The sequence below is a fragment of the Aulonocara stuartgranti genome (assembly GCF_965226115.1).
Source record: "Aulonocara stuartgranti genome assembly, chromosome: 15".
Taxonomy (NCBI): Eukaryota; Metazoa; Chordata; class Actinopteri; order Cichliformes; family Cichlidae; genus Aulonocara; species Aulonocara stuartgranti.
The window spans coordinates 40,404,244-40,476,332 of NC_138951.1; the positions used below are offsets into that span (position 1 = coordinate 40,404,244).

At 41.4% G+C, this 72,089-nt stretch overlaps 2 long non-coding RNA genes across 3 annotated transcripts; one reads left to right on the forward strand and one right to left on the reverse strand.

The window, feature by feature from the left end:
* Positions 1–8,102: 8,102 nt before the first annotated feature.
* LOC309690059 lies at positions 8,103–24,381 on the reverse strand. Of its 2 annotated transcripts, none has more exons than XR_014271595.1 (3): positions 24,058–24,381; positions 23,776–23,863; positions 8,103–8,540 (listed from the first exon to the last, which is right to left on the reverse strand). It is a non-coding gene; the product is annotated as an uncharacterized lncRNA (long non-coding RNA). The 2 variants fall into 2 exon arrangements; XR_014271596.1 differs by lacking the exon at positions 8,103–8,540 and adding an exon at positions 21,462–21,567.
* A 9,958-nt stretch (positions 24,382–34,339) lies between these two features.
* Positions 34,340–39,293, forward strand: LOC309690062. The gene is made up of 3 exons (XR_014271599.1): positions 34,340–35,251; positions 37,348–37,449; positions 39,243–39,293. It is a non-coding gene; the product is annotated as an uncharacterized lncRNA (long non-coding RNA).
* Positions 39,294–72,089: the final 32,796 nt, after the last annotated feature.

Sequence of the window (72,089 nt, forward strand, 5' to 3'; positions counted from 1 at the left end):
ACAAATTCTGGGAGCCCCATTTCTGTCTCATGGAGCTGTAACTTCTAGAACAATACAAGTCAGAATGAGGAACAGAGGATGACACAAAGAAGCCAAGAATGACTGCATCTGCCTGCCTGCTCCTGCTTATATCAGTCTTAACAGAAATGCCTTGTGAAAAGCAGATACGCTCGCCGAGCGCTGGGCCGCTGCCAGAACTGATCGATCTGGAAATGTTATCATTCGGGTGATTTGTCTGGAGGCAGCTATTTTTGTCTGTAGTTTTTAAATGATTATTCTAATACCTTAATGAAATCGGGGACATTTTCCATATCTCTCCAGAATGAATTGGATTTTGGCAAATATAACACTGACCTGAGATAGTGGAGTGCCTTTCAGTTCATTAGTAAGCCATTTCAAATTGTATCTCACACATAATAACCTCAATCAGCATATTATCTAAAATACTGTAGTGGAGTTTAGGTGCCAATCTGATGGCAGAAGGGAGCAGTGCCACGCTTAAATTTTCTTCAATTTGCTCTTAAGCCGACCCTGTCAGCTGCACAGGATGTTAATAAATGGCCACAGAGCAATCTCTCCACATCAAGATATGAAGCTTTTGCTGGTCAGCAGAACATGTGTCTGCTCAGGCTGCGAGATGTCAGAACCTGCCCTCGCAAACACGCTGGAAAAAATTGACATATCGGTCACAAATAGTTTCATCTGCCAGGTAAATCCAATATACCCGGATATCTCTGGGAATCATCCGTTTCACAGTGTGCACAGGATTCTGAAGAGACCTCAGAGTCCTGGAGCAGGATATGTGAGCATTATCATGGCTATGATACACAACATTGACATTCTGAAACCGGCCTGTTCTTTGGCTTTTCACAAGGGTGAAATTGAACAAATCAAATATACTGTATCTTGACAGCGATCTAAATCCTTAGAGCCCTTTTCAAACTATTTGGATATGAGATGCATCACTAAAAATCTGCAGAAGTGGCTCCACATGTCACGCTGTTCACTTTGACTCACTGAAAACTGTCTAAGGGGATAGATTGAGTTTCATTTGGTGGAAAAGTTTGATTTTGTGGGCGAGTCGCGTTTTCTTCTGAAGTTGGGAAGTTAAAATCACACCAATGGCTCCGTATCTGTTAGACAAAGAACACATTTTCTTGCATAAGCCTAATGCAATCAAGTGTTAGATTTGAGATCCATTGTAATGATTGTTGGCAGAGTTTAGGGTGAGGAACAGCTGTAGCCTCCCCATGTGTGCCCAACTAGCAAGCGAAGTATGTGTGTGGGAAATAAATACAAAAATGAACCATCCTTTAACTGCTGGCTGGGAAAAATGTCCTTCACAGAGTGTAATTCACAGATAGCCCACAAAGGAAGCGAGGTCTAACATGACTAATCTCCTAATACTCTGACAAATAGATAATGTGTTGCACATAGAGAGGGAAGGGGATAGTGTGCAAAGGCATTCTAATAGCTTCAGTGTTTCAAAGATGAGGACTATAATTGTCTCTTTTTTTCTGTATTGAAAGGCTAAATACCATCCAAGGCCACACTGGTCCATCCAGGATGCAACAAAAACCTCACTGGGCAAGGATGCCTAGACTAACACCATATATGGACCTTTTTGGACTCAACACTGAGTGAAACAGGCAGTGCGATGAGATTTTATTTGATGAAAATAGGAAATAGCATAATGCATAATTAGCAGGGGGTTTTACACCTTATATACAACACTCTGCACTCGGAAAAAGATCAAAGACTTGCTGCTAATTAATATTGTGTCCAGAGGTGTAGCTTACCTGGGTCAAAGGTTAATTTGAAAATTATCCTTGTTTAATGTGGCTGAAGGGATTGAGATGTGTCCAGAGCACGTTGCATGTTTACTGTAGTAAAACACACATATTTTAAAGGTGTTGCTTTAAAAGATTTAGTCCCGTGTGCAACTGCTTTGCTTAAATTTTGCAGACACTTAGGATCCTCTGAACTGGACTATTATGACATTTTGTGCTGCTTAAACTGATTTTTAACAAAAAAATTTTGATCTTAAAGCATCAGGTTAATTTCCATATCCATTCATTCATCTAGCCATCAATCGTGGAGGCTGGAAGCTATCCCAGCTGTCAAAGAGCAAAAGGCACCATAGATTGCACGATACGAAGGTCTGCTGCTGTGTTTAAATACAATCATCATGAATGTCATGTTGTGCTTCAAATTATTTCTTTGAACTGTTCCTTTTCCAGGGTGGAAAGATTGCAAAACACAGAATCGGGTGAATGAGTTTGTGTTGGATTTTCTCTACCCCACACAGGCTCAAATATATGCATGCACCCACTGATATTTAGTCCAATGCCCCTTAGCAAGTTGCACCTCGACAAACAGCTTTCATGTTGGCGTGGAGAAACTGTCAGCTGTAATCAACCAGACGTTAACCGGCCTAAAAAACGTCAGGCTAAAGGACATTGTAGAACCTTCAGCGTCACTTATTAATAGATCTGGGTGATTGTATGTATATGTTTGAGCCTTTATGAATTAGACAAAATCCAAAATAAATGCACCCAATTCTTGCTTTTTTCATTAAGAAACAGGATGTATGTGCAATCAATCCACCCTGGAAAAGAACAGTTCAAAGAAATCATTAAAAGTCCCAAATTACCATGGCATTCATACCCATGTTGAGTATATGGAAACCTTTTACAACAAATTATTATTACTTATTTTAATGTATTCAATAATTTTTCTTGAGGAGGAGAGTCAAGAGATTATACATCTACAAAAAAAACCTCACACAGAGGAAAAAAGAGAAAAAAATAAAAGACTGCACAGTCCATGAAAACCAGGTGAGTTTTCTACACATCATTAGGCCGTGGGAAAATGTCTTCACACAAGAAATGAGGATATTCATCACCTTGGTTGCATTATGTTTTGCGTCACGTGCTCATACGTTATAAGACTATAAAGTAAAGAAGCAACCAAAAGGGAAAAAAAGCATCTTCAATTTACAGCGGCACATCTCTCCCGCTGGGTTTGCATACAACATCAATCCATTCATAGTGGGAAAATATAATACAGTTAACACAACAGGAAGCACAGAAGCAAACGTGTGCAATATACATATCAAAGATTTCAACCAGTTGCTAATAGAGCTGCAGCTTCCGAGCTCTTTTTCTTCCTCTTTTCTTGCTCATCTTTCCATTCTCTCTGTTTGTCTTTGTTCACATGTGTGATATGTCAAAGTCTTATTTCCATGTCCTGGCACTTACACTCAAGGCAAACACAGGGCGGTATGTGTTGATGATTGTCAGCACTGGCCATTTATCATCTGTCAAGCTTCTGTCCTCTGAGGAGGTAAATACACCCAGTGAATTATGGTTGTTTTAGTCTGCAGGCGGAATCCCACATGACAGCCAGCAGAAGGCCGTGACAAAATCATTTATGAGGAAATAGTTTATCATGGCCATGGTAAACATTGTCCATCACACATGAGAAGAGCAATGGATTTAGCACTTTGATGGCAAGGAACTTGCATCGCAGACAACGAGGAGTTGAGTCATGAACGATGTAATTCAGTGTTATGGAGGTGGCAACAATACTGCGATCGATGTGTTTTTGTCGTTTCTCATTAGTGTTTATCTTTCTAGAAAGTAGGAGAACAATCCAGTAAGGATTTCAGTTTATATCTGTACAGTAGAAACTCAAAACTGTAAACTGAGAGATTTTTATTGTCTCAATTATTCTGTTTTTATCCAGTTTCCAATTATCCACTCTTCTTTTTTTTACAGTTTAAGGCATATTAAAAAGGCATATTAGAATGACTATATTTTAATAAATAATGCCACAGGTTCGACATAAGATCGAGGATGTATTTTATACAGGGAGTGCAGAATTATTAGGCAAATGAGTATTTTGTCCACATCATCCTCTTCATGCATGTTGTCTTACTCCAAGCTGTATAGGCTCAAAAGCCTACTACCAATTAAGCATATTAGGTGATGTGCATCTCTGTAATGAGAAGGGGTGTGGTCTAATGACATCAACACCCTATATCAGGTGTGCATAATTATTAGGCAACGTCCTTTCCTTTGGCAAAACGGGTCAAAAGAAGGACTTGACAGGCTCAGAAAAGTCAAAAACAGTGAGATATCTTGCAGAGGGATGCAGCAGTCTCAAAATTGCAAAGCTTCTGAAGCGTGATCATCGAACAATCAAGCGTTTCATTCAAAATAGTCAACAGGGTCGCAAGAAGCGTGTGGAAAAACCAAGGCGCAAAATAACTGCCCATGAACTGAGAAAAGTCAAGCGTGCAGCTGCCAAGATGCCACTCGCCACCAGTTTGGCCATATTTCAGAGCTGCAACATCACTGGAGTGCCCAAAAGCACAAGGTGTGCAATACTCAGAGACATGGCCAAGGTAAGAAAGGCTGAAAGACGACCACCACTGAACAAGACACACAAGCTGAAACGTCAAGACTGGGCTAAGAAATGTCTCAAGACTGGTTTTTCTAAGGTTTTATGGACTGATGAAATGAGAGTGAGTCTTGATGGGCCAGATGGATGGGCCCGTGGCTGGATTGGTAAAGGGCAGAGAGCTCCAGTCCGACTCAGACGCCAGCAAGGTGGAGGTGGAGTACTGGTTTGGGCTGGTATCATCAAAGATGAGCTTGTGGGGCCTTTTCGGGTTGAGGATGGAGTCAAGCTCAACTCCCAGTCCTACTGCCAGTTTCTGGAAGACACCTTCTTCAAGCAGTGGTACAGGAAGAAGTCTGCATCCTTCAAGAAAAACATGATTTTCATGCAGGACAATGCTCCATCACACGCGTCCAAGTACTCCACAGCGTGGCTGGCAAGAAAGGGTATAAAAGAAGAAAAACTAATGACATGGCCTCCTTGTTCACCTGATCTGAACCCCATTGAGAACCTGTGGTCCATCATCAAATGTGAGATTTACAAGGAGGGAAAACAGTACACCTCTCTGAACAGTGTCTGGGAGGCTGTGGTTGCTGCTGCACGCAATGTTGATGGTGAACAGATCAAAACACTGACAGAATCCATGGATGGCAGGCTTTTGAGTGTCCTTGCAAAGAAAGGTGGCTATATTGGTCGCTGATTTGTTTTTGTTTTGTTTTTGAATGTCAGAAATGTATATTTGTGAATGTGGAGATGTTATATTGGTGTCACTGGTAAAAATAACTAATTGAAATGGGTATATATTTGTTTTTTGTTAAGTTGCCTAATAATTATGCACAGTAATAGTCACCTGCACACACAGATATCCCCCTAAAATAGCAGAAACTAAAAACAAACTAAAAACTACTTCCAAAAACATTCAGCTTTGATATTAATGAGTTTTTTGGGTTCATTGAGAACATGGTTGTTGTTCAATAATAAAATTATTCCTCAAAAATACAACTTGCCTAATAATTCTGCACTTCCTGTAGAGAGAAATGTACACATGCAGCACAATGTGCAAATATGTGTTAGAATAATATACAGATTATGTGTGCTTTTACCTGACGTTTAGAGTGGTTTTCAATTTTATATAAAAATGTTACATAAAATCTGACTTACTCGAGTAAATGTGCACATGCATTTGATACTTTAAATTTAATACCACTTGCTAATTGTGTAAGCGAACTGTCCTCTACATACAATATGTAACCAAATGTTAAAAACTGCACGGTATACACTGTGTCTGTCATAGCGTTGTTTACATGAGAAAAACAATATCTTTATCAGCTTACAATATGTCGTGTAAATAGAAGAAAGAAGGATTATTTCCAGCTGAGGTTTGTGACATGGAGACGTGAACAATGATCCCCTCTGTTTCTCACACATGTATAAGCCACATTCCTATTGGAAAGTCTTTGATCCGTTCAGCCAGATGGACGATGTATTGAAAAACAGGGGAGTGTGGGGGCTGCAGGACTCACAGTTCCACACCTCATCCAGCAAAGTGGGCCAATCATTACCAGATTTGACCCTGCTTTCCCTGACTGCAAAGAAGAGTTCTGGCCAGTGCTGCATTTTCTCTAAGAGCCCCCAGGCAATCCCAGCAAATGGCCCCAAACATATGGAGAGATGTGTGTGCCTGACTTTTTTAAAGGCATTAAATGCTGTGGGGCGCATCATGCTTGTGGCTTGGGATATGGCATTAGGAATTTGCAGCTGTCAGACCAAGTAATCTGTTTGGTCAAATAGCCAGGTCTGATGTTGGCACCTGAAACTGTTGCCAGTAACATCTTTATGTATCAAAGTGTTTCGTGCTAATACACGATATGGCCCGGTCTGGCAGACTCGCAGTAAAAGTTTCTCATCACTCACTGTGCAGGATCTCATAAAAAAGTTGTGTGAAATGACAAGACCTTGATAGGTTTTGTCCTAATCTCCTGTTAGGCATCAATTCAAAATACCTGGGCTCAGATCCAGCGGCTTAAAAGTAATGACTCCTACAGTCCATCCTTCACTCACCCAGTCATTTTGGCCTCAAAACATGACTTGCAGTACCATTTACTTTGGGAAAGCCGTGGAAGTTGTCCGTTTCGACAGTCCCCCTAATAATGTGTTGGAAATCGGTGCACACGCTGTCAAAGCCATAAAATGATATTTTAGATGAAGGAATCATTAATGATGATGGAAACCAATCAGGAGGTGACCCATAAATGTCCAGGTATTGGTAGGCGTGTCTGTTTTGGCTAACAGCAAATGGTGTGTTCAGGCAGTTGAACCACTTTATATTCCATTTGGAGAAAGGGACCACTCATCCATTAAACAATATATTGTTCCAGTTGCTGTCCAAGTGTCTCCACTGAGAAATGCAACTGTCTAAATTGAAAATTAAAAATGATTTCACAACCTACTTCACTCAATTTAAGACATTTTCATAATTATTTTGTCACATTAATTATTTCTAATCCATGCAATATCTGGAAAGATAAACTTTTCTTGCGCTCCTGTCTTTGGCCATAATGAACCCTAATACGCAATCTAAAAACCACTTAGCCAAGAGCTGCATTTTCTTCTCAGTATTTACTAGTGCAATACACGCTGTCACAAACATATTAGCATCTGCAAAGGTAAATGCTGGACTCAAAAAATCAAACTTGTCACTGCACTTCCTCTCGTAGCAGCAATTGAAATTCCAAGTCTTAACTAGATAAAAGGAACAACTGTTGCGCAATGAGAAGAAAAGGCAGGCATCCACAGACATACAGTCGTGTTGTAAAACCCACTGACAGCATTATGAGGCCACGTTAAGCTTACGAGCCTAAATACCATCGAACTGTTGAGATAATCTATGCAGCAGGCGCAGAACAGGACACACTCAAAGTTAAGCCAAAAATGACCTCTCATCTAGACAATTTGTTGCACTTCCTACACGTCCCACTTGCCAGGTAGGATGTATAGATGAACTGAAATCTGTCAAGAATATCACAGCCTCCAGGGGCAAGGGTACCTAGACCCGGTTAGTAGAGTACGCTTGGGGAGTGTGATCGTCCCTTTATGTCTGTCTCCACGTCGGTTGAGTGTGAAGTACATATGAGAGCATGAGGGTGGGAATGGATGTTTGTGTCTGTGTGTGCCTGTATGTCTGTGTCTATATGTCAGGTTGGGTATCAGACGCCACCTCTCTGGGGACACCTCAGGCCCTCCAAGGTTTGGAGGCCTATCTCCACCCACCACCACTTCCCCTGCCGGTGGCGGACTCCCTCAGGTATCGGTGCGTTGGTGGTTCTTTGTATCTGGGGGTGGGCGTCCGGGTACACACCGGCTCACTCCTTGGCGGCCGCTTATTGGGGCTCGCTCGGGCCACTTTGGAGGTGGGGTGCCCCCGGCCTCTCAGCCTGGGGCTCGGTCACTCAGGCACAGCTGGCTGCCGGCGGAGCTCACGGGCGCGTCACTGCAACTCCCCCTGGCTTCTGCTCCGCGGCTGCTGAATGAGCCCTCATCTGGGACTCTCCTCAGCTCTTTCTGGGACAGTGGCGCGGCTGCCCCTCTGTTGGTCTTCCTTGGTCTCTTGTGTTCTGGGGGCCTCTGGATGTCTGGAGTTTTGATCTCCTCCATACCTGCTTGATACCATAGAGGACAGGGCTGTGGCTCCCCCACACTCTCTAGCAGATCATTACATGGAGAAACCTTTGGAATGCAAGCATGCTGATCCACACAGGTATGCACACAGGTGTACACATGGGTATTCACAGATGCGGACTACAGCTTTCTTGGCTGCTGCCTCAAAGCACACTGTGCGCTGTCTATCTTGCGTGCTGCACAATATCGTTTACTATTTAGTAACTATTGATATCTATGACTAGCTAGTTTATTGTGATGGTGCTTTTTTTTTTTTTTTTATTATGTTGCTCTTTGTTGTTTGCTGTCTCCCCTGTTTTTTTTGTTTTTCTTTCTCTCCATACAGGTGACCCAGGAGTTTTTTTTTTTTTGTTTTTTTTTGTTTTTTTTTTCTCTCTTCCTCCCCTTCTCACCGTCTCTTCTCCCCTTTGGTTTTCTTTCTTCCTCTCCCCCTCTTTCTTTCATTCTTTCCCCCTGTCCTATTAAAAAAAAAAAAAAAAAAAGGATGACAAAGGATGAACTGAAGCTCCGCCATCACGTGATGTCACATGCTGCTGTTTCTGATGTCACTTCAAGAAAAAAAAAAAAAAAAAATATATCACAGAGCGGACAGCCACAGAGGTTGTCCATTTGGTCGTAGTTAGAGGCAAGCAGCAGTACCATACTTCTTCTTTTTTTTTTTACTTCAAACAAATTTGCTTGCGGTTGTATCTGTACTGACCCAAGTGCAAACTCGAGCCAGAACAGCAGCTGTCAGTGCTCATGGTCGGTGGCAACCACTGAACTCTTTCATGTGGATTTTTGGCCTTTTCAATCTGATCTTACTTTTTACTAGTGAAGACAGAAATGCACATCCAAAAACACGTAGTCTCTCATTACAGCGTATAGTGTACCTTTATAAATAAATGCATGCTCATTACAAACAGAGAAGAAAGGAGTCGTTCTTTGGAACTAAAAGTGCATCTATCCTACGAGAAATATGTCCTGGTTCCCAAATGGCAGCCTGATATTAGCCATCATAGGATCCTGTCCTAAATTAACCTGGTGATGTGATATTCCTTTTCTTGTTATTTTCATTTTCTGTGTGCTTTCCCCCCTTCTTGGTGTTAAGGAAAAAAAAAATCACTATGTGTGAATTTCCAGTCCATGCACATTGTATAATTTAATTTAGACATTTCATAATTTCTCAGTTTTTGAAAAAATACATTTTTATTGACTGCAGTACGAAACAGGAGTGAGACAAAGAAATACCTGAATAGATTTTATAACCAGGAAAACATCAAACACACTTAAATACTAAAGAGCTTCACAATCCTTCATTAATTTACTTACTTAGACAAGCTGTAATATTCACTTTCCATGTCTTTTGCAATCTGTTGACATATGGGCACTGAGTAAATTAGATTTTCTTTTACACTCACTTGTTTGTCTTCTGTGCTGCTCGACACTCAGGGACATACAGTACAGGAGCCAGCTAGCTAGTTAATATATGAGGTGTTTTAGCCATGCAGACTGCTTCTCCTCACGAGATTTGTCACAAGCAGGTAATTCTTCAGCTTTTGTTAATGCTGATTTTATCTGTTAGGCAACTGAATTGTTTATTGGCATGTTTGGCAATCCAGCCAATAGAGAACAAAGGGCAACTAGCTTACAAGTGAGGTAGACCAATGAAACCCATTAGTGTCACCAGTTAATTAACACAGGAGTCAAATGTGTCTTTATCTTCTCTCTCGAGTTTGATTGGATCATTAGCAACAATATACAAAAATATACAAGAAAATGAAGATGTGAATAAAAACAAATCTGTGAGTGTGCAGTGTGAGTTTGCCTTTCACAATCGTTAAAAACAATTACAACAAATTAAGAGGTCTGCCTGACAACCTGTTTCCTCCTTTATTGACTGTTATGGGAAATCTGTCACAGAATAAGCACAGACTTGGTTTGTCTTTTGTTTTCCTTGATTCAACCAGCCCTGAGGGGCAGCAGCTTTTTTAATTGTGTAGCTACCTTTTTGTGTTTTTTTTTTTAACTTAATCTGTGTGTTCATCTGTACGTAAAGAATTTACGATCAAGGCGCTGTGTAACAGATGAAGTATGGATGCTGTGCATCACCTTTGGTAGAAGATGTTATTATTGTAAAGAAAACAGGACTATGTTGTGCTATTATACACTATTTAACATATCTTTCCCTGACATAAAAAAGTGCACGTTTTGACAAATACATGCAAGCATCTCCTCTAGAGATGTAATAGCACAAAAGGAAATACAAGATAAACAACCTGCCAACCCAGCGCAGCACGATTTTCATTTCACCAAAGGTGATGTTAGGTTTAAGCTCTTAGGCTTGTCAGCTACTAACAGGACAGGAATCCTGCATGGTTTAGGGTTTATTTTTGGACGTTTGCTTGATGATATGAAGTCGCAGATATAGTGTACGATGGCAAAACATCAACAGAGCGAGTATGTGGATGCTCCTCGTGCAATCAAAGGTTTTTCATCAGACTCCTCTCTGTAAACATTGGCATCCCTAAGCAAACCACACAGTGATTAAGAGGAGTCCACAGTTTTCACAAAGACTTTCAACTTCTGCCAAAAGTTTCAGAATGATCAAGAGAGGCATGTTGTTTTCTTTCTCTATCTTGATAGATATTCATCAGACGATGACTGAAATTAGCCCATAACCCCTCGTGATCAACTTTTGACTTGCTTTGTAATCCTTTCTTAATTATATTGTAGTCATGAGATGACAACACCAAAGTCTTTCTGATTTTGAAGTTTCTCCATTTCCCAAATGAGCTCATGCTATGGATTTGTGACCTGTATGACTTTTTATGCTTTAAATCTTTTTTTCTCTTTTACACTTTTGCACATGAGCAGTGGGCTGCGAACTCACCTTGGTATTACAGAAAAGGGATGTTGTACCTAAAACCTTTGGATGCTTGAGAGACAAAGCTGAGCTGAATGATGATTTAGATTTGTGCGCAGGTCAAACGACTAGTCATGGCTGAACATGACCACAGCCTGCGCTTTGATTAAAATTTGACAAAAATCCTTTCCTGCTCCAGAAGCCAACAACTTAATGTGACTCTCTGACCTGACTTTGTTGGCCTTACTCCTCCCGCAGACATTCAATAAGATTAATGTTGGGATTAGCCTTAATCTGTTTTGTCTTGATGAGAGCGGATTCAATTGTGCAGAAAGAGCTACAAAACTAAAAATAGTATGTTGGAAGTTTAGCATCTTAAAGTGAGACAAAAATGCCATCTAGGTGAGAAAAAAAGCCACGATTTATTTATTTTTTCTCGTCAACAGGAAGTAATGGAATATGGACGCTGGTTTTTACACCTTCTTGTCATTTCTGCACTGTGTAAATAGTTTAAAGAGGAAACATCTTGACTGTTTTCTAAATGGTCTCTTTTGTTCCCGAGCTTCATTGGTGCAGAGCTGTTTAAATATATTTAAATATGTGTAGATTTTAAAGGATGATTTATTTAATCATTAAGGTTGAGTGTTGTTATCTGTCAGGTTTAGTCAAAACAGATGATTTCACTACTCTCTCAGGGTGTGTGATCTCACTTAGAGGATTATTTGCAAGTTCACCAGTTGTTTCTGTGTGTGTGTGTGTGTGTGTGTGTGTGTGTGTGTGTGTGTGTGTGTGTGTACGTATGAAAACACAAACCATAATTCTACAAAATGCAGGTCTTTACAGGAAAAAATAAATCACATCGTATTCCACTTATGCTCCCTAACCTGAAATGATGTGTCTTCATCAGTCAGCCTCTTGTTGATGAAAGCTTAAGGCTCTGCTAAGAACTTAGCCATGACATTGCAACTGCCATCTGTCTGGTAAGGCTGATCGAACCCCTAGGACAGGGGCCCCTGCCAGCACTGCTCTGGGGAGGCCTCTGAACAAACGGGTGAAGAATAGCCGCGCAGGATTTATGGTTAGCAACGAAGGAGCTTTGACAGATTTTCATCCATTTATGAAGAGGTGGTGCTAAAGTTGTGTTGTCAGCAGGAAGAGGTGAAGTGCTGGCAAGCTGCTCTTCTTGGCTGAAAAATGTCCACACAAAGCAATCAATAGATCTGTAATAAGGTCTAACATGTCCTTGCATGTGGTTTTCCTTTTAAGCCGTGCTTTAGACTCCCCCCGTGTCATCAGGGCTACTCATCAGAGAGATTTATGTCAATGCACATTAATGGGAGCAAGGAAGACATCGCTTAAAGATTACTTTTCTTAATCTGCTTCAGTCGGGTCCTACACACTCTTCTCCAAAAGTTTGAACACTTGAGGTCAACAAAGATTTCAGTTTTATGCTTCTGTCTGTGTTATTACTGTATCACATGTTTCACTTGAAAAAGGTGTCTCATTAGTAGAGACCAGTGATAAATTAAAGGGAACCTCTTGAACCCTTGACTTCTACACCGGAGTCCGCTTTGTGTTGGCTGACATGGTGTGGGTCCATTTGTGCCATTACACAGTAGGGTCACTCAAAATCATTACAATGTTGCTTTGAGTGATCACAGTTCTATCCTGATGGGAGCGGACTTTTCCTGCATAATAGTGCTCCCATCCATAGTGCATGAAGCGTCACTAAATCTTTGATTGACTGATTTTAGCTTGTTAACCCTTTATAATATGACCTGTGACTAAGAGCTGAATTTCCATGTATGTTACCTGAAATTACAATGTAATTATATTTTTCTACTGATACTAGAATAAGATGCTAATAATACAGGTTTTTACAAGAAGGAAGACATTTTGGACTGCCAGTAATTGTAGTTTGTGTGTAACGTCAGGTATTTTACAGGAAAGGAAAAACAAATTATAAGTAATTTTAGGTTGTCATGATCCTGGGTCTTTTGACCCAGTGTTTTGTGTTTTCTATTATTGTGATTTTGGTTCTGTTCTTCCTCAGTTTAGTGTTTATTCTTTTCTGCCCGTGTATTCCTGTGTCAAGTCCGTGTTTCCTAGTCTGTGTCCTTGCATGTGTAAGTTCCTGTTTTATTGTGAAGGTCTGCGTCTCATGTGAGTGTTTTCAGTTTGCCTCCCTTGTCTCGTCACGTTTATCACTCCCAGCTGTGTCCCCCACTTGTGTGTAATCTCCCTGTGTTTCTATGAGTGTATTTAAGTTGTGTCTCCTGTCATAGTAGTTGCTGGTTCGTCTGCGTCTCTCCGTCCGTTATCCCGTGTACTTCCCTGTGCCTCCCTGCATCTTTGTTTATGGTTAGTTTTGTTAGTTTGCCCAGTTTAGGTTTTCTTGTTTCACGTTCACCCTCGCCATTTCTACATTTGTTTATTAAACTCACTTGCACCAGAGCTGCCGCTTCCTGGGTCCTAAATCATTCACACACAGCTTGCTCATGGCAAGCCGTGACAGTACGAACCAGCCACCATGGAACCAGCGGCACTGAATCCATCCGAGGAGCTCCAGGACATCATTTACAATGTGGAGATTCTCCTCGGGCTGTGGTTGGAAGGGCCTCCGGAAGAGCTTCGCCGCGCAGTTGAAAGCCGGCTACAACGGCTCTTTTCCGGCCTTCCATGGTTATTGGAATCACTTCCTCCGACCATGCAGGCCTTTCTCCAGCACACACCACACCTTCTCCCAGCCACTATTGCCTCGCTGCCCGACCCACCAGATGTGGTTTTGCCTGGCCCGTCGGAGCCGTCTGTGGGGAGGAAACGACGATCGCACCGCCGGCGCATCACCCCACAGCCAGACGTTGGGACTTCTGAATTGCCGGCTGTGTTGAGTTCGCGCCGACAGAAATGCAGCTCTGTGCGGTATGACTCGCAGTGGCGGCTTGTGTGTTTACATCAATGCGAAATGGTGCAAGAACTCTGTGCTAGTTTCTAGTTATTGCTCATCGCTGGTGGAGTTTGTGACTGTTAGATGCAGACCTTTTTACTTACCACGGGAATTCACCACTGTTTTCATTATCGGAGTGTACATTCCACCTAGCGCTAATGCTAAGGAAGCGCTAGGGGAACTGTATACAAAGATCAGTGAACTGCAAAATACACACCCGGATGGACTGTTTATTGTTGCTGGAGATTTCAACCATGCAAATCTCAAGTCAGTGCTTCCTAGATTCCATCAGTATGTGGACTTTGCAACGAGAGGGGAAAACACGCTGGATCTTGTTTACACAAACATCCCCGGCGCATATCGGGCAGAGCCTCGACCCCCCCCCCCCTCGGCTACTCAGACCACATCTCTGTTATGCTAATTCCAGCATACAGACCACTCATCAGGCGATCAAAACCGGTTCTGAAGCAGGTGAAAACCTGGCCAGCAGGAGCCATCTCTGCTCTTCAGGACTGTTTCGAGAGCACTGACTGGAACATGTTTAGGGAGGCTGCAACTTACGGCGACTTCACTGACTTGGAGGAGTACACGTCATCAGTGTCCAGCTACATCAACAAGTACACCGATGACGTCACTGTCTCCAAGACCATCATCTCACGACCCAACCAGAAACCGTGGATTACTGCGGAAGTGCGTGCACTTCTGAGGACCCGAGACTCTGCCTTCAAAGCGGGAGATAAGGTGGCGCTTAGAAGAGCTAGGGTCGAACTTTCTCGGGCCATCAGAGAGGTGAAGCGCGCACACACCCAGAGAATCCACAACCACTTCAAGGACAGCGGCGACACACGGCGCATGTGGCAGGGCTTACAAGCATTCAACACGATCATCCCCCAACAACTGATCGGAAAGCTGAGCCTGTTGGGCCTGAACACCTCCCTCTGCAACTGGATCCTGGACTTTCTGACCGGAAGGCCTCAGTCAGTACGGATCGGGAACTGCACTTCCAGCACCACCACACTGAGCACTGGGGCCCCACAAGGCTGTGTACTCAGTCCTCTGCTGTTCACACTGCTGACTCATGACTGTGTAGCAACACACAGTTCAAATCACATCATTAAGTTCGCTGATGACACGACCGTGGTGGGTCTCATTAGCAAGAACGACGAGTCAGCGTACAGAGAGGAAGTGCAGAGGCTAACGGACTGGTGTAAAGACAACAACCTGTCTCTGAATGTTGACAAGACAAAAGAGATGGTTGTTGACTTTAGGAGGACACGAGGCGACCACTCACCGCTGAGCATCAACGGCTCCTCTGTGGAGATCGTCGACAGCACCAAATTCCTGGGCGTCCACCTGGAGAAGGACCTCGGCTGGTCCCTCAACACCAGCTCCCTGCACAAGAAAGCCCAACAGCGTCTCTTCTTTCTGAGAAGACTGAGAAAGGCCCGGCTTCCACCACCGATCCTGACCACCTTCTATAGAGGAACTATTGAGAGCATGCTGAGCGGCTGCATCACTGTCTGGTTTGGGAGCTGTGCCATATCGGACCGTAAGACCCTACAGCGGATAGTGGGAACAGCAGAGAAGATCATCGGGGTCTCTCTCCCCTCTGTTGAGGACATCTACACCTCACGCTGCATTCGCAAAGCCACCAGCATTGTGGCTGATCGGACACACCCCTCTCACACACTCTTCACACTCCTGCCATCTGGAAAAAGGTACCGAAGCATTCGGGCACACACATCCAGACTGTGCAACAGCTTTTTTTCACAAGCCACCCGTCTCCTCAGCAAAAAGGGACTGACTGATAAACACGCACACACACACATACACTAACATTATCACTCAGCTTAACTCAAATACCTCAAAACATTGAGACTGGACTGACTAATCAACACAAGCGCAAACACACTGACCTACACCACCAATCTATCGTACACACCAACCTGTAAATGCTCTTTTGCACAATATTATTACTGGACTTTTTGCACTAACTTCTTTACTTCCTAATTTCTGCTGCTACACTAAGGAATGTTTACTGTTCCTCCACTACCTCAACTCATCATCACAAAACCTTATTATTATGTTACGTTGTGTTTTTTTGTCACACTGTCACTTTGCTGCTCTTGTTCGCACATTTGCACGTGCACTTTGTTGTCTGCTGTCTGTTAACAAAAAAAAAAAGTCTTCCTTAGATAGTTAGATAGTTAGTTTTTGTTAATTTATATTGTAATTCATGTTAGGTCAGTCTGTCTTGTCTCTGCTAGCCAGCTAACTAGGCCTCTTAGTTAGCTAGTTTAGAAGAGGTGAGTAAGTGACGGAGCAGGTGAGTAAGTGACGGAAGTGACGGACAAGGTAAGCGACTCATGTTGTAACTGACGTCAGACGCCGGAGATTTTGGCGGAAAATTAAAGCAAATGGTAGTTTAGATTTGAACAAATTCATTTAAGCTTCAGCATTACCAAATACACTTATCAATTGTCTTATAACTAACACTATTTGTCTAAATAATCTCCAACACCCTGGAGAACAACGAGGAGAGTTTAGAGACTCTCCAAGATTACATTGATCAGTGCTTTCAGGATCTCGTGATGAAGAAGACCCCGTGTGCAGCTTCCCCGGCCAAACCTGAGACGCCGTCGTCGAAAAGACAACGCCCGGCAGATTCCCCCGGCTCAACATCGCCAGCCAGCAAAGATATTGCCGACATATTGGAGTCAATCGACAAGCGATTGTCCAGTTTCGACGCAAGGCTGTCCTTGGTGGAGATTCTTCACCGAGAATTTAAATGCTTGCGAGAATCCCTGGAGTACAGCCAGCAGCAGGTGGAAACGCTTGCTGCTGAAAATGCCATGCTAAGGGAGTCGGTGAAATGTCTCACAGATAATGTTACCCAGCTCAATAGAGAAAATAAAAAAATAAAAGAAACAGTTATCGATCTACAAGCTCGTAGCATGCGTGATAATCTGGTATTTTCTGGTATTCCAGAAGCCGCTGGAGAGGACGCGGAGACCACGGTAAAAAGCTTCATCAAAACCCACCTGAAGCTGCCGGAGGACACTGTGAAGAACATCGTCTTCGATCGGGTACATCGCCTCGGCCCCATTCGGGCTACGGCCGGGAGACCACGTCCTATCGTGGCCAAATTCGGCCACTTCAAACAAAAGCAACATGTGAAAAGCCGCGGCAGGGAATTAAAAGGAATGGACTTCAGCGTGAACGACCAGTTCCCCAAAGAGATCTTGGAACGACGCAGGGTCCTCTTCCCAATCCGACGCGGCTTCATCCAGAAGGGCTCCCGCGCTGTCATCGCTGTGGACCGGCTGTACGTGGACGGACAGCTCCACCGCGACCCCAACATCACTCCGTGGCTGTATTAACCTCACACCAGATAAGAATCAGCTACACCATTTCCCTATCCACTCACACTAACTTGCATTAACATCTGTTTAACTTACCAGCATCAAATCGCATCTTAAAGTGTGATTTCATAGCAGAATTAACACCGTCACTCTCCGTCAGTGATTTAATTGGAATGTTTACGTTTTGTTTCTGTTTTTTTTTTCTTCTCGTTTTTTTTCCTCCTCTCTTTTCCCCCTCTTGGTTTTATGCTGCTCACCCCTGTCCTTGGTTTCTTTCTTTATTCCTTTCACTGCCTCGATCACCTGCTTCGACACTCATCCACAAACATCCTTTATTTCGACACATACGCACCATGCGCTCAACGGCAGCACATTTACATCAGTCAGACAGCGCACACAGTCATATAAGATACACACACACTTAAGCCAAGCCTACTCATATTAGTAACTTTCAGAGGTGGGACCAAGTCATTGTTTTGCAAGTCTCAAGTAAGTCTCAAGTCTTTATCCTCAAGTCTCAAGTCAAGTCTCAAGTAATGTCAGGCAAGTCAGAGTCGAGTCTCAAGTCACTGGTGTAAAAGTCCGAGTCAAGTCACAAGTCTGAAATTTTGAATTTCAAGTCCTTTCGAGTCATTAAAAAAAACGAAAAAAATAATGTTGCAGTTATGCTAAATGTAAATATTAGACCATGTAATTTTAAAATCTGTGTTTTTCTCAACACATGACAAAATAGTGAACTTAGAAAATATACACAAATTGTGAAATTGCACCTCTTTAGAATGCAGCTCAATTAAACCTAGCTCCAAGAATAATTTTCACCGACAGTTCTGAGATAAGCTGCATGTTATTCTTGGATGCGGTTGTAGGACCGGCTTTAAAATCGCATGACAAAAATATCATACACATAAAAAAAAAACTGCATCACCAACGTAGCCTGGAAAACATTTGCTAGTTAGATGAAGTCAGCTATCTCATTGTAGCATATTTATATGCATATTTATAATCATACGGTTCTTGGAGTGAGTGCATACACTCATGAAGTTTAGTAACTTCCGGTCACTGCAACAAGCCCAGGTACAGTTTACCGACGGATGGGTACAGGACCTTGAAATGCACCGTGTAGAACGAAAGACCATCGTACGTATCATAAGTTTACCAGTCTCACAAATCGTCTTCATAAATACACATTCCTTAACCGTTTATTAATAGGACCTTTGAGCTCAATGGTAATTAATTAGTAGTGGAAATAATTTCTGGTAGCGTCACAGAAATGTAGCAGTGACAATAATACTGTATGCTGTAATCGTACTGGGCAATTAGTGATACAAAAAACCTGTTTTATCCTGTGAATAAAAGTATATGTTTTTGTCAATGTACCATAATAACAGAGGCGAAACGCAATATTGTGTCAGGACAATTCACTATTTATGCACAATAAACAAAGGAGCATAGCACGACCATTTCTGTTCAGCGCCAGACTTGCTTGTAACCTATATCACCAATTATGTTATGAAAATGACGTATTAACTACAACAGCAGACTGACCTTCGTGTAAATGCTTGGAGCAGACTAACCTGTGAGCTGGAGGGTTCTGGGACGTTATATTTGGTCTTTGAATGGCTGCAATCCAGGCCATCCGTCGCCTGTTTGTCACTTCGGAAACATGGCTGAACAATTTCTCTTAAACGTCGTAATCCGATAACAACCGATCTCTTTACCCGTCGGCTTCCCGTGGCTGTCATGCGACCGGCTATTGTAGTTAATAATACAACAGCTTCTTGACATTTTTGTGTTTCTTTTTATCGCTGTGTAACTGATTTTAATTGAAAGCCTGCGCGCGCTAGTACTTCTTGCCACGAGTTCCCAGAATCCTTTGCGGTTCTACCCGTGAATGACGTCACATTTTCAATCTCTATATAATATGCATGTTAAATTTTATATTTGGGGTGAAATATCAAGTCTTTTCAAGTAAACCGGTTCAAGTCCAATTCAAGTCCCAAGTCACTGGTGTAAAAGTCCAAGTCAAGTCACAAGTCTTAGAACATTTTTTCAAGTCAAGTCTAAAGTCATAAAATTAATGACTCGAGTCTGACTCGAGTCCAAGTCATGTGACTCGAGTCCACACCTCTGGTAACTATGCATACACAAAGTCCGACTCAGGGAGCATCTCGCCACACATTTTTTCTCTCTCTCCTTCTCTTTATTTATGAACAAGTGACGTATTCTCTCCACCTGTCTAAGCAACGCACACAGCATACATCCCTAGTTATACACAAACATCTATGGGTACACTGAGGTTCATTACATGGAATATAAATGGAGCTGGCTCCAGAGAAAAGAGGTTAAAAATATTTAACCAACTCAAAAAACTACAGGCAGATGTTGTCCTATTACAAGAGACCCACAGACCTCTTAGAGGTTCGAATGAACTTAAAACACCTGAGTTTCCTAATGTGTTCTCAGCTTGTTATAATTCTAGACAAAGGGGAGCAGCAATTTTAATACATAAAAATATTAATTTCACAGTACTCGATACAGTTATAGATCCAGAGGGCAGATTCTTAATCATTAAACTATCTATACGTGATAAAAAGCTATGTATTGCAAGTGTATATGGTCCAAATGTTGATGATCCCTCATTCTTTCACGGTTTTTTCAGTGCACTCTCTGAACACTTAGATGGCACACTTGTTCTTGGAGGCGACCTCAACCTTGGACTAAATGAAGACATGGATAGGCTCAATACAGCGGGAACTCAGCGTAATTGGCAGTCCACAAATATAATCAAACAGTATATGAGCGACTTTGGTCTTTGCGATGCATGGCGCTCCCTTCACCCCACCAGTAAGGAATATACTTTTTTCTCAGATGTCCATCACTCCTACTCTCGTCTGGATTATTTTTTGGTCAGCAGCTCACTGCTGAACGACATTTCAGACACTGAGATTCATCCTATAGCTGTCAGCGATCATGGTCCTGTATCTTTAACACTAATGCACAAGAATAATACTACGCCAAGAAAAAACTGGAGATTTAATATATCACTACTTAAAGATGAAGACTTTATTAAATACTTTAAAAAAGAGTGGACTTCATATTTGAACTATAATGACACTCCCGAAACATCAGCTTCTGTTCTATGGGAAGCAGGGAAAGCTGTGATGAGAGGTAAAATAATTTCTTTCTCATCACATAAAAAGAAAAAAGAAAACAAAAATATTCAGGAATTAGAAAAAAACATCAAATCACTAGAAGAAGCCTACGCGTCCCACCAAGATCAGGAAACATTGAACAAAATACGCAAAACAAAACTAGAATTAAATGAGATAATTGATAAAAAAACAAAATTCTTAGTACAAAGACTACGCCTACAAAATTATGAACATGGTAATAAATCCGGTCAATTTCTAGCAAACCAGCTAAAAATAAATAAAGAAAAAACAACTATATGTGCTGTTCAAGATTCATCTGGGAACACAATATATGATCCGATACAAATAAACAACATTTTCAGGGATTTCTATAAAACGTTGTATTCACCACAAATAAACCCATCTAAAAAAGAAATTGATCAGTTTTTGGACAACATAACTCTTCCAAAATTATTGGACACTCAAGCAATGGCACAGAGGCGGAGCCAGACATTTGAAACACCCGGGGCTTAGCCCTGAAGGGTAGTATGCATGTGGATTTCTTTTTCTTTTTTCTTTTTTTGGGGGAGGGGGGTGTAGAAATGACTGAAAGATTAATTGGCTCTGTTTTGAGTTTTGTTCAAAAAAGAATGACTTCATATAGGGAAAAAAAGATATCACATATACAGGACACCTTAAACTAGTTTTTTAATTGAGCAGCAAGGCAGAACAAGGTCAGGGCTGCATCAAGACACGAGGACTAAACCCCAATTCAACCAGACCCAGAACTGATCCGGAATTAAAACAGGACTACAAGAGTTCAAAATCAGGACTACTTAGGATTTAACCAAGACAGGACCAGAATCAGAACTAGATGATAGTAGCACTAAAAATCATCATAGACCTGCACTACACTTATTTTTTAATTCTACCAAAGTCCACTATGTAGATTCACAAAAGTTTATATAATTATTTAGCCTTGTTGTGCAAACAAGCTGCATAACTTAATAAATATAGAATTTGAAAAATAACAAACCTAAAAAGAAACACTAGGTATGAGATACATGAGTACCTATGATACGGTGATACTTTTAGTAAACAACCATTTGACTAACATGTGTGTCTCACCTGCTCTTGTTCATCTCTGTTCTGTCCTGTCTCCTCTCTCTCCCTCTCTGTTCCTCTCTCTCCCTCTTTGTGCTGACAATCATCAAATATACAGTTGAAACCAGATATTTACAAACTCTTCAGATAAAAACACTTTTATAATTGTAACATCAAATCAGACTAAATGTTTATTTTTTTAGATTGATAAATATAAAAAACATATTTGTTAACTTTCAGAGTAAAGAGAGAAACTATCTGTATTTCTTAATTGCAAATGGCACCAAATTGTATTCAAACTGAGCCACACTTATGGAGCTCCACAATTCTTTTCCTGGTGTTTTGGTTGATATCTCTTAATTTTCCCATTTCAAAGAAACAGGCTCTGTGTTTTGCCTTATATGCATCCACAGCTGTGCCACCAGTTTACTCACATGGACTCTACACAGCAAATCCAGCATGTCCAAATTAACACTGTCAGATTTGATTTCAACACTATTAAAGTGTCTATATGGGTCCACACCAGAGAGTGTTAATTTAACTCTTTTTGGAGAGTTGGTACGTTAACTCTGATTTAGTGTTAAACACCAAATCTGTCTGGAGTTGATAATTTAACACTTGGTGTTAAGAGTTTATATATTAACTCTCAAAGAGTATTTTAGTTTAACTACGTAAGAGTTATCTTCTAATTCATTCTAAAAAGTGGGAATTTTACTGTTCTGAACTTCTAGAAATTTCTTTTGGAAATAAACATTTGCTAAAAAGATGCAATGGTTTTTGAAAAACATTTATTCTGAACTGTGCACCACAATTTCAAAACATTTTCTGAAAGATGTAACAGTATACATGTTCTCACTTTCATTAGAATTTTGTTTATCAAAAGGTCTGACATGGTAAATGCAAATAACAGCGTTCTCATCACTTATTTCTTCAATACAATATGCATGTCCTTCATTCATCCCTTTGTGGAACTTCAACGCACTTCTGCTCTCCCCCATATTCCATCTTCACAAGCATATCCTGTGTGGAGATTGAATAAAAATTAGTTGACACTAATTAACGGCACAAATAATCCAGTAAACAATTGCAGCACAGTAAAAAAAAAAAAGGAATCCTCTTTGAGCCATTACTTGTGTAAAGTATTTTCCCAAAAGACAAGGACACAGGCAACAGGTAATACTGAACTAAATGTAAAACCTCAACCTTTTTCATTTTTACCTAAACCGTGTGCACAAAACTCTGGAGGGATCTATGCTAACGTAGAATCCAGTCAGGACGTCAGCTACTGCTGTTTGCTCGTTTTTTGTTTTTTTTTTATGGGCGATCGTTTTCAGGCTTCAAGTAGCACCATTATACCAACATTTCACATTCTAGACATTGTTTTAGGTGTATTTGACCAAAAGTTTGACTGAAAATTCACATGCAAGCTTTTTTTCAAGGCTGTGGTATTTGCCCGCAAACAATACCTTTCAGCTAGCTAAAACAGAATATTATGCTATCAGCGAGCAACATGGCTAATGCCTTTCACACAGCTTTGTCTCAACTCCAAAGAGCCACAGAAGTAAAAGCTCATAATAATAATTGAAACAATCTTTGAAAAAATGACTTACCAAGCATGGCAAACAACTCAAATATGTAGAGCAAAATGTTCTGAAACGGCTTCACTTCAGCTTCGATTGGAGCCGTGCTGGGGGCGGAGTCTGTGAATTTACTATGTTGGTGTCATAGCCCCTGTAGGAGTTCAGAGTTAAGAGGTCAAGAGTTAATGTTTCCATTGTAACACCTCCAGATTTGACATAGAAACACTCATTTTTAACACTCGATTTTAACTACTATCATTTTACACCTCAGAGTTACATTAAAAAAATGTGACTCTGCTTAGAGTAAAATTAACTCTACTTTTGCAAGGAGACTATTAACACCAAAAAATTTAACACTTTTGAATTTGCTGTGTACTAACCTATCAGAAGCTTCTTCAGCTCAGAATGGAATCATCTGGTTTTCTTATTAATTAACAAACTTAGTGTATATGTACTCTTAAATTTGATGAAAGTGATAAAAAATAGAAGCTCTGTCTCTCTTTATTCTGACATTTAACTAATTCAAAATATATTTCAATATTTATCTAAAACAAAAGTTTACTCTAAATTGATGTTGTACAGAAAAAATGTTTTATGTTTTCTCCATAAAGAGTAAATATCTGGTTACAAATGTGAATATCCTGCTGTGTACTGAAACCCCTCTTGTTTTGCATAGAAATATACTGAACAACATACAAAGCATAATATATAAAATAACATTTACCTGAGTTTTTTCTTTGAAAGAACCCTCTAATGTCCATTCTTATATTTCAGTACATAACTGAAACCGATTTAGTCGGGGAGGGTAAGAACTGAAAATATGAAATAAACACACGTAAGATAAGACTCTATTAAAAAAAAAAAAAGCATTTGTTCGGCTTTTCATTTCGCCATTTGTTGATTCACTTGAAGAGCAAGTAACGTAATATTGGTCAAGTGATCAGTTTGATATCAATCTTTCGTGATTCACCGTCATTTGTACGGTATGAATGGTTTGCTTTGGTACCTGGTCAAACTTAAGCTCTCCTTAGTATGGCTGGCTCCGTTACTCCAACAGCGCACTCACAGGCACAAGAGCACCTGGCTGCAGCCCCGCCCCCTCGCTCAGTTGCTTAGTGCCTGAGCTCGGATCATACCAATATCAGGGGGGATTCACGCACAGTCGTAAATTCCCACTGTGTGCATTATGTGCTTCGAATATTGTGTGTACTTTTTGTTTTATACAGTTGTCAGCCAGGCATCTAACTATGAAAAAATTACACTCCAAAAGACCCCGGGCTTCTGACAAAACAACCCGGGCTTAAGCCCAGTAAGCCACCCCCACGCTCCGCCCCTGCAATGGCACTGGATTCACCACTGACACCAGGTGAACTCCAGGAAGCCCTGATAAGTATGCCCAATAATAAGGCTCCAGGTCCAGACGGCTTTCCTGCAGAATTCTACAAAGAATTCTGGTCGATTCTAGCACCAGTTTTCTACAGAACGTTGTTGGAAATTAAAGAAAAGGGCAGACTTCCATCAAATATGAATTCTGCAAACATTAATCTCCTGCTAAAACCAGGCAAAGACCCTGTATATCCCTCAAGCTATCGTCCAATATCCCTTATAAATGTAGACCTTAAAATAATCTGCAAAGCTCTCTCAAAGAGACTGGAGAAAATAACCCCCCTCTTAATTCATCCTGACCAAACTGGTTTCATAAAAGGTAGGCACTCATCAACAAATACACGTAGATTACTTAATTTGATAGACTACTCATACAGTAAAAACCTAGAAACTACAATATTCTCTTTAGACGCAGAAAAAGCATTTGACAGAGTTAACTGGAAATTTCTATTTGCAACTTTACACAAATTTGGTTTTGGATCCTCTTTCATAAACTGGTTAAAAATATTATATAATTCCCCAACAGCTTGTGTTAGAACAAATGACCAGACATCCTCCAGCTTCTGTCTCTTGAGGGGCACCAGGCAGGGATGCCCACTCTCCCCTTCACTATTTGCAATTTTTATTGAACCACTAGCAGCAGCAATTAGACAGAATTCAGTAATTAAGGGCATAAAATGCAAGAACGTGGAACATAAAATCAGCCTTTATGCGGATGATGTGTTACTCTTTCTCCAAAATTCACAAACCAATATCTCTGGGGTGATTGAATTGATAAACTCTTTTGCAAGAATATCAGATTACTCAATTAACTGGTCAAAATCTACAGTCCTACCGATTAATTGCTCCTTCCATAATTCCTCTTCTACACCACTGCAATCGGGAAATATAAAATATTTTGGTATTAATGTTTCTCCCAAGCTTGCAGATCTAACTAAATTAAACCATATCCCACTTTTAAAGAAGGTAGAAGATGATCTGGCTAGATGGAAATGTCTACCCATATCACTCATGGGAAGGGTTGCCGCTATAAAAATGATGGTCTTACCAAAAATAAATTATTTATTCTCAATGATCCCAACTAAACCGCCACAAGATTGGTTCAGATCTCTAGATTCATGTATGTCCAAATTCCTTTGGAAAAATAAACCCCCACGTATAAGCTTAAAAACACTACAAAAGACCAAGGATAAAGGAGGACTAGAACTGCCTAACTTTCAGCACTACTTCTTAGCCAACAGGCTTCAGTTTATCTCAGGATGGCTAAAACATACCCTCTTAGATGAACCTTGGCTAGATGTAGAACAAGCACTCTGCAATAATCTAGAGATCTCAGACCTACCATTTATCAGCTCAAACATCCAACGACATGAATGCTTTAAAAGCATCAACATCAGCTCTTCTCTGACAGCATGGTGGGAGTTTCTAAAATTGACGGCGTCTTCATTAATCCCATGCAAACGTACACCTATCTGGAACAACCCTGACATATTACAAAACAATAATATGATAAACTTTTCAGATTGGAGTGGTAAAGGAATCAAATATTTAGAACATATACTAGAAGGAACAGAATTTATTTCATTTGACGGACTAGTTACACAATATGGGATCAACAAGAAAAGATTTTTAGAATATCAACAAATTAAATCCATAGTAAAAAAGAAATTTAAACCGGGTCAAGTTGAACTACAAACACCACCAAGTGTGGTTCAATTTCTTACTCTTAAACCACCCAAATTACTATCCAAAATATACAGAATGCTTTCTAAAACAGACGAATCAATATCACTTCCTATTGCAAAATGGGAAGCGGATTTATCAGTTAACTTAGACCTAAACTTCTGGTCTCAGATTTGCTTAAAAACCTTTCATCTAATTAGAAATCCCAGTCTTCAATTAATTCAATACAAAATATTACATAGAGTGCACTATACAGGTCATCGGATGTTCAAGATGGGCTTTACGTCTACCAACAACTGCTCACACTGCCAAACCAATTCACCGGACAATTATATCCACGCTCTTTGGTTCTGTCCACCAGTTCAGAAGTTTTGGCGCGAGATATGTGAAGACTTATCGAAGTGTCTGAAATGTAACATTCCAACTTCCCCCTTAGTGTGTTTGTTGGGCAGCTTAGATAATGTCACTTCAGAAAAGAATATAGCCCATATGGTTTTCACTGCCCTATGCATAGCCAAGAAAACAGTCCTCATGAACTGGAAAAATAAAAATAATCTTAATTCTAACCAATATAGAAATTATCTATTAGATTACATTAGTCTTGATACAGCCTCTGCCACCACATCAGATCAATTGCTCTGGGCTCCTTTGATCAGCTCCATCACCTAGTGGGGGTGGGGGGTCATAGTTTGGTCCCGCCTTCACTGTTGTGATTGGTGTGGGGGTAGGGACAGGCTTAGGGCGTCGGGGGGTTCCCCGGAGGCATCTTCCTTGGGGGGCTCAACCCGGGGTAGCGGTCATGTCCGGTTAGGGGCTCTGTTGGCTCTCCGGTGACTGTTTCCTCGCGGCTGCGTGCAGCAGGGCTAGGGGAGGGTCTGTGCTGACGGACGTGGGTTACTGACCTGGTAGCCTGGCTGCCCCTGGGTGGGTCCGGGATGGGCGTGAGGTTCTGGGGGCGCTCCGTCTCTGGGCTGGGACCCGGACCGGGCCTCGGGGGCTTGGGTCCTGGTTGGTGTGTTGCCGGGGTTGTGGGCGGGTGGGTGCATGGGGGCCCAGCCCTGGAGCAGGGTGCCGCCGGTGCGTCGAGCCACCTGGGGGGCTCTTCAACTGGTGGGGGAGATTGTCACATCTTGCAGGAGCTTTCCTCTCCTCAGGAGCTCCCTCTGCAGGAGGGGGAGATACAGGAGAGGTGGAGGAAGATCTCAGCCTGGGTGTTTATTGTCTTATGTAGTCTGGAAGATGAGTGGATGGTGGGGTGGGTGCAGTTTTCTCTGTGGTGGGGTTGGGTGGACTGTCCCGGGCTCTGTGGGGCCGGGCGGCGCTGCTGCACTGGGCCCCGGTCTGGATGGGCCTGGGCCCCCTTTCCCTGGCGGGTCGCGGAGTATGGGGGTGCCTACTGGGGTCAGCGGGGGAGCTGGCCCCAGGGAGGGGTCACTTGCCCCTCCCTTCCTTCCCTCCCCATCTCCAGCTGCCTCCCTCTTCCCGCTCCACCACAACCACCCACACATGCAGGGCCTTGGAGTAGGGGTATGTCACCAGGGTGCAGAGGAGGCTACCCCCCCCCCCCCCCCTCTGTCCCCTTCTGGCTGCCTCTGCCTCAATTTTATCCCACAACTTAGACATTCACATTACTCACACTCTCATTACACATACATATAGGATCTTGGGGGTGGGCACGATACACGGAGTCCAAAGTACCATCAGGGTGTACACCCCACCCCTGGCATCGTTGCCCACCTCTCAATTTTAAATACACGTAGACATTGAGGGCTAGCAGGAGGGACCATGCGCTTACCTGCTGCTCTCTGGCAGGTAGCTCCAAGCCCTCCTGGGTTTTAAATGCACCTTAGAACACACATGCATCAACATTACAATGAGCGGGTGGAGGGAGGTTTGGAGTCTTCTCTCACCCCCGTTCTCTGCGACCTGCTGGAGCAGGGGGGCTAGGACTAGGAGGAGGAGTTGGCCGTCCGACTGCGGTCTGGAGTGTGGAGCCTTCCTGCTGCTGCGGAGTCGGGGCGGTCTGCCTCCCCCCACCGCAGGGAAAAGGGAAACACCACCTGGGTCTGGGTGCAGTTCCCCCCTCCAGGGGCGGGGGCACCTAGACCCGGTTTGTAGAGTACGCTTGGGGAGTGTGATCGTGTGTACAACGTCTCTTTATGTCTGTCTCCACGTTGGTTGAGTGTGGAGTAAGTGCATATGAGAGCATGAGGGTGGGAATGGATGTTTGTATCTGTGTGTGCCTGTATGTCTGTGTCTATATGTCAGGTTGGGTGTCAGGCGCCACCTCTCTGGGGACATCTCAGGCCCTCCAAGGTTTGGAGGCCTATCTCCCCCTACCACCACTTCCCCTGCCAGTGGCGGACCCCCTCAGACATCGGTGCGTTGGTGGTTCTTTGTGTCCGGGGATGGGCGTCCAGGTACACACCGGCTCACTCCTTGGCGGCCGCTTATCGGGGCCTGGAGCCTGGGGCTCGCTCGGGCCACTTCGGAGGTGGGGTGCCCCCGGCCTCTCGGCCTGGGGCTCGGTCACTCAGGCGCAGCTGGCTGCCGGCGGAGCTCACGGGCGCGTCACTGCAACTCCCCCTGGCTTCTGCTCCGCGGCTGCTGAGTGAACCCTCATCTGGGACTCTCCTCAGCTCTTTCCGGGACAGTGGCGCGGCTGCCCCTCTGTTGGTCTTCCTTGGTCTCTTGTGTTCTGGGGGCCTCTGGATGTCTGGAGTTTTGATCTCCTCCACACCTGCTTCACGCCCTGGAGGACGGGGCTGTGGCCCCCCCACACCCTCTAGCAGATTATTACATGAAGGAACCTTTTAAAAAAACAAAAAACAAGCGCGTCCATGCTCACAGGTGTACACACGGGTGATCACACCCACAAACTACACCCTTTTTGGCTCCTACCTCAAAGCACACTGTGTTCTGTTGATCTTATGTGCTGCACAATAATGTTTAATATTTAGTATTTACTGTCATATTCCCATATATCATTGTGATGTTGTTTATTCTATTACTCTTGTTCTCTTCTGCTTGCTTTCTTTTTTCTTTCTCAGCAGGTGATCCAGGTGATTGATATATGCATTTTTTTTTCTCTGCCCGTTCTGTTGGTTTTTGTCTTTTGCCCTTCTCCCCCGTCCCTCTTCTCAGCTGTTTCTCTTTCCCTCTTTCTTTCTCCCCTTATTTCCCCCAGTCAAGTCTGTCCCGTATTCAGTAAGTGAAAATAAAATAAACAATAAAAGGTGAATCAAATGGACCATTATGGCAAGGCTGGGATGGTCAGTTTGGTAAAGTAAATCCGTTGGGCATCTTTCTTTGCCTTTAGACAACAATTCTGATGGCAAAAGAGCCAAACGGGACAGGCCAAAAAAAAAAAAAAAAAAAAAAAAAAAGCTAGTTTAGTGTTTTCTGTTAATTTATGTTGTAAATTTATTTTGCATGTAGCACCTTGGTCCTGGAGGAACGTTGTTTCGCTTCACTGTGTACTAACTGTATATGGTTGAAGTGACAATAATAATAAAGCCAACTTGACTTGACTTGAGGACTCTTTTCCTGTTTTGGACTGTGGAACTGTTTATTCTGGGGATGTGTTTTGTGTGGCAGCTACTAAAGTGAACGGCTATTCACCTGCTCAGCAGCCTTCGGCTCAGCTAGCTGCCCAGCCTCAAGCTCGTTTAGCTGCCCGGCAGCCACCTTCCGCTCAGTTTTCAGTGTCAGCTGCTCACTCGCCCTTAGCTCAGTCTCCTGTGCCTCCACTGTCTCCTATAGTTCAGTCTCCAGTGTCGCTACCTGTAGCTCAGTCTCCAGCCTCGCTGCTACCCGTAGCTCATTCTCCAGCCTCGCTGCTACCCGTAGCTCAGTCTCCAGCCTCGCTGCTACCTGTAGCTCAGTCTCCAGCCTCGCTGCTACCCGTAGCTCAGTCTCCACCCTCGCTGCTACCCGTAGCTCAGTCTCCACCCTCGCTGCTACCCGTAGCTCAGTCTCCAGCCTCGCTGCTACCCGTAGCTCAGGCCCCAGTGTCACCGCTACCCGTAGCTCAGTCTCCACCCTCGCTGCTACCCGTAGCTCAGTCTCCAGCCTTGCTGCTACCCGTAGCTCAGTCTCCACCCTCGCTGCTACCCGTAGCCCAGTCTCCACCCTCGCTGCTACCCGTAGCTCAGTCTCCACCCTCGCTGCTACCCGTAGCTCAGTCTCCAGCCTTGCTGCTACCCGTAGCTCAGTCTCCACCCTCGCTGCTACCCGTAGCTCAGTCTCCAGCCTCGCTGCTACCCGTAGCTCAGGCCCCAGTGTCACCGCTACCCGTAGCTCAGTCTCCACCCTCGCTGCTACCCGTAGCTCAGTCTCCAGCCTTGCTGCTACCCGTAGCTCAGTCTCCAGCCTCGCTGCTACCCGTAGCTCAGGCTTCAGTGTCACCGGCCTCACACATTCATTCAATGCAGGGAGAGAATCACATGATAACCTTTGGTGTATCTCATGAACTGTAACTTCCTTCAGGGCCTCCCCAGAGGCAGGGTATCAGCCCTGAGCTGACTCTGGACCCCTGAAGGTTAAGCAGCTCCCAGAAAACTACACCGCGCCAGCGCTGTCTGGGAGGAGCCAGTGCTCAGCACAGCGCCCATTGCCTTCGTGTCTGCCAAAGGACTCCGTGCCTGCTGGCTTTGTGATAGCCTCTGCTGGAGGGTCCAAGGGGCCCGTCCGGCTTTCGTCTTGTGTCTTCGCTGGAGGGTCTGAGGGATCCGTCCAGCCTGCAGCGCCACCGTCTCCGGCTTCTACGCCATCACCTGTGGCGCCACCGTCTCCAGCTTCCACGCCGTTGCCTGCAGAGCCATTCTTGCCTGGTCCAGCCTCAGAGTCTTCATCCTCGTCTGCAGCAGCCTCATCATCCTCGCCTGGTCCAGCCTCTTCTTCTGCCTCTGCCTCGCGTGGTCCAGCCTCCGTGCCTTCCGCACAGTTGGCCTCCGGACCAGTTCTGTCGTCATCGCTGCCGCTGCCTTCCACCCAGCTGGCCTCCAGGCCCCCTTTGCCTGAGTCGCTGCCGTTGCCTTCCGCACGGTCGGCCTCCAGACCAGCTCAGTCACCTCCTTCGCCGCTGCCCTCTGCACGGCCGGCCCCCTGAACTGTTCGGACTCCTGTGCTGTCGGCCTCCGGGCCGGTCCCCTGAGCTGTTTTGTTTTGGACCTCTGTGCTGCTGGCCTCCGGGTCGGCCTCCTGAACTATGTGTCGATCACCTCCTGAGCTCCTGTGATCTGATGGACTTCCTGTTTTGGACCTGTTCACGAGCCCTGTGTGTTTTTTATGGATGTTTTGTTTTGAACTCTTAGTGCTCCTGTTTTGTTTTGCTTCGTTTTGTTTTGTTTAGGACCCAGGAGCTTGCCCCGGCAACCCGTGACATATATAGCTTTAAGTAGTGCATAAATAATTTTAAGAAGTGCATAACTTCAGTTATTATACAGGAAAACAGACACTAATTAATAGATTGCATTTACATTGCGCTTTTTGAGACCCTCAAAGCGTTTTACAATTCCACTATTCATTCACTCTCACATTCACACACTGGTGGTCTGGTCCATTGCTACAGGCCATTCGATCCCTATACAACAGTTGTAAGAGCTTGGTTCGCATTGCCGGCAATAAGTCGGACTCGTTCCCGGTGGGTGATGGGCTCCGCCAGGGCTGCCCTTTGTCACCGACTCTGTTCATAATTTTTATGGACAGGATTTCTAGGTGCAGCCAAGTGGCGGAGGGCTTTCACTTCGGTGGCCTCAGAATCTCATCTCTGCTTTTCACGGATGATGTGGTTCTGTTGGCTTCATCGGGTGATGGCCTCCAGCTCGCACTGGAACGTTCGCAGCCAAGTGTGAAGCAGCGGGAATGAGGATCAGCACCTCCAAATCTGAGGCCATGGTTCTCAGCCGGAAAAGGGTGGAGTGCCCATTCAGGTCGGGGATGAGTTCCTGCCCCAAGTGGAGGAGTTCAAGTATCTCGGGGTCTTGTTTGCGAGTGATGGGAGAAGGGAGCTGGAGATCGACAGTCGGATTGATGCTGCAGCCGCAGTGATGCGGATGCTCCGCCGGTCCGCCGTGGTGAAGAGAGAGCTGAGTGTAAAAGTGAACCTCTCACTACATCCCTACCCTCACCTATGGCCACGAGCTGTAGGTAGTGACCGAAAGAACGAGATCGCGGATACAAGAGGCAGAAATGAGCTTCCTCCGAAGGGTGGCTGGCCTCTCCCTTAGAGAGAGGGTGAGAAGTTCAGCCATCCGGGAGGGGCTCAGAGTACAGCCGCTGCTGCTCCACATCGAAAGGAGCCAGCTAAGGATGCCTCCTGGGCGCCTCCTGGGTGAGGTGTTCCGGGCATGTCCCACTAGGAGGAGGCCCCGGGGCAGACCCAGGACACGCTGGAGAGATTATATCTCTCAGCTGGCCTGGGAACGCCTTGGTGTTTCCCCGGATAAGCTAGAGGTGGCTAGGAAGAGGGAGGTCTGGGCTTCTCTGCTTAGGCTGCTGCCCCCGTGACCCGGCCCAGGGTAAGCGGAAGAAGATGGATGGAAGGACTATTCACCACTTCCCACTAAGAAGAAAACGTAAACACCAACAAAACACTACAGGGCACAGGCCCATGTGATCTCTGGAGTCACATATAACTTGATTTTTTTTTCTTTACAAAACACTGTTCAAGCGTCAATCAGACATTTCAAAATGACTCTGATAAAAGTTCAAAACGTGAATTAACGTGAATAAAGAAATTCCACAAATTACCGTTGTTTATACTTTATCGCTGCTGAAAAGTACTTAAAGTATCATTATTTCTTCTTTCCTGTACAAACCTGTAATATTACCCTTTTATCTACTACTGAGTATGCGTGGGTAAATATAATTGCATTGCACATTTAGGTAAAATAAAAATGCCATTTAATTATATGTGGATAATCTAAGGCATCTACAGTTGAGCTCTCAACCCAGCTGAACACCTATGTGACATTTTGGACTGTCAACAAAACACTAAATGAGGAAATTTGATTTAGTAGAATGATGTTCTAGTCATCCAGCTGAGCTTCAGACACTTTCAGAATGAGTGCCAAGCATACTAAAGCTGTTCTGGGATCACATGTTGGCCCAACACCTTTTTAAGACATTCCATGTAAGTTTTCCCATTGATTTGTCACACGTCTGCATGTGCAGCAGGATTTGGAAATATTTTGATTAAAGTGTGAAAGCGGAGAGGTTACTTGATTATTTTGGCTCGCTACCATCAGTCCAATCTGAAACGGCACCAACACAATTCTGCTAAAGCACACTGGCAAAAATGTACGAGTAAAATGTAAAAAAAAAAAAATGAATAAATGAAAAAGATTTTTAAAAAAGAAGCCAGTTTATTCCAAAATGTTAATTTATGAATAGCCCAACCGAAAATATTAAATGTCACAGGAATAATTTTAGGAACTGGAACTAAATCTTTTGTACATAAATAAAGTATTGCTTAAATACTTTTAGTTTTGTTTCTGTTTAATCTGAATGAATAGATCGGGATGACAGAATGGTTTCTATTACTGTTTTAATAACTAGTCCTCTCATTACAGGATTTTTTTTATTGTGAGTTGTCATTCAAATCAGAATTTGTCTTTTAACCCAAAACATTAATTAGTCCATGAGACCATTCCCTTTGCTGTATGTAAATAGCATTCGGGACTGGCCACAGTAGAGCTCTTCCCTGAAACATTTTAGATGTATGGGTCTCTCAGGAGTATTTAAATCCAACCCAGATGACTGATGACCACAGTTGCCACAGAAGCCACATGACGTGTCCTTTTTGGTCAAAGCCAGTGTTGCATCCCTTTGTAAAAGCAAAGATTTGGTAAATAAGTGCAGTGAAGCATTGAAGATAAATTGTTCCTATCACCCAAATTCATTTATCTCTTCTGCTTCTGATATATGTAATTCCTTATCTACAAAAAGGGGCATTATACAACTCTGAAAAGACACTCTGCATTTTTACAGAGATGATGTCCACTTGCAAGGCCAAGTTTTTCATTTCCAATCATTAAAAATATATGTGTCAAAACTATGGAGGCTTTTTATTCCTGCTTGATGCACTCGCATCTTCTCTTCACATCTTAGCTCCTCCCAGCCAGGATCACAGAGACAGAGAGAGAAAGAGATGTAAGAAAGGGACGCGTAACTGCCGAAAAGAGAAGCTACAGCTCCGCTGTATCAGTCTCGAATTACGTCAGGTACACATAATGTGCTGCACAGCTGGATCACATGTCAAACCGAACAGCACAAATGTCCCTGCAGCGTAAACATCTTTGGATGAATGAAACGTTTCGCCCAGGCAATTATTTATTTTCAGATTTTAATCATCATTTAGCGTTTCTTTTAAATATACTGGATCTCTGTTATTTGATATACATTTACAGGCTGTTTATTAGCTTCCTTTATTGTCTTCATAAATTAATACACATAAGAATCTATATCAAGAATGCAGTTTTAAAAAATTCACTGCTGCTCTTTATGTGATGCTACAGGACTTTATATAAATTACCTTATATAAATTAATGTATTAGATTTATCACACATGTGAGAATGCAATATTGATGAGCTACACCTTTGTTTCCAGAAGCCTCGCTGCTCCTTGATGGTGGAGCTAAAATTGTTTCTATGTTCCAAAGCAGAGAATTACTACATCTTTATTTTCTTCAACAGTTGAATTAAAAACATAATGCAGAAGCTTAGAAAAAAAAATTTTTTTCTTGAAGTGATTGCCTTTCTAAAAATCCTCCCTTGCAGACAGGCCCGTAGTCAAACATATCACAACTGCATTTGGTATTAATTAGAGATGGACCGATCCGATATTACGTATCGGTATCGGTCCGATACTGACCTAAATTACTGGATCGGATATCGGAGAAAAATAAAAAATGTAATCCGATCCATTAAATATCACGAAAGCACCTCACAAAACTTGCAACACGCCGTAACTCACCTCAAAACGTTAGCACGTGGAGCAGTATGCATCACGTGATAGAGCGGCTGTGGCATGCGGGACCTGTCGGTGGTCTGGATAGCATGTGGAGCTTCGCTAGCAACCTGGCATTTCATCTCCGACAAAGTTATCCCGAGAGAAGTAAAGCAAGTGTGTAAGTCCATCTCTGAATGTAAAGCATTCCTGCGTTAAGCTTAACAAGTGATATATGGAGCGACTGCCTCTTCTTGCTGCTACTTCAATCGTGAAACTGCTAATGATCAGCTGATCGGCTTTTCTGTCGCGAGTCCATCTCTCTTGTTTGTTTTTGGCCCACTTTGCACCAGAAAGAGGAAACCAGCGGCTGAACAACAGCAGCACGTTTAAGCTTGATCAGCTGTTGTTAGAATTTATTTAACATTACTTTCTACTCGAGGATCTTTTTCTACGTAGCTGACGGCTGGTAACTGTGCAGGGGCGGATCTAGCAAAGTTTAGCCAGGGGGGCCGATAGGGCATTAACAGGGAAAAGGGGGCACAAAGACATACTTTTCTTTCTTATTCTCATTTAAAATGTCTGGCTGTTATTAAATAATTATCTGAATCTTACACCCAAAGTTTTAATCTGATGTAAAATGTATAGAAGTCCATTACTGTATATAGTAACTGTTAAGTCTAATATACCCTAGTAAGCTATAGTACTTTTTCCTTTGGGAAGGTACCATCTGTGCAGTCTGCAATTTTGTTGAAGAAAGATGTTGAATCTATTTAATATTTCTTGAAAAATAATTGATTTCTGTGCATTTTTTTTCACACTGCATCAAATTAAGGTTGATTACGTCGATTAAGCATCATGAGGTGGCGCGTGAGGGGTGGTTCCCTATTTTTTATTTATTTCTTTTTTTGTTGCTGGGAGTTGGAACCCTATTAGTTAGGTTGCTTAATATTTACGCTAAGTACTAAATAAAATAAAATACCAGAATAGGGAGGATGGTGTAGGTTTAAGTTTATTAGATTGATCAGTATTGCTGAACTATGAAATATTTTTTTTTTGCATACAGGTATAACAGAATAGCTTTAGTGTAGTTGTTGTTTTACACTTGAGTATGAACTTATACAAAATGCAGCAAGATATTTAAAAAAACAGTTTTGTTGATTAAAAAACACTATATCGGATTCATATCGGTATCGGCAGATATCCAAATTTATGATATCGGTATCGGACATAAAAAAGTGGTATCGTGCCATCTCTAGTATCAATATACTCCTTCCAATAAAAAAAAAACAAATTCTGTCCAGGTAGTGTTTGAAATAGCACCCGCTGGAAAGATAGAACAATTTAATCAGGTTTTTAAGATTTAAATTAGAGATGTTGGTTATGTGAGTCATTCAGAGTTAAATATTAGTTCAAAGATGCTTTTTCAAATGCATTCACTTTAATTCGTTTAACTGTCTGGCCAGCAGTGACTGCATTGTGCAGCATGTTGTTTCCAATAATCCTGAAAGCCAGCCAATCACTTATTTCTGTCCTGAATAGAAAAGGTGGCTTATGTAAGCGAGCTAGTCATCAGAATGCATTTCAATAAAGAAGCAAAGGACGAAATCTCTAATATTAAAAAAAGAAGAAGCAGCAGTGGCAGTAGCAAATACAATACCGTCTTTACAATAATGCATAAATCATGTTTGGACAGATTTTGAATAGAGTAACCAATCAGGTCATGGCCCTGTCTTAAAAGTCGCTGTTAGTGTACTATTTGTTGCAAATCAGATTTGTGGGCTTGAGGGATGTGAAAAAGTTGTTACTCCTTTTCTGGCTCTAGAGGAAGGATGAGGAGAAAGACGGGGGTTTATCAGACTTTGGTAGCCTGGGGCTACAGGCTCGTACCGCCACCGGTTGTGAGCATAGGGTTACTTCCATGAAACGTATGTGCTGGGTCGAGTTTTGGTGGTAAAGTTGCCTTGCAAGTGAGGTAAGTGCCACATTTTAACAAGAAGAATGGAAGTTATGCTGTAGTTGTATGTTGCTTTATTTCTTTGACTAGGAGAGCAGCATTGAGTCTGCAAAATCCCCAAATTAAATATAATAATTGTGGACTAATTAATGAATGTATACAAAATATTATGTAGCCAGAAGAAGAATCAGCTCCTGGATCACTGCATGTTAAATGGTAAATGGACTGGTTCTTATATTGTGCTTTTCTACTCTGTGTAGGCCTTCAGCTTTCGCTCTTAGACTCGTACTTCATTGTAGCGCTGATATGTTCACTCTTAGGTTTTCCAGACAGTCCTGTGATGTCATATGATGCCTCAGTGGCCAGTTGACCAGAGAGGTGACACATCCTAGCAGCAAGCAAGCATAAGAAATTAAAAACATGTAGGTGAATGTATGATTTGTGAACATCACACCATCAGAGATCACTAATAGAAGTGTTGTGTTTTTAAATAACAAAAAAGAACAAAAAACTATTCGGAAACTTAAGGAAGACTTATTTTAAAAAGAAATTATAACTATTGAGCCGTGGGTACGGAAATTAGTTCATTTGAATCCTTTATTTTTGTGACAAGCTGTTTGGATATTACACTTTTTAACACGAACAAAAACACAGTGGAGTGTAAAAACCGGTTGGAGACTCTTGTCAGCCTTTATGTGGAATTAAACCAAAATAGGCACAAAACTTTCTAGACAGAGCAAGAAGAAGAAATCTAATACTCTAGCAACGAATACTCAACAGACAAATGTATTGTATGTATTATATTTGTTTTATCTTTGCAGTCTTCCTGTCTTTCTCTCATTCTTCTCCTCATTGTTGTTGTCACAAAACGAATGTGTAGACTAATGAGGTGTAATTTTTTAGAAAAGAATGCTTAGTACAATTTTAGGGGATTATACCTTTTATAACACGGGATTTAACGTTGGCTTAGACAGAGGATTAGTGCGTCACATTTATCTCACACTTGTTAGGCCAACGTTTTATTTCCTGTTATTACAGGCAGTTTTGTCTAATTGTATCATCTGGTTCACTTGCTATCGTGTGGTCAGCACACTTTCAGTTTGCCATGAACAAAAGATGCATCCACGGCATCGCTACACATGGGCCGTTAAGGAAAACTTTACTGCTGTCTCTATGACCAGTTGCAGAATATTTACTCAGTCAGACTCCAGTTTTACAGCTCCCAAGCTCAATTGAAAGTGCATTTAAAAAGATAATGGTCCATGGTGCATAAAAAAAAAGGGGGGGGGGGCAGGAAGTTCAGCAGGTTTTGTTTGGTCTGAAAGAATCGTGTCTCTTTGCAGAGATGAAATGTAGTTTGAGAGGATATCGCTTACAGATGTTCACTTTATTGTTCACATCTGTATGATGTGATATCTGCGAATCTTTCAGTCTTCCACCTCCAAAGAAATATGGGCTCTGTGGGATCCGGGATCTGATTCCTGGCACCTGGGAAGTGATTCCAGCTGTTTGAGTCCGTGTCTGTAAATTGCAGGTTTGCAAGTTTTTATAGAAATCCTCGTCGCACATTTACGCTACTTTGTCTACAACACACAATACAGATAAATACAGTTTATACCACTGTTTTGCTGTGTTAAACTTAAGTCTTTTCAACACTGAGACTGCAAGGACAAAGATAGTCTGACTTTTATTCCTCAGAGTCAGTCAAGCACCAAAAACACAGAATGCAACATTTTCAATAATGCAAGAAAAAAAGCCTCTTTCAAAAGGTACATCTGTTTTCACAATCTGTGTGCTACGTCTCCTGACAAGTAAACTGAAATGCATGTGTGAACTTGTCTGAGTGCCCCTTTAAATTGATAATGCACTCAGCATCTAACTTTGATGAATATTTTGAATATTAAATGGTGGCTTTTAAATGTTTCCTTTTTGAAGGACGCGGTTCAGAATTCACATCGGGGATTGTGCTTTAATACTCCAAAGGGCAAAAACATGTACCAAGTTTTGCTTTTACTGAACACTAAAACAAAAAATAGCACCAAAAAAATCATTTGGGGTGACAGTTGATGCAACTGGCTCATGACCAATAATCACTTGATGACCTGACAAAATTCTCTATTTAAGCAGGTTAATTTTAGGAGAAAATTCCCACCATTGTTCTTAAACAATCCATTCTGACAACTAATATAAAGTTCTCCGTCTTCTTTTACTGCAGAAAATGAAATACCCTACATCTGTCTGCGACGGTGACATTATCACGGGGTCCATCGTTCTCTATCAGGTATGCTTCATAAAAAATTCAAAACACTTTCCAAGTCAGTTGTAGCCTGCGGCTCTCAAGGTTTGTCTTTGTAACAATTTGATAATACTGGCCACACTGTATTGTGTGTCCTTGAGCACCAACAAGGACGGCAGATTTGTTTCCCCGATCCATACAGACGCAAAGGAGGAAGAAATATATATACTCCGCTAGCAGAAAGGCTCTGCAATTGTTTTGAGTGACAAGGTTGACAATTCTCAGAGTGCATTATTAAATATAACCTTTGAGAGAGGTGAAAGCACAATGGAGCGAGACATTTGTTAAAGCAGAGGTTGAAAGTATAGGAATGTAACAATAGATGTATTTAATATAATCAGCTGCCATCCAGGAGGCAGAGAAAATGAATCATGCAACCATTACATAATGCAATGAAATGTTATTGGCTATATGGAATTCTAATGCACATGAATAATATGTAATAGTTCCTGCTTTGTAGCCTACTTATTGTGTTTGTATGCACATAATAATCCCACTGTTAACCCTTTCACTATTTGCTACCAGAGCAGTTATCATGGCAACTGATGACTTGCTGAATCCTCTAAGTAAGCAGCTTAGGGAGCGCTGTGTGAGCCTACGGTAGCTGTAATCTACTTACCAATCAGAAATAGGATTAATCTCCAGCAACAAAACAAAAACACATAGAGTAGCTTGGTGAGGATGACAAAACAATGTTGCTCATGTATCTTTGAAACTTATTAAGCTTAGAGAATGATATATGAAACATTTTTTCACATATCCCTTCCCCGCATCCGTTCAAACTCTCCCATCCTTTTTCTCTTCTTAAGCTTATCTCAACTCTAAGAGAAAACTTCTGGGTTCTTGCTTTTTACTCCCACTCTACACATTAGAGTTTACCACTCTGCTTATGTTGCTGTGCATTTAAACTGTTCTCGCAGCCAAACTCTGGAAAAATGTAGAATAAGGTCAGAACGCTGGCCCAAGGTGCTCTTTCCTACATCTAGCACAAAACAGGAGATAGGAAATGTTCCATTAGGTTTTTTGGCGAACCACTCAGCAGCTTGGAAATCACAGTGCAGTCACCTTAGCTATCTTCACACTGGTGCAAAATTAGACTTCACACAAACTTTATATAAATACAGAGCCGACAGAATTTGTGCTCTCACATACATCTCTGTGCAGAAAAAGAGATTAAAGTTGTGTTATTTGATGTAATTACACTTCCCAAAATCTTAAATAAGTCTGATTGTGAACTCAGCAGTGCTGTACAGCAGGTTTATTGCAACCACAACATGGATCTATTAAAGCTGGCTACAGTAGACTGTACAGTCATAATTATTTTTTTCCACTGGCTAAAATTGCCAGTACCACCCATATGGAAAAGATATATATACATCTTATAAAGTTTGTATCTGTCTTGTGTGAAACTTGCATGAAAAGCATATAAGAGTGAAAACAGATATACGATCCCTTGAAAAATTATATAATGAAACTTGCATGTTTTGGATACTTACTAAAACAATATCTGAAAGTAATGAGAAAGTGGCCACTTTCATGAGTGAATCATATATGTTTTTACTATTTCTTTTTCATATGGGCAATGCAGGGTTAAGTACTTTAACAGTTTATTTAAATATGTTAATTATCAGCTGTTGTCACTTTTTGACAAAACATCATCACTGATTTGATTGTCTGATGGATTTTTAAAATACTGTAGTATATTTATGCTAGTACACACAGTGTGGGGCTACTCTGTCTGCACCAATGTCAACATCTGTGGAAGAAGAAAGCACAAGCAAAGTTTGATTGTCTCCATACATGTCCCTGTCATTGTCTGCCCACAGTAGCTTTTCTGGAAAAAATACACAATTTTTTAAAAAAAAAGCAACCAAAACATGTGACACCACAGTTAAGTGTTCTCTGTCCTTTACCTACCGATATCTATTTATCTGCTTAGAGTGCAGAGCCAAAAACAAAAAAAGAAATCAATGTGGCTGAGAGCAGTTGTGAGGAGCTGATCACCTTTCGTCAAGCTTTGTTCTCAATCAATGAGTTTGATGTTGGTTCAGTTGCTGGGAACGATTGACTGGTGGAAGACGTAATTGGTCTCATTTGACACTGAGGCAGGTTGGATTCAGGGCAGGATAAGTGCAGTACAGGATACAGAGTGGATCGTATGTGCACTTGTGTCTCGGGGAACGAACACAATATTCCACTTGAGTAAAGGACAGACCCCAGGCGCTCGCAAACCTTATCACTTTGATCCATTGTTTTTTTCTTCATTTCTTTTGAGGTTAAAATCCGTCTGAGGCTGGATTTGTATCACTTCATGTATTCTTGGCATCCAGTAAGGTTTCAAAGAGAGCAATATTGAAATAGAGTACAGGTTCAAACCTGTTCTCAAAAACATATAGATATTTATAATTCTTTTATTGAAATTCTGTGCAGCTTTGTTGGGTTATGAAGGAAGGCTTATGGTGTTTTACAAAAGTTTTGAGTTTGCGCTTTGTTCTAATCTATGTAAATGAGGACCGGCTGTATCAGCAAAGGTCACGGTGTTAAATATCGGATTCTGAGAGGACAAAGTAATTATAGTTAGGGCTCAGTCATTAAAAATGACTGAGCCGATTATTAGCCCCTCCCTCATTTATCCGCGACACCTTAAAGGCCGGTCCGTGAAAATATTGTCGGGCATAAACCGTCCGTGGCGCAAAAAAGGTTGGAGACCGCTGATTAAGAGGACCCGAGGGAAGCTCGGAAAGCTAAGCAGAAGTTATTTGGAGAGTGACTGCCGTTGGTTGAAAAGAGTTAAAAAAAAAAAAAAACTTCAGTGGTGTTGCACACTATTTTATATTATTTTTTAAAAGTCATTGTTAACCCTTTAAAGCCGGTCAGAGCAGCACGCTCCGTTTTGCGTAACTATTTTTAAATCCCTGTAGAACCTGAACCGTGTAAGCTAGCGCAATAATTTGTTTTGCATATGAAACCGGAGGAGTTGTACTTACATCTGATGCCATCAGCTTGTCCTCGGTCACGGTTTCCTTCCACATATAGCTTTGCAAAAACTGCATAAAAAGCGCTTGCAGGAACAAAAACATAATATTCCAGAAACACGCTTTGCCGTTCCTATCAGCTGTTCGTAACACTTCCCACAGTGAAATGATGCACCTGCTGTTTTCTTTGCAAATGTGCATCATAGGATTGTTTTTTGTTTTTCCTGCAGTATATAAAAATTGCTGTATCTCCAAAATAAAACTATGAAGACACTCAAAATAAATTTCCTGTGGTGGGAAACTATTTTTTGCAACTTTATTGTATTTAAAGTTTTGAGGGATAAACCTCTTAAATTTCTCCAAGTAGAAATATATGTAAACAAAACAAAAGCAATTTTCAATTTTTTTTGTAGTTTATTGCACTTTTTTGCAATTTATGTAATTACTATGCACTTAATGCATACATATTATTAAAATATGGGCTATAACAGTTGTATTGATGTATAGCAACTTGAAATGCTCCCACAAATGGCACTACAGCATGTAAAAAAAATAAATAAAAATAATATAAGCTCTGGTGGACTTGGTTCTATAGTAGGTCTTAAAGGGTTAAATAAATATCGTCAAATAATCGTGATCTCAATTTCAGTGAAAATAATCGTGATTATCATTTTTGCCATAATCGAGCAGCCCTAATTATAGTAATGATACTGGTACTGACGGACTAATTCAAATCGAGACCTTTTCCAGAAGATTGTCTCTAAATGTCCATGATCTCTCTTTTTTCCTAATTTGTTAATTTGTCAAACAAAAGGGGCTAAGCCTGCAAAGTCACGGGGAATTACATAGAAAAAAAATTGAGCTGCAATTAACCTCTGACAGCAACAGTAGCTGGACTATACAGAAAATAAAAACATAACAAATTTTCAAATGACAGGCCTTTTTCTCGTGTCGCAATCAACCAGTGAACCGACATCAACGAACGTGCGGAGCCGGGTTTGTTTTTACAAATAATTTGCAGAATCGTTCTCGTAGGCAAGACAAAAACTGCACTTCAAAACAAGCGTGCGGTGCACTAATTGTGTCATGAAGTCAACTATTTGGTGTGTAGTTTGCTAGCTGTTGAGCACATTCAGTTGTACCTGGTTCTTTGCAAGAGTTGTCGTGAAACGTCTCTAATTTTTGTGCTTTGAGTGCAAATTGTACAATGGCTTAGTAATTTTCTTTCTAATTCCTTTTGTCCTCAGGCAAAGAATGTTTGTACGTGCATAGCCACCTCTCTCACTCTTTCTCCCTCTGTCTCTCAGTCTCTCGCTCCTCTACAAAGTCTCCCTTTTCCCTCCCTCTTTGTGCACATATCCAGCTAATTAAACAAAGCACACGATTTGATTAAACAAGTAAATTGTGCTAGTCTGTGTTTGTGATAATTAGGATAACACAGAGTTTCTTTAAGAACATTAACTGTGATGGATGTTTCATCTACAACTTAGAATGGATGTGCCTCGACAGCACGAGAGGATACGGACTCCCGTAGTGACAAAGAGAGGCAGAACCAGGATGGAGTCTGTTTAATAATGTTGGACGCAGACGGCCCGCTGATGCCATCAGGACTTTAAACTATGTATATGCACAATATGTTTCTGCTTTGGGTGAGACAATGGCCTTCTTCAGGACAGGGCAGTGGGATAGCCTGGCCTCAAATACAGTGTAGAGACTTGTTGTGGCAAAGAGGAAGTACATTTACACAGGGACTGCGTATAAATCTGAAGAAACTTTCACTTGGGTTCTGATTAAAGCCTGAGTTCACATGTTTTGATGGCATTAGATGGAAGCAGGCCTGTAAGGTTTATCCCTAATAACGATTCAAGGGGGAAAGAGGCCTTGGAGCATTTTTCCGTGGCTTTGAGTGTAGTGAAAATATTCAGAATGCATATATGGATATATGGTTCAAAACTTTCTGCACTGTTTTAAAGATTGTACTTTAAAAATAATACCTCATAGCTTCAAGATTTTGATCTCCATGCCATCAAACATGTAATCGGACCCCAAGTGAAAACACAAATCTTCTGCTATAAGCAAATCTTGTCCTTTGCTTAAAGCAACATTTTTAAAACAGTGTCCGCTATTGAATTAAGTAAATCCAACGTGCTCTTTTTTTCAGTGTTCTCCAATGTGTGGTTTCTGTTACTCTACAGGCCTGCTTCCATCTAAAGTTAGTGCGAGCTGCCTCTGCCTATACAGCTTACTAGAGCTACTATTGTAATTGTCATGAAACCTAATTTTTTATTCATAAATACTGAAGCGTCACAACTTAAATCATTAACTGTACAGGGAAGTGTCATCTCTGTGGGGAAAAGTACAAAGAGTGAAAAATAAGAACTCTCCATAAAAAGTCTTTACCAACCAAATGTGCTTAAACTAAAACCTTTAACACAACGACGCGTATCTGCCGTATCAGTCATTATGTTATAATGTCATAATTACAACAAGTTAGCAGTATTTGAGGATGGAGATGCTTGGGTTGCTCGGGTTCTCGTTTCATCTTTTTCAGATATTTAAATCCAAAGCAAGTTACAATTAACTATCAGAGCTGTAAAAACCACAATATTTATTTTAATGAACGAGTGTTAAAGTAGAAGAATTTTCCTACAAAAGAATCAAGAAATTTGACTCATTAAGTTTTAAATTAAACTGACTTATTATCAAATTGAATGCATCTAATAACAAGAGGAGATTTTCACAATGTGTTCACGATGTTAAGGACAAGTAAGCAGTTCCAGGAAGCTTCTGTAAAGTTTTATGAGAGTATCTGTGTCTGTACCGTGGTAAGCTTCGGTGGCAAAATGAACGAATGAATCAAAAGATAACCGTTATAATAGCTCGTCAGAAAATTGTGCAGCTATTAAAAGATAAATGCCAGGACTTCCCCGCCAACGTTTCCTTTCTTCATCAGCTCTGAACTCGCTCTGCACAAGCAATTCTTGACCTTATGAAAATCCCAATATGCAATATGTAGGTGTGTTAAAAGTGGTTACTCTTTTCTTTGACACGGAGATTGCACATTTGATTAAGATAACTCATTACATTTACAACATAAAGATATTTAAAAGATTTTCAGCTCCAAGTGAACAAACATATAACTTTTATTAGCAAAAAAGTAATTTGTCATCAGATATATACAGTATATTATCCTACACGCTCAAGCTACCAAATGTTTGGGGTTAATTAGACCCCAGAGAGACCCATAAAAATCCAACTACATTATACAGCTACACTCCCTGAGACTGCAAACGGGAGGAATGCATAATTTTCTGTGGCAAAACCCTAAAACATGTCATCAGGTCAAAATCTTGCCCAGAAGAAATTCTCATAAAATGTGAAACGATGAACTATTAGGCTGAAAGAATAACATTTTTTTTAATCCGTTTAGAAGAGCTGCATTTCTCTGGGATGCTAAATACGCCATTAGATTCGAAGATAAAATAAGTTGAAAAATGTTAATTTTGCCTTCAAGGTGTCAAATACTTTACACACGGCTGGTAGCAGCAAATTATTTTATCTTGTCACAGCACAAAGAAACACATTTCACAACTCCTCCATGAGCGTTCTTATTCTTTCCATCCCAGATTCTTTTACGGCCGGGGTCGTAATGAACACGAAAGGTCAGGAGGCTAACCGTATATGCGGACAGCACTGTACGAACATGGAATCGGCAGGGAGTTTATTTCTGTCTTATACCTTTATTGCTTATCTTGTAGATTGCACGAAACTACAACGTACAACAAGATGAGCAGGGGCGAAAAAGGACGGAAAAGGAGGAGGATGGAAGCTGTTGGGGAGCGGGGTTAGGGGAGGGGACAGGCAAGACCTGATTAAAGACGGTCTTTGTTATGTAATTAGCTCCAAGAGAAGAAGGCCCCGCTGCTGCAGGGATGGAGAGCAGCTGGCCTGAGGTTGTCTAATTGCCTGCTCGGATTCTTTCCAGGCCTCATCCTCTGGAGCTCGCGCTCGTTATGGCACAGATGTTTACTGCTGGGTATCGCGGCGAAGGCTACATGGTAACCACTGACTACTTCCACTGTTGTGTTCCAGTGACACCTTTCCCTCATGGGACCGCCATATAGCCATGATTTTTGAATGGGCTCAGCTGCTACAGCAGGGAAAGGCGGGTATTTATAGCGCGGGCATTGACAGGACCGCGCGTTCGCTCTTGAGTCACTGCGTTCTCATTTGAGATTCAACTTTGGAATCTCTTAACTTGTGTCTCAGTTTTTGATTTTAATTTTGACTAAAGTGTTATTGACTCTTGATCTTATTTGAAGTTGGTCCATAGACTCAGGGTTGTTATTAATGTTCTCAGCAGCTCTCTGCTGTTGGGTAACCTCTGTCTTTATTAAGGATTATTACTACAAATCCTTTATTGAGGGTTATTACTCCACATTACCTCGGGAGTCTAACTGTGTTCAGTACCATATTTGTTTCGCTGAAAGACTATTGTGAATCTGATGGTTTTTTATATCAACCTTTGTTCTAGTGACGATGAAAGGCCACTCGCAAGGGAACAGGTGGTTACATCATATAGAAATTGCTCAATATTTGCATTTATACATATCACATCTATGTAACGATTTACTGTGTAGCGTGAAGCTCAAGCTGTGGCATGACCACAAATCGTATAGTAATACATGCATGCATAAGAAGGAAGTAACTTGTGAGCAAATTGAAATATTAAGTAGTAAAACAAAACTCTCTGGCTGCTTTGTATTTGTGTGTAAGCGTATCTATGTGTGCATCTCTGCGTTCAAAGATCCGTCATGGTTTAGTTCATTTACATCAAAGGCATATTTGACACACTAACCAATCTGTTTAAAAAAGCTCTACAAAAAGTGAGAAAGCCACATAATGACCGAAGGTTATATCAAGGATCCTTTCTCAATTCTCACTGGTTTTTCTGTCTGCACCCTGCAGCCCAGTTAGTATCAGAGTGTGTGTGAGGAGGACTCTGTCATGAGATAAGAGGAAAGAAAACATGAAGAGACGGAGCAGGGGCATCCACACCTATCTCCTCTGTGTCTGATGCAGCTTTTGAAACCAGAGGTTTGCAGGTGTTGTTTTTTGAGGGAAAGACTTTAATATGGTAATCATTTGCTGTCCCTCGTCAAAATTATTCTCCTCAGTCTGAGTGGTGTGAGTGCTTATTTCAAGCTTATTTTGCTGGCTAGCATTACTCTTACGCTAGAGAGCGCACACAGACATTCACACACCTGCTCCACAGAAAGCAGCCAAACACCTGCATCGTCTTGTCCCCCCTCTCTGCCCACACTTCCCTGATGGCCACTGTACCTCCTCATCTTCCCTCTTTCTCATTTCTATCCAGCTCACAGCTTGTGAGACATTTTGATGACCAATACCCACCTCCTACAAAGACAGACACACACCTCATTTTTCTGTAGCTTTTGTTGATATTAAAAAGGAAAATGCAGCTGGCTCTATGCAGAAAATGAGGTCAAAGCCATTCTAATAAGTCTGGGGGTATGAATCTGGCATGAGTAGGGCAAATAAGAAAGAAAAGAAAGAGCAGTATTCGTACACAAATATGGCCAGTGAAGCTTGTCCTCTAAGTTTTAGCTGCAGTCCTTCAGATCCATGGTCAATGACTAATGTTCAAAGGAATGAAAAATAAAAGTTTGACGTAAACAGTAATTTCTAGTCAGCTGCATAAAGAATTTCACACAATTTTAAATATACATTTTCATAGATTTGCAAAGACTTAAATGTTGACAGTTTTATTTGTTTCCTAGATCTACAAAAGTCTTGTGTCTCTCTGAAATGTACTCTTTTTCTTTGTTTGTTAACACCTCACACTACCTTATGGATCACTTAATTATATTTTTAAAAAAAAAACGAACTCAAGGATGAACGAATGATCAACCAGTCTGTCGCAAAAACAGATCGTTTGTTTCAATCTCTTTATTTGAATCTACAAAAAGTGCCAAATGTAACACTCTGGAGTGAAAAGCTATTGTTGCACCAACGCGCTGATTGCAAAAAACTCATCATATCTTGTCCTGCTGTGCAGCTTGTCCTAAAAACAAAAGGAAACGGGACAAGTCGAGGACAAAAGAAGAAGCGGCAGACCTAGAATATAAATACAGCAGATGAACATATCTGAAAGTCAGGTCCTTAAAACATAAGAACAAATCCAGAAGAGGCCTGACACAGGACCTGAGGGATGCATCTGGTCCTTTAGTTGATCCATGTACTGTTGTAGATGGATCGACTGAAGCGTTCATGAAGCCTCGTCAAAAAGTCTCTCAGTGGGAAACAGGCTGAATTGTGCCAAATAACACAAGAACCCATCGAGTGAGGGTTTTTTACAAACTGCATTGATATTTATGGAAGATGTCAGGGTAGAGGTACACCAGTGAGTGCTGATGGGCATCTCTAAAACACGGTGGAGTTCATGGTTTGGGGCTCAGATGTGGGGATCTCCTCAAAATAAGTGAAATTATGAACATAGAAACGTGCTGTCACATCCCTACATCTGCAAAGTATCTGAATGGTAATGACTTTATTTTTCAGCATGACAATGATTCGAAACACACTGGCAGTTAAAGCATACCTGCAACACCATCAGTCATGGTTTGGGCCTCCACGTGGTTGACAAATCAAAATGCAGCCAACACTGAAAGAACAAAGGTGCTCACAGGAAGCTCCTTAGAATTGTATAAACTGTATTTCCATGTATGTTTGCACATGTCTCATTAAATCAATGCGCCTGTCAGGGACCAAGCAGTAAAGCATAAAGGACACAGGTGGTTTTAATTCAAAAAAGGGGTTTATTGACCCAAAAATATGAAAATATATTTAACAAAGGCCAAAACTTAAACAGACAGACCAATAAAAGAGGTCAACTCAATAGACTAAACTCAAGATAATAATTAACAAAACCTCAAACAAACATATGATAAACTGACCTGCTGAAATGACACACAGGGGAACTTAAATACCGGTTTAGCTAAACCAAATGACACACACGGGGGAAAACAAGATGGCTGCCATATAACCAACTAATACAAAACAATGAAACAAACATGAAACACCCCCCAGGCAATGAAGCATGTGGTGCAATCCAATTAGGCTGTCAGTGGTACTTCAGGTCTCCCAGCCCTTTGCCACACCTTTTGCCAGACAGGAGGAGACACCAACCCCCAGGTAACATGTGTGGCATGCCATCACAGCGCCTGTTTCCCATTTTCCTAGAAATCGGGATGGATCAAGACTTTTTGCACAGTATAGCAGTGAAATAGTTGATATGAAATCAAAATAAATATCTAGAAAGATCAAAAAGGTTTGGTGTAAAACAGACAAATATCAGTCCTGGCATTTGTCCAAGGGAAACACAATACAAGCTGTTGATTGTAAGTCGTTACAGTGATATTGTTTACTGTTTACACAATCTTTCCTATTAATCAAACCTGTGGGTCAGCTATAATGCAATGTTCTCTGAGCAGGCTGTTTTTCACATGGCTTGAACACATCTTAGCAGCTATGCAGAGTCTCATAGATGTATAGTACAATAGCATCCACCCACCAGTTGTCATCTTACCGCTGGAATAAAGTCCCCTGTCACTGCAAAAGATTGAGCCAACAGCCTTTCAGTTGTTAGACAGCCCTGCTACCTACTGTATAGACCAATCTGCCAACCAATTGTTGTACTCTCATAAGGCTGATTCTATCTGAATCGAGGGCATAATTTACCCTGTGCAGTGCCTGTGAATGCGGCTGAATGCAAGAGGTAGGTAGAGGCTGTCACATCCGTCCCTGCCATGATAAATAGCCATTTACTGTGGAATGGCAGCAGGATAGGGCAGGTATACATGCTGAGACACTCGCAGTGTCTTCCTGGAAGTGTTTTCTCAGAAACCGAGCCTCAGCCGCACATGTCTTTGCTACATGCATGGCAATTGCCATAGAACTTGACAGAATATCTTGGTCTTGGCAGGCATGTCTGTAAATCATAATATCAGGGTGACATCTGCAGAACTTTTCACTGGAAAGCAGCAATTATATAGCACACCCAAAGCATGCTCTGCACTTGCTGAAAAAAAAACATACAGCAATGACCACACTAGGTCAGGGTCAAAATATTCAACATGTGCTTCTAGTTTCAAATCGCAGACAGACAAGTTTGCACGTTTAGTGAAATTCTGTAGGTGTGGAAAAAACGATTTGTTGTGTGTATGTGAAAGCATGCACACAAGACACCTTGTGTTTTCTCATTATCAGAAAACAATGAGTTGGCGCGCACAAATCAATAAGTAGATGCATATTGATCGCCACTGCAGACAAAGAAGAAATACAGGAAAACAACACGAATAAACAAATAACAACAACATGCATTTCAGGCTTGTTAAGTGTTTGCGATTTAATTTTATTGACGTCTCGACAACCTGAATCACAACGAAAGTTATTAGAAGAAATCAGAAGAACGAATCAAAGTGGTGAATCAAAGCTTCTAATCCTGTGCTAACATAAACACCGTGTCCTTGTGCTGTCATTCATAACGAGATGCTTCTTATGGGCATTATTTTATTAGGGTTTGAGAATGTCATGGCTACTAAAGAACCTGCATGCGTTGGTAAAGGAGGAGTGGTGCAGTTTAACTGTTTATGCAGTGCAATTCTATAATTCAATACCCAGAGTGCAAAAATAATAACATTTTTATAGATTATATTACAATTACAGCAAAATTGTTTTCATTTAGGTGCATTAACCTTACATATTGTTTTCCTCTGCTGAAACAAAAGCCTTTCTGTTATTCAAAAGTATATTCTGGTTAGAGAACAGCCACAGCATTATTTCTAGATGTAATGTCATCTTCGGCCACCTGTAAAATGTTAAAGGTCTTTCCCTCTGACTGGATTGAATACCTGAAGCCATTACGCTGCAACTGCAAGAATGACATGTGGGTTCAATCTGCAGTTTGTAATTTGAGGAATGTGCTGCACTTGATTATGAATGGGTCAAACACCATGCATGGCTTTTTTTAATTAGTTAACTCATCCGACACAGCAGCGGGATCTCAGAACTTAGGTACGCAACCTTCTGTGCTTTCTTGCAAACAACAAAAGCAAATTATTTCACACAGATTCCACAGTTAACTAATTTGGAGAATAGCAGGGATCTCAGGAACCTGCTTGGGGACCCAGGCAAGTTTGGGAACAAAACTTTAAATTAAAGCCAAGGAAATGTAAAGTTTTTAATGACCTGACCTCCCTAAAGGGTCCCACTTGGCTCTAGTCACTCCCAATGAGTGAGTGAGTGGCATATGAAATGTTGAACAGTGTAAGTCAATCAGAAATAATTAAGAGGAGTTGTCCTCCTGTGAGGAAGAAAAAATGAAAAGGAGGAAAAAAGCAAGACAGTGGTGAGTTACACAGTTACTTATTTAGCTATATAAAAAAATGAAAAACTAACTAAGACTAAATAACTAACTCCTGCTATAAATGTGGGTGGGAGACACTTGAATTACTTAACTTCTACTAGCATTATGCTATTTACTGTGTTTACTTCAGTTTTTAAAATATGCTAACTTAGCTAGCAGAGCAGCCTAGCCATCTTGTTTCCACCACCAATTTCTATCATCTGTAAGTCTAGATTTTGGGTTAGTGTATCGAAATATCAACTTAATAACTTGAAATTTCAAGTTAGATATCTTGTAATTCCGACTTACTCAGAAATAACTCAAAATTTTTGATATGTATTGTCAGTTATAAATCGAAAGTATGTCAAAATTTTGAGACATGTAACGAGATTCTGAGATAACTCGAAATTTCAATGCAGCCTTGCCTGGCCATTTTCTGTAGGTGAAACAAAATTCCTTCACGTCCAGCTCTGCTGATTTAGCCAAATGCACAGTGATCAGAGCTAGCAGAAAAAAACCCAAGAAACGGAGAAGCCAGTATCACTGACAGCTTAGTCTGGGCATTCTTACAGTAACAATGATCTCCAAGTTCTAGCATAGTTGTACTTTTAATTTGGATAATAGCTTTTTCTCTTGTTGTTCTTCTTGTACTTGGTGGTGAACTGCAGCAAACTCTAAAATGTCACTGACCGTGGATTGTGTCCAGAAGAAGTAAGCCTGCTGTCCTTGCAGATGTTTGCAAAGAAGCAATGCTGTGTTTGTAGCGGTGGATAGTTGCTTGTCTGGGTGCAGGCTTTACGTTCCTATTATTTTCTTGTCCTTTTGTCCAAAACAGAAAAGTTTTAGACCACATTTTATGATTTTTGTTTGTTTCTGTCCACTCATTGTAGCTTATTGAGCCCATTATGGCTACAGGAAATGCCATTATTGTTTGATTAGTAACCATAATGCGATTATTGAGCTTAGTGGAGTTAGCTGTTAATTTATTGTGTTACAGACAAATGTAATGTACTTAGAGTAATGCATTACTTTGGAAGACCCAGCGCAGATCTCTGGACTGTGGGAGGAAACTTCCACTGGATAAACACTGAGTCATTCTTAAGGGCAAACATCTTTTGTATCCTGCTGCAGAAATAAACACATCAACAATTATTAATGTATTCCAAATTTTAACCAGTTGCACTAGGACTGTATAATATGCCTTGCATTTTTTTGTATTTTTAATTGAATTTTGTATTTAATGCTAAACAGATTCTTCTGTGGATGTTTTATATGCTGATTCGCAGTTGTTGCCTGAAACTATGACCAAAAAAAGGGGAAAAAGTTAAAATGTTCCTGAATATTACATTTTTTTAACCTAATGTAATAAAGAAATCATGTGGTGCTTCTTAGGACTAGTATACATATTTATTAAATAATTTAGCTCAGGATGTAGAAACTTATCAAATGGAATATCAAACCACATATGCTTTGAATTGCTGGAGCTGTTTCCTGGTTCCTATCTTTAGCTAGTGTCCCATGTGGTCCTGTTTTTAATGGCAAATATGCCTACCAAATGTCTTGCGAGTCTCCCGAGAAGAGAGCAAAACATTCAGAAGACAAATAGACAGGGAGATGCACATGCACAGTCACACAGCACTGCACGCTGCAAACTTCATGTTAGACACCTTTTTAAGACAGCTGCTTCGTGCACTACTGGAGCACGTACAGAAGCGAGTGATTTTTTTGGAAAATATGGTAGGGAAATGTTTGTTTAAAACTGTCTGTGTGGATAAATACTTTTTCATTGTGTCTTGTTTACAATCCCCGAGCTTCGTTGTGACTCATATTTCTGCCTTTTATACAGCCGATAAAAGAGCGTGCCGTGCTCGTTTCAGCACGCCAAAACAGTTTGGTTTAGTGGTGTAATTTGTCTGGTCAATGAGGACGAAACACACCTGAATAAATTATTAGGGTGGTGAATTTTTATGCCGAGAAACATAAAGGTATTATTCATTGAAAGAAGAGGCTTTAAAAGGGACGGGGTGTCTGTATATCTGCCCGTAAAACTCGTATGACCTTTTCATTTTCCTTTAAAAGTGTCATTGCATGCTACTGCTGTTTCAGAATGTGTTATCCTTATTTATACTGCCTTTGTTTGACATCTCGCTCTTTGTCTTGCTTACAAGCATTTTGTTCCTCTGACTCACTCTTTGTATGTGTTGTGATGTGTTATAACATTTGGTAATTGAATTTTCTTAAATAGCATTTAAGCTTTATTCCACAGTTTTAGATAAATAGCAGCAGTGAAATGAATCTGGCTTTATATGAGAAATTGTCTGTTTTTTGCATACAGATACACACATATGTATACAGTGTATATGTGTGATGTGTGTGTTCTAAATTGTAGTCGCACACACACATGCTCACAGTCCAGCTCCAGATGGATTTACTGTATTTTTGTGACAGACACAGCACTCCTCGGGAACGTTGCCCTTTACAGAGAGAGAGACCAAAAGCACACTACGCAGCAGGACGGGAGACGAGAAACAGCACCAAACATATGGGGAAGTGTAATGTCATGTGGCAGCTCTGGATATATAGTCACTCTAAGGCTGCTGCACCCATATAAAGTTTACCATGAATTTCCATCCCCCTCCATGGGTGGAGAGAAATGGGGAGATTCATGGACACTTCACTGGGCTGTTAGTCTGTCTCATTAAATGCCCTTTAGAATTCCACAGGTGTACATTTTAGTGTAAATCAAGTCGATATTTATGGCAACTCTTTTAGGAGGAAATACGTTTTCTCCTTGGGGAGAACATCGGTTATCTTCCAGCCCACTGCAGACAGGGAGCGTGGCTGTAATATATCCAACTGCTACATAGTAAAGGAGGTGGAACAGAGATTTTCCACAACTGCACGCAGTATTTTGCAGGCATCCTAGAATTGCAAAATAGTCTTTTCACAATGCAATCAAACTGAATTGTAGTTTCAGCCTCGCAGCACAAAAATGCTGCAGTCCAACACTGAGACTGGACAGAGGGAAGTGTATAATCCAATGCTCATTTGTGACACATTTGAGTTTGATATTCACAACTCTGTCCTGGTCAGCTCCAGGCCACCTGTTATGTCAGTGATGGATGCCAGTGCAAGCGCTCGGCTACTAGCTGAAATGTACAGTATATGACTGCTATTCAGATTGTAAATGGTTGTGAGTGTGTGTATTTGTCATGGTTCCTTATCATCACCTGCTGTGCGCCCAAGAGCAGTGAGCAAGTGCTCACTCAATTGTTCTCCATCACACACTCACAGGAGAATACACACTCCCACACTTCCCCACACATCCTCCGAGCAAATTTAGTTCACCAGTTTGTCTCAAAGTGCTCACTTACTGCTCCTTGTTACCATATTGCAAGGAGATTTTAACATTCAAAATGAATGCACCTCCTTAGAAATAACTGAAAAGACAAAGACACACACACACACACACACACACATGCACAGAAAGGTGTTTTTCAGCTGCTTTTTTCCTGTTATCACTCAACAAACGCACCTTGATCTTATTTGCTCACTAACAGGTTACCTAACCTCATTACATCTACCACCCCTGCCATGGCTATCTAGAAACTAGTTTTCACTTAAGTTGTTTTTGTATAAGAGTGGGGGTGGGTGGAGGCAGCTGGGGCTGCAAAGTTACACTAACTTCTATCAAGCTCATTAGGACTTTTTCATATCCTGCACGCACGATTCTGGCACACAGACGTCTGAGTCATTACATTGCACTTGATTTATTGGGCACCTTCTGAGCTCCTTTTTAATCTATTCAAAACTGTGCTGAACAAGAACCATTGGAAATCTAACGTAATAGCAGGTGATATTGAGGCTGCTATTGATAGCGAATGAAGGGGATCTTTTTTTTTTACAGAAACAACTCCAACGTAGCACATGCCTTGTGGGAGGATGAATAAACAGGTTCACAAACACAGGTGTGTGCATGCTGTTGTTGCTCAGATGCATGCAAGTGCACACACACACACACACACACACACACACACACACACACACACAGTTTGTTGAGAGACCTGCTTGTTAGTTTTGTTGGCTTTTACTTCTCCAACATTCTGTCAGAAGAGACAAAGAGATTCACACCAGACATGGTGTGTGTTCCATCTTTGGAGGAAAAAGTGTTTGATGATAGTATTAACCAGACAGCTGAGCAAGGCTGGCACTGCAAAACCCACATAATACAATTTACACTGCAGTCGAAGTATAACTCCAAATACTCTCTAACTCCATGAATATAGTAACACCACGTAGCATATACGGTGTTACTAAAGAAACTTATTTTTACTCACACCCTGGTTCAGAGAAACCCTGACAATGCCTTGAATCATGCTATGTGTATTTCCTGCTGTTCCTGAATGAGATATTGATTTTCAAAGGACTTCCCAACAATGGTGCATGGCTGCAACATTAAATCCTAACTGCACTATATTTTTAAGATCACAACAGTATTGTAAAAACTAGATGCTCTACAGTGGAGGCTCATTCTCTTTTCTGCCCGTAATGAGATACCTTTGTTTAAGCGCTGGGAGTGATGATTGTACCATTTTCCCTACCAATCGATTCCTGCAGGTATCTGCGTACATCCTGGGTCCGCCTCATTCAGTTCTGCCATGTCATTTACTTCAGTGACCTCGTAATACCTCTAAGCTGTGTCAAGGTTCAGCGGTACTAGTGACAAAGATGGACTGAGCTGTTAATCTCCCACACCGATCTCCTCAGACACACTCTCTCTGTCACTGATACCCTGCAGCAGAAATCGCCTCTTTTCCTCCTTTCCCTCATGAACACTGACAGGTGAAAGGACTGGATAAGTCTTATATCTCGCTATCTCTTCAGATCAGTCACCGCGAGGGTGTGCTTTCGTGCCTGAGTCTGCCAAGGTCATTCTTGGCATTGTTCAGTACGAGCGCTAAAAGCATTGTTAGGAGAGCCGGGCTTCATCAAGGTCCTCGCCATATTCTGCAAATAAATGCTGTGTATTTGGGGCATGTGACTCAATTTGGCAGAACATCAGAGTAAATCCAAGAAAGTCAACTAAGAAAGTGTTATCGGATGACGGGCTACTTTCGAGTGAAAGGCATTGCCCAAAGTTGTGGCATTTCAAGGAATGGGAGAGGAGGGAGGGTGAAAAAATCCAAGACAGCTCAAAGACATCTAGAAAAAAATTTCTACAAAGAATGAACATGAATGAATTAGATAAAAAGAAACTGGCTGGAATTAAACCTGAAAAACAGTAATTTTAAGACAGCTTGTCTGTGATGGAATAAATACTTCATTTGATTTCAAAAAGTAAGGCCTCTTTAGACATAATGGCATCCATTAAGACACAGAGACGGATGATGAAGGCAAAGAAATAACAGCTAAATGCTGATTGGATTCACTACCTTTTTAGTCCATTAATGAAGCACTTTAATTTAGCTGCCAGACAACTTTGTCTGTGACCTCCTCTGGTGACCTCCTCCAATATATTGAGCAGTGTTTGAGGAGGGAGGGCGAGAACACCTCTTCAAGGGAAATTAATATTCACAGAGGATGCTCTGTCCTCCGCTGCACTAATCTGCATGAGATCTGACTTCCTTTCATTAATCAAGGCGACTATGCCCCGGTGCATCGCTGTTGTTTACCTTCTGAGTTTGTTGTTTTCCCAGCCTGTTGACTGGAAGCAAACAGTATAAATCACAAAACAATACATGACTTAACTACCCGCACCGGCTGATGTGGTGTCGTATGCGTGTGATTTATTCTTTAGGTTTTGCTGAAGATGCATGAGATCCATGCCTGCGAAAATTACGCTAATAACGCACAAATTAAAACTTTTAATTTGCGTTAACGGTTCAGACGACAGCGTGAGGACCTGATCTTAATGCTAAAGATGAAAGCACATTTTCCTAGAGTCACCCATGAAATTCAGGATGACAGCGATGATTATTCACATGCTAATGTGTAAATACAGCCAAGATTTCCTTTCATTACAATTATTAGAAATGATTTTTTTCTACTTTGTACTTAATTTATAAACATCCTTTAAAGTGATCCTGTGGATGGAGGCCCTCATACACCACACACAGTCATTTCTGCACTTTCATATAGCGTTGTGTTTTCCTGTTGTATAAATCATAGCTTAAAGCTGATTATTTCGGTGCCACATTACTTCAATGGTATCTTAAGGGCTCGGATCAGTTTGTAGAGGGCGGTTCTCTTAAATAAATTCTAATGGTTTTGTTTTTGTTTCTTGCCGGTGTGCAGGTGTAAAATAGTCTATTGTTGTTTCTATTGCCTCTCCAGTGTTGTTACATAATGCAACTGTTTAAGCAGGCTAAACATTTTCACACACTGAGATAATGTGTTAGTCGTGGTTTATATGAGGGTAGGATTAACCCATAGATCACTTGAGGTAAAGGTGGGATACAAATTATACAGTAATCCAGAGATCAGAGTAATTTTTACATTGTTACATTTTATTGTTTCACTCAAATGCACATGTAGGAAATGCTTTAAAGCGTGATGTATCTTTTCTTTTAAATACCTTATACCAAAGGCAGGCGCTTCTTCTGTTAATCAGTGTTTTGCTGGAGTTTTTACAACAAAGTTTCCATGAGAAAAGAGAGAGAAGAGGCCAGTGTCATCTTTCAGTTAGCATTCAGGCGAAAAACAGACAGTTTTTCTTTGCTCTGTGATGTAAACCCATTTCTGCACTTCACATCCTTTTGTACCGAGCAAGGTCAGCGCGGCAAAATTGCTGGATGGAGAAGGTAGAATCAAAGACGTAAGAGTGCGTCGGCAGAGACAATTCAACCTCAGCAATAAGGCCTCCCACACAGGGTCGCGCAATGATACATAAGAATAAAACAAAAAAAATTACCTGTTACACTGAACTCTGCTGTGACAGTTACTGTGTACACGGTGTCATGTATTTATCGGATATATTTGAATCTCAAGTTACAGGCTTTTCATGTTTTATTAATTTCAAAAACTTTCTTTTAGTCTGTAAAGTCTTTTTTTTCTTTTTACCTTGGTCAGTGCCGCTTTTTTGAAAGCATGAAAAAATTTTGTCAGTGCAGTTTGTTAAATTGCAAGTTATGCATTCTTTCCTCGATGCGACGCCATATGACATGTGGTCGGTTATATGTACGCGCCCACACTGGTTCCATTTTAGTGAGAGAAGCTACGGCACATTATAGTCATCTTATTAATACATTACATCACTCGGCCCCGTGGGACGTCCGCTTTGAGATTAATAATTTCAGAAATACAAGGAAAACAGACCCAGATGAAAGGATCCTGGAAACACAGCACAAAGAAGAGAGAAACAGTCCTACGATGAGTTTCACCTTTAATAAACTAATAAATTAGGGCCCCACATTTTATTACTTCAGAAATGGAATTAAAGTATAAATTCCTCCCTTTTACCTTTTGATATGTTCTCTCATTAAGAAGAGGCTGAAATTGCACCTCCTGCTGCTCGGTGCTCTCTGAGCAATTGTTCTTTTACAGTGTTGTGCTTTCAAGGCAAGAGTGTAATCAAAATCCTAACCATTGCAATTAGATACAATGGCTTTCCCTATCCCTGTGTGGGTATCTGCCGAACAGAGCACAGAGGGAAAAGGCAGAATGAGTATACAGTGTCTGCATTGAAGGCGAGTGAGTAATCTTGTATGTATTGTAGGCGCGCGCTCAAAGACCACTGGCTGCGAACAGCCTTTGTTTTCTGAATTGGCTTTAACGTTGTCTAATTCAGAATGGTGCTTAAACATGATTATTTTGCAGGATTTTCACCCGAAAGAAAGACCAGAGTGGGGAAATGTGACGGGGAGGGAGGGGGGGTGTTATGATTGACGTTGCAAAGTCAATGAATACCAGCTAGAGAGAAAACAATAACATCAGCTGCAATTTGAAAGATCATATCTACGCTCTGGAAAATATCTCACATGGTTTAAATCTGTGGCCATATTCGCTGACAGACACCCGCTGTATTATCTTACAGTATTATACACAATAATGTACAGTATATTAAGCCTAGTTTCCTGTATTCACTAAACTTTTGCTATGTCTGGTGTAATTACTGATAAACACTGTCCAGAGCAGCGTAGAGCCACGCGGGAGGTGAACAGACAAAGTCATATTAAAAGTAAACAAAAAAATGCTCCAGTAGTTGTTTGCTTCTTTTTTAAACCTGACCTTTGACTGCACCTTATTTCCTGCCGTGGAGGTCTGTTATGCGATGAGGTATTTTTGGAATGGGACACTTACTTGTTGAAGTTGACTTTTCCTTTTCACTTGTTATGCCAGGCCACAGGGATAATCAGACGCACATGTACATTGCGGTGAGGAAAAGAGGACGAAGGTGGGTATTGGATTTCAGCACAGTAGACCCCACTTAAAGGAGAGGAGTCAGCAGCCGCAAATTATTTGAAACTCACATAATTAACCCAGGGAGCAGATGGGAAGGCGAAGCAGTTTGCAAGCAAAACAAGCGTGGATTTCTACCACCACTGTTGGATCATAAACAATTTCCCGGGTTTCAGTCGTGCAGGAAGGATTAGCTTTAATAACACAGATAGCAGCCTGGCTTTGCAAATATTAAAGTTTTTAATGTATTTACAAAAAAAAGTCGTCTTAAATAGTAACATTTACTTGCGCTTAAAAAAAATGTTCCAACATAATTAGGTTCGCTAATGAGGGCATTATTTTTGGATAATTATTTATCTGCTAATAATTTAAGGAATTGTGGTTCTTTTTCAGAATCTTTCTTTCCTCATTTATATTCATCTTTACTCAGCAGGGTGTTCAGTAACACTAACACCGTGTGCGTGTTGTGTAGTTCCAGTCAGCATTTGGCAGTCTCAAGCATGAAGCAAGGCGGGCCCGGGCTAACTGAGTCCACGGTGTGGTAATAGTTATTGTCAGTTATTGATGTAGTATAGAATTGGTAAGACATTCATTAATGAACATTTAACCTAACTAGTGTACACAGGAGGTTAGCTGTACACACATTCTGCTCAAATTGCTCTGGATGGGTCGGCTTGTACCCTGGAAACTATTTGAAATCAGTCCGGCGGCATTAAGAAAATCCTTGAGCTTTAAAGTGCTCTCTTTCACTTTAAACGTTTTTTTTTTTGTTACAGTTTGTTTGTTGAGATCTTTTCCTGTAGCAAAACACTGAGGGAAATCAGAAGCAGGACTGAGGCATCTCAGGGAGCATTAGGAACTTTCTGCAAATGTAAAAATTCTCATTTGTTTCAACAACAGGAGATGGCGAGCGCAAATATTTTTGATCGAACGCTAGAAAGAGAGCTCGGCGGTGAATAAATCTGCTGCGGGGTCTCGCAATTTCTCACATTCTCACAGTGGGATTTCAGCATCTGGAATTGGTGGGGTGGGTGGCTCTCTTTGTCAGCTTATTACAGAAAGAGTAAACTTTGTGGTTTTTCTTCATATTGCAGCAGCAAGTCCCAAATGCACAGTGAGATACACCATGGTAACAGAGACACAGAGCAACGCCTTTTGTTTTCATTTTCTAGTCTTTTACAAGAAGCATGCTTTCAGCCTATTTTGCTCCAGTATTCAAGGCCTCTGCATATTATGTGTCAGACACTGGGAGTGTGGAAAAAAACCCTCTTCTGAATATCACTTTAGAAGATCCATTTTCTATCTTCCGCTTTGTTGTTTCTCGTGCTGTCACACATTTCAGTCCCAGCAAATTCTTGCACAAATCCCGACAAAGGTAAAATTTCATTTAGACCTGTAGTGTCTGACTTTTCATGTACATTGATTCAAATGGAAGTGCAACTAATGAGTTTGATTCAGATGTTCAACAATTGAAAAGAATAAAAAGATTTAACATAAAATGCACAACAAACACAAGCAGTAACTTAATTTAAGCGCTTCAGAGCGAACGTACAGACGGTTGTTCCCATTTCGCTTCATGTGAGTCGCTATTTTCAGATAGAATATCTGAATAAATTGCACTGAAATGCATTATATATGTTATAAATTAAACAATTTGATCATTTTGCACTCAGTCCTGTAATGCCATCTGCATCCTTCAACAAAATAAGAAAAACATTTCCAATGTTTATAATATGAGACGGATGTGGAGCCAGACCAGTGCCAGCTACTGTGAGCAGAGAAGCGCTGAGGTGGTCAGATCACGAAGAATTAAGCTACGATCAGATGAACCGTGATTGAGTGTTGATTTAAAGCAGCTGGGCGCTTTGGACTGCTTCCACTCGAAAGACAGATTGTAGAACAGTCACAGACATGTAAAACCAGACAGCAACTGGCCACACACAAGGGACAACTACATATATATTTGTGTGTGTATATATTGCTTGCAAGCACAGGAGCCATGAAAATGTAAATACAAATATTCAATTACATGCATGATGATAAACGCACAAAAACAAAGCCAAACAAAAGAAAATGTGGAATGACAGACACTTGTAAATAATGTTTATAACGTGCACTTTTATACGTGTAAATATATTCACTGATGAGTAGATTTATAGGCAGAGGTCAGACGCCGGGGACAGAACTGGTTGCAGATGCCATCTGTCTTCCATGAATACTGTGCGGCACATTCCTCCGGCCTCCCACAGAAACCCTGTTTTCCATTCACGCGCTTCCTAACAATGTTTCTCTTTAGGATACGGAGCCTAATAGGAGAGCATCATGCTCTAAAATCTTTTCCACATGCCTGTCGCATCTTCATTCCCTCGTGTGACCGGGGTCAGCCGAGCGGCTGAGCGCGGCAGCCGCGAGCGCGTTTCATCCTCGCTGAACGCTCAGTATCCAAAAGGCATCTCGGCTCATCTGAAGGGGAGCACATGGAGACGGCTTCTCACTGACCTGGAAAATCTATACTGACAAGGCAAACAAATGACAATTACAATGCTGATGATGTTAATTAAACACTGTGTCTCGGACCACTGTAATGGTATTGCTAATAAAGACCTTTCAGCTAATGAGAAGTACAACTTGATTATGGACAAAGGCGAGGAGCCTTCTAGTCTCTCGTCAGTGAGAGGGGTAACACGCGCTCCAGCGTTTTCATCAGCATTTTCTATCCCCTCGACGGTTGTTAACACTGATACCAGAATTGAGATTTATGATCACCAAGAGTGTCTACTGTTTCCCCCTTAGCTTATTGACATGATCTGACATGATCATTAGGGGAATGATGCAGTAGGTGTGCAACCGCTGTGGCTCTGACAGCCCCTTTGGAAAACTTGTGAGTAAATGTCGTATGATTTGCTTTGCTTATTGTCCTTTTGTTTGGCGATCGTCTAGTGGGAAGCATATGTTGCAGATAGTGAGGAATCTAAAGAAAACATCATTTTACAAAAAAAAAAAGAAGCCTGTTCCTTTGGCTTTTATTGCAACTATAAATTTCCATGACTCTCTACATCATAACAGAATAGAAAAATAGATGATGGTAATTAGTGCTGCTTGTTTTCCTGCAGGGCAAAACAGTCGTTTGTAGAATTTATTTAGAGGGGAGTGATGAAGGTCAAAGGCCTGTGAAGGATCAGATGCTTCTGAGAATTCTTGAGACATCATCTGACCAATTATCTTCCTAAAATAATGGAGACAAACTGCCATTCTGCATAAGTAATAGCACGCAAACAAAACAAAACAAGAAAGGAAAAAAAAGGAGAGGGCGAAATTATATTAATCTTGCATAATCTCATAGGGCCACATTATTTTGCAGCAAGAAAATGTCCCGAGAACATCGTTGGGTCCTGAAAATGTTATACTAACAAATGAGAGCCATTTTTTATGGTTCTATAATGAGCGTATGTTCCAGAAGAGTACTTCAAGCTGAGGAGGGGAAGTCAGCTGTCATCCTTTGTGGACTCTAACTATGGAGGTAAGAAATACAAATGGGCTCTCTCTTATAATGAGATGTTAGCCCAAGTATCACATAGAGCTTTTAATCGTCTGTAACATGCTCTGTGGGAAGATAAAGTGAGATAACAAGCTAAGTGTTGGAGTTCAAAGGAAGCCTTGCAGAGGGAATCACACTATGATGTCCGGTGTATATGATACGGCCTCGCAAGATGGATCTGCGGTGTGTGTGATATAAGGTAGTTGTTGCGACGGTTAAATTCTTGGAATAACTGAGTATTTCTCTTCGGGTCTTACTTGTCAAACAACCGAAAGCTTTTGAAACAAGAACACACATGTGATGAATTTCATTTATTAAGGAAAAAAATGTTCTTATCTTAAGATCAATCCCCACAGTGCACTTCTGTTTAATTTATAAAAGATGCTAGGCATAAATAAAAGCGCTTAAGCAGGTTCTAGAACCTCATTTGTAACTCACACCCCTGTGATCTATAAATCTTAAATTAACTTTGACGGCAGCTGCCTTGTATGTTCCCCCTTGGATAATGACAGCATAACTGAAGGTTTAGTCAAGGATAACAACAGACCAAAAGATTTTAAGAGACAACACACACCTTGGGAGCATGTTGCCACCGGAGCGAATGAACTGCAGCCGACACACACACACACACACACACACACACACGTAGGAAAATATTTAGTATACACATCCAGAAATGCATACACTATTATATATTGTACATATATTTATTAGTTTCAGGTTGGCCATTCTTGTATTTTGCTCGTTTGTGTTGTTGTGTTTGCACATCTCTGTTGCTTGTGGGGCTCGCACACAAGAATTTCACTCGCATGTGCTGTGCCAGTGTGCCCTCACATGTGATGTGACAATAAAAGTGATTTGATTTGATTTGATTTTGACAAACTGCGATACTCCTGCGAATCCAGCAAGAAAATCATTCACATCGTGTCAGTTTTGCTTTTTTACGTGTGTGTTTAATCCAAATGTGCTTTGTAAACAAGGCCCCAGATTTGCCCCACTTGTAAATGCTTTGCCGTACAATCAAATCTTGATATGCTTTGAGGTGCTGTTTCAAAGTTAGAAAGGCCAATAGTGTGACAGCAGGATTCTGACGGTACCTTAAGGGGAGTTCCGCTTCCTACACTGTTTCCGCCCCATGTATTGACAGTAAATTAATGGACTTGTGTAGCACTCAGCACTCAGCCAGTGAGTGGCACCCCATTGATTTCAAGGTGTACTCTTGCCCATATATGGCTTTCTGAATAACCCTTTAAGGTGCAGGAAGAGTGCTCAGACAGTCCACCGCAAGGATGAAGCTCTGTCTGGATAAATATTTCAACACTTGGACTTTGTTTATTGATTGGGGCAGTAATTTCCACACATGCCACCCCAGGGAGACAGGCACTAATGATGCTGGTTCCACCGTGTCCAGCCAAGGCTTTCCCACAAAGACATATTCCCAAGTCCTGGGCCTGTGAATTATGGGATAAAACATTAACAGCTTTCAAAAGTGTTGCGCATGTTTCTTTCCCCCCCACCACGAACGAAGACTGGTGTCTCTCATCAGCAGGCCCCGACCAGGGTAATGGCATCTTTGGTTTGAAGCCAAACTGCCTCGTGGAAGAAGACGAGCAAAACAAAGCAAAAAACTCAAACTTTCCACACTTGCTGCCTTTGAAAGTTGTTTCTGCACACCTCCTGAAGCGCAAAGTTGTGATGTATTTGTCGCAGTAAAACTCCGTCGGCTGTTACATTATGGTCAGTTAAAGGATTAATTACCGTTAATAACAACGTATTGCTCGATCTGTCCGCAGCTGCAGCGCTGAAATTGCAAGAGGACTTCAACCGCGCGATATCTCGCATTAAATAAATTCCGTCGTTTTCTATTATCCGAGAGCCCATAGTGTTGCCAGCGCTGATGCATTTGCCCAAAGCACTCCAATGTCTTGTCACTTCTCTTGCCTCTGGCACAGGAACCACTCTAAATCCCAGTTGTTTGTATGCATGTCTTTGCTCGTGCCCCTCTAAAAGGAAGCTGTATTGGATTTGTGTGTCCCCCATGGGCTCCATAAAGAGTAAAATATCTCATGAAGACACTAGCCGCATGCTGCGAGGATAGCAGTTTAATATATGTTGCCGTGTCTCACATCCTCTAGGGTGATGAGGTGATGAGAGCTAGTTTCCCACCTGTGGGGCGACAGTAACAATTTGTGCTAACTCTAAGGCAAGTCAGCCCCGGCTGAGCAGCAGGAGAGCAGAGAGGAGGAGCACTGCTGTTACTCAGACGTGCTAATTACCTCTCCGGTAAAGTGTACAGTGACTTCCCCCCCTCTCCCCTTGGCCTGGCGCCTCACGCCATCAACATAATGAGAACATAACTTTTTATTCTGAATACCTAAATATCTCCTTAAGTGATCGATAATGTGCATCATCATAAATCACGTCTGGGATAGCCTGAAATTATTCCAAAAGTCAATACTGTGCACCGCAGAAGACTTTTGAGAGCGACTAATGGTGAGATATAGCTGCCTTTGGGGAGATATGAGGGATATTCATGCATATGTATAGCGCAAAGTTTCTCACCCCCAAGCAGGAGCGAGACCGAGGTTGGCACTCGACAGGCACTTCTTGGCCGGCTGTGTGGCACCGGGCCCAGCAGGAAGAGCAGTGTAACCGGTGTCTGGTAGCGAGCCTGGCCGTGAAAACGCACCATTAATTCTTAACACAATTAAGGCGGCGCTGAAGAGAGAAATTAAGAGCGGTCCTTATTTAGCAGACAGAGAAGTCTTTTTAAAAAGGCCACTAATACCGTGATTACTCAGATTTGAGGGAAATTATTCAGAAAGGGGCCACATGGGAAGAATTGTTCGTGCTTAGCAGGCATTTCTGAAAAGTTTGCTTTTCCCCTTGTTTTGTCTTTACAGTATCTCACTTTGTTGAGTTTCACTGAATGCAGTTGCTATTTTTCACCCCGAGATCGTGACTGAATGGGCAAAATAATTTTGTGCAGCTAATCAAGTAATAAATAGCCCCCGCTCTGTGATGGTTTTTAACGGCTTCTGGAGCACGGAGCTTCAGCTCTCCAGTGGCTCCACATGAGATCAGCTGCAATCATTACTTGTTTCTTGGAGTTGAACAGGGATTACCCCCACAGCAACTGCCGGGCTGTGGGTTTGAATTATAAGAAGGGCAAAATAAAATAGATTCTACACAGCAACAGCTTGCTCCTGTGTGATTACAACAATGTACGCAAATGTTGATGCTTGGAAAAAAAGCACATCTGTGTGCGTATACGTAGCATGATGAAGAAGAGAGGTGCAAATCACAGTTAATGTCAAATGAAGCATTTGCTCCATGGATGGAACCCAATCTCAGCATGTTTGATTTCTACATTTGGTTAATTTATAAAATGGTTCATCATTTGGTTTCCTGATTTACAGAGAATAATTGATAATTGTTATTATCTTTTGTTTTTTAATGCTTGAATTAAGAATCTGCGCTGATACAGAAAAAGTAAAAACCTGCAAGAGTAAAAAATTACACTAAACTGCTTTAAATGCTGCGTGTGATCAAGGCTGTGTTATTTGTTAAAATGATGAAACACACGCCTTTCTGACTTTTTTTTAAATCTCATAAACATTGCTCATTAATCTCGCCAACAGATCCCCGACAAAAGTTAAAGAGAACAATTTAGTAACAGCTCCTCTTTATATTTTTCCCTTTCTTTTTGTTTCTATAAGTTTTTTTTTTTTAAATTAAAATATTCTTACCCGTTTCACATGTCGGCTATTCAAAACTGAAAAAAGGACAGTAGGCAGTAGTGAGCAATGTGCAATTTCTGCTTCTTAGTATGCACATTGTATTGTGATGGACTTGGGAATACAGCTGTGGAGGCACCTGCAGGTTCATTTGCAAGCTAAAATTCAAAATCTCTAAGGAATCATCTCAAACTCCTGATTGGACACCTGTCAGCTCTTCCGATTCACCAGACATTATTAAATTGTGGCTAATGATTGGTAAATTTCAGCCAATCACATGGATTGACAAGAGGACGCCATAAAAAAGGTAGAATTTGTGTCAGCGCTGCTGTGGAAAAGGCGAAAGCTGAGTAAATTAGTGTCTGTATGGATAATACATTTGATCCTGATTAGTGCATGCAAAATGTCAGCATATTTTGAGAAATGCTGACAACAAGCAGAACATCCTCTAAGAGCAGTCAAAAGTTTTTCTATGTGCAAGTATTTCATGGGCATAGGAACAATATTTGTGCGTGTGTGTGTGTGAGAGTGAGAAAGACTGAGCGCGTGGGTGTGTGTTGTGTACGAGGCCTTTGTGAAAGCATGTTCTGTGAGTGTGCGCGTCTGCGGATTCATGCAAGAGTGTGTGCGTATATGTGTGCGCGTGTGTGTATTTCCTCCTGTCCCAGAGGGAGGGTGCTGAATAACAGGCCCTTTTTGACAGGCTGGGACGCTGAGAGCTGTCAGCCCCCTCGCCAGGCCTGGGATGAGTAGTGAGAAAAAGAGAGGGAGAGGAAGTGATAGAGAGAGGGAGAGAGGAAAAAAGGGAGCGAGCGAGAGAGAGAGAGACAGGGGACTGGGGGGGCTCCATGTGTTTAGACTAATAGGAGGCCAGCGTTCAGCTTCTCCTCCAGCAAGAACAGACAGTTGAAATCTCTGGGCAGTTAGCACAGCGCTGCCTCTCAAAGATTTCCTGTCAGATCATGTCTATAAGAGGGGAAGAGGTTCTCAATAGCAAAGGGAGGGAAAAGAGGGATAAAGGAAGGGGGAAAAAAAGCACCTGAAAAAATTGTCTGCCTTCATGAGAACTGAGCAGCCTGAGTGGAGTTAAAGTCTGACCTGACAAGACGTATGTGCAATTTCTTCATATTTGACAATTTAAAGTAGAAAAAAAAAGGGCGTCCACTTAAAGGCTGAAGGTTCCAGTGCAATTAATAGCAAGAACATTTATTTGTGACTGCGTTTAACCTTCTGGCCAATGACACAAATTAAATATAATGTCTCTGAATCTGAAAAACCGCTCAAAGGTCTCCCAGATTCATTAGGCAAGAGTTTAAAAACAAAAGAGGGATAACAACGGCGCAATAAATTTGTCATGGCTTTAAAATGCCAGACGCATAACCTCTCTCCTTTGTGAAAACATTTTCCCCGTGTAGGACCATTTATTAAGAGTAAAATATGCTTCATTTTGATTACATTTAATTGCATATAAACAAGCGATTTGGGCTATGTATATGTCGTTTATCTTTTTTATTACATGAAAAGATCCAAATTTGCAAGTTACAAAAAAAAGTGGAAATTGCTTCAATGCATTCAGAGAGTTTTTACTACTGCCCATCAGCAGCATAATAAAAAAGAGGTTTTTAACTGCTATACAGAAGTCCTGTGCTGATAACCAAGCGTCACGTCGCCATATTCAGGTATTTATTCTCACATATAAAAGCAAACATTATCCCTGGTCTGTTGATCTTCCTATTACACCGTTTCCTGCAATAAAACATGTTTACAAAATGCTCTCATTCGGCTGCGAGGGATGCTGACGTCGACCTGAAGCCCATTATGAAGCGTTTTTCTGTTTTTTTATTTAATTGCATCTTGTCATGTTAATGATGCAAAGCTCAAATATCAGCTATAGTGCCGACACTCTGTGGTGACCCCCTAGTTTGTGCAGTGATGGAGCCGTGATGGTGCAGCGTCAGCATTAACAATCGTTGCTAACGGGGATTTTTTCACTCCAGTTTTAAAAAAAATGGTGTTTTCACATCATGAGTGGTTTGCAATGGAGCCGCCATCCTGAGGCATGATATTGAATGCAAATATCAACAAAGTGTTTCTGTTTGAGCAGAATGAGAAAAAGGAGTCTGTCAGTGAAATCAGGCTGAATTAATTTTGAACGAATGCAGTCTGCTTAATTTGTAGTCGGCTCTCCACGAGGCTACACACACAAATACATTGCAGCTAATTAGCAATGCCTGCTACAGAACATGCGTCGTTAGGCATGTGAATAGACAGGAAGGCAACACGCGTGCAGCATCAGCTCGACGTGATGCCGGCAGGGAGATGCGTCTTGCAGATCACATAATACTTTAGATTAATTTGAGCCAAAGCTAATCTTATCTGGAGATTATAGTAAGCCACAAATAATGGCGTTTGCTTCCTGACAGTGTCCTTCATCCCTGACCCGGTAGATTTCTTACTAAAGTATGAGTCATGCAGTCAGGCCTCTGGCTTCTAATAGCTGTTTTGGATAATTACACTTGACAGTAGACAAGTGCTTGAGTTCTGACCAGATATGAACAGTTTAACAAATATTTCTCTTTTTTAAAAAAAGAAGGAAGGAAAAAAGGAGCTAAACTTAAAAAAAAGTCATGTTAATTCTGTGGCTTAAATAACTAACCAAAGATTTCAGGTTCATCGTTATTCCAGAAAAACGAAGCCCTCTGCTTGCACGCTGTCAAAATGACCTGCCAGCAGTGGCTCGTGACAATCATTTGCTTCACTTCTTTTCTCTTTACAAAAAAAAACAATGCTGCATGGTGACTGCAGCAGACGAAGCCATAAAAGATAACTGTCTTGAAACAGAAAACAATTAACACACTGACCGATAACACAGACAGCAGCCCCAGCCTGGCACTAGCCCGCTCTGTGGGACGTCAGATCCTTAGTTTTCTGTCAGGATGTGTAGGAATGCATCTCTGCTTATTGAATTGTTGAGGAGGGACCCTTGCCTGGGGGTTAATACAACAATTTACTCTGGACTGCCTGTGGATGTGTTGCCATGATTTGTTTGGTGAGCGTTGTCAGCCTGCAGGGTTTGGCGTGCACTTGCCTTCCTGTTAAGAAGGAAGATGTAGCGAGTTCCAGGGAAGCTCCATCATTTGCCTCCCACAGTAACTCTGTTTAATACGTCAATGGAAATGAAAGATGGCTCGATGCATCATGAATTTGCTTCTACACATCACCCTTACTCAATTTTCATTTCGTGGCTTCTTTCAATCGGCGAGTGTCAACTTCACCTGGTGTCGGCTGAATCGTCTTTTCTATTCTCCGTAAAAAACAATGTTTACTTATTTAAATGCATTAATATAGTGCACATTTTTGTAACGTATTTAAATAAATGATATAAAAAAAGATCCGACTGCCTAACTTTTAAAATATTGCTGTGTAAATATGCTGCCCACAAGCCCGTTTAAGATTTTGTAAATGCATTATGTTTAGCAAGGGAAAAAAATCTGGCAGGCTGTCATCTTTCGAGAATATAGGTTATGGGTTTATTTACAGCGCGCTCTTGATACCATCGCATTCATTCATGTTTCCACCTGACATATTTTTGTTCCATTGCAACCTCCATCTCTGCACCTCTGCCATTTTTTATGCCTCAAGTGTCAATGAAGCTACGATAGCATTGGGATATAATGAGGTTTATATTTAGCCATTTCCCGCCTTGTGTACCGCCTCGCCTAAAGTTTGACTGGAAGCTACAATCTGTCAAAACAAAGGAAGTCCTTTTTTTTAAAATATGCCTGCTCAGTACAAATTATTCTTTCCGGCAGAATTTTCAATTTAGGCTGTCTCAGAGAGATCATCATCATTCAGCAGCTTTTTTGGCTCGCTTTTAGCGCTGCGCTGCCAGTGCTGACCAATCGCAGAGCCATCAGGCTTCCATTGTGGATTGTGCTGCTTTTGAAAAAAACAAAACAAGGCATTTTTACTTGAATTACAGAATTCCAAATTATGCCGAGTTCAATACTTTCAGCGTCTGCTGGAGCGTTACGAAGTATCCTCGTCCTCAGTGACGGTATCAGAAAAAGATCAGGTTAGATCTGCACAATGTGCACTTGATCTTGAGAAGCCACGAAGCAGCTTTTTGCCAAATAGACGTGGCATCATCTTCTAGGTGGGTAGCTTTCCCTTCAATTTGAGCCTTCCCTTTCATCAGAATAACCACCCTTTCACTGCAGTCTCCTTGAACAGATGCTGGAAAAGACAGGGGAAAGGAATGACTGCTGGCAGGTATGATTGTACTCCAACACAATGTTATCAACCGGACACAGTTTTGTCGAACATTTGGAGAAAATCATTTCGCTCGATCTTTGACTGTCTGCTGGGCTGCGAGGCAGCTGTTGGGAGACTCACCACCTGGTGAGCAGCTTTGAAGTACACTTTGAGGATTAAATTATTCATTCAGGATGGCGACATGTATCCAGCTTGTCTGAAACTGTGGAGAAGATTTTGCCTCCTGCAGCTCGCCGGACAGTTTCTAGCACATCCAGCTTCATCCCACTTTATATTAAAAAAAAGAAGTTTTCAGAAAGTCCCGGGTCCTTGTCATAGCAAGCTGGAACATAGCCACCCACAGTCTAAATGGAGATTATCATGATTACTTCCATTATAAAATATTACCATACATGAAACATTTTATAATCTTTTCTC